Consider the following 66,276-nt stretch of genomic DNA (forward strand, 5'->3'; position numbering starts at 1 on the left):
AGCCTCAGTTTCCACCTCATTTTGTGGGCAGTGTCTCTCTCTCTCTCTCTCTCTCTCTCTCTCTCTCTCTCTCTCTCTCGCTCTCTCGCTCTCTCGCTCTCTCGCGCTCTCTCTCTCTCTCTCTCTCTCTCTCTCCATGTAAACCTGTCCAACCGGTGAAAGTGGACATGAAATGGAGGGATAGAGGCACAACCAAATGTTGTACAATCCTCTGAATCATGGTTTTGATTGCGATTGTTTTAGGCTACAATAACATAATCCTGAATTGTTCTACTATGTAGCCTAACATTGTTGTTATTAAATTATTATTTGTAGTTACCTCGTAATATTTCTTTATTTTGAATGCTTTCATGAAAATATGATAGTCCTATAACAAAAGGAGCATAGTAAACTAGTTGTAGTAGTTTAAATTGTATATTATTATTGTTATTATCAAGTGAGCCTGCTTAGGAATGATACAACTAATCAAATTTATCAGAACAGATTGCATTGATGATATAGTTCAGGTTATGTTCTGTCTCAGAAATGATTCATTCTTTTTAAAACATTATACAGGCCGTATTTGAGTGCCTTCACTGCAACTAATAAACAATAACAAAAAGTGCAAAATATACAGTACGATAACAGATTGCATTGAGAGGTTTAGAGAATGCATTCTTTGAAGTTTGACATACATTTCAACGCACACATTTTAACTGGTAGGTTATAATAAAATATTTGATGACTTGCTTGTATTTGTGATGCAAGTCAAGGGGACCTTGAAGAATGCCATGAAATTAAATAATTTTTCACAACACAAATCAATACCACCAGACTAGGACGCAGAGATCCAAATGGCATAGAATGGGCTGTCTTTGGAAGATACACAACCATTTGCTTATGCCCCTTTGCTTATGCCCCAACTAATCAACTAGCTGTGCAGAAATATTTGCAACACATCATGGTGGATCTTGAATTACTATTCACAGTGTCCTAGGTTCTCAAATTAAGGTCTTCGAGAATCTAGGCTATAGAGTCCAGAACATGTAGTTTAGGCTAATTCATTATTACAAGAATTTATAATACACATATAAACAACTCAAAAATGTATTTAGACTAAATGCATTTGAACGAAGCGCATGGAGCAACATGGAAGCAAGCCAATATCCCATATCATGCTTAATAATTCAGCAGTATATTGTGAGGGTTTCGTTAAATCTCCATATGTACACTTAAAACCGCTCTGTAAATGGTCAACATGTTTTATTGACACACGCACGCACACAGGCGAACACACACACAGTTTTAAAATCAAATAAAAAAATCGAAGGAGGCAAATTCTGTCTCTTTGGGGCATTTGTTGACTACAACCTGGGAGTATAAATGAGCAAGACTCACTGTGGTCAATACTACTTTACTGAACAGACATGGACCTATTCGGGTATTTTCTGAATGCTTCCTTCCTTCATTCCTTCCTCCCTAATCCGAGCCCATCCGTTTTCAATGATCTGACATCATGACTGAATATGTGAAATCAGTAGAAATGTTGCTTTTGCTTTCACGTGTCCAATAGCGTAAAACCAGTAATTTGAATCCCACATTTCTCGATATAATTTCCTCTTGTTTGACATTATTTCAGTAGATCTTGTATCATCACAATACAAGTAGGCCTACAATTTTATTTCTAGCTACATCGTCGATTCATTAGACACATCAAATGCTTAGCCTTTCTGTCCCAAATTCTTGGAATTACTCCAAGTGGGACTTCAGCCCCAAAATAAATTTAAAAAAAGTCTCTACTGCCCCCATTGTAAATTGAAATTTAAAATGTGCTCTTGAATTTCTGGTGCAGAGGACTGAAGTGCGATGACGCGAGGGTGTAACATGCTGACAAGAACGGGCACGCGTGTGCATCCGCCATCGTTCGCATGTTGATTTTGTTCATCCACACCAGATCCATTTTGAGTCACAGAAATCCTGTGTTCTCTATTCCAATAATTCATCCACAGATAAAAGGGGCAAACATAGTTAGTTTCTAGTAATCTCTCCTCCTTCAATCTTCTTCTTCTTATTCTGTGAACTTTATATGGCAGTTGGCAACCAACTTTAATGTGCATTACCACCACCAACTGGTCTGGAGTGTGGACCTCAGTTCATCTTTCAATCAGTTCAATTTAAATTCAATTCAAAGGGCTTTATTGGCATGGGAAGCATATGTTTACATTGCCAAAGCAAGTGAAATAGATAATAAACAAAAGTGAAATAAACAATCAAAAGTAAACATTACACTCACAAAAGTTTTGGAGGAATAAAGACATTTCCAATGTCATATTATAGCTATGTACAGTGTTATAATGATGTGCAAATCACCCACATGGGTATATGCTTCTAAAAACCAATGACGAGATGGGAGATGCAGGACTTGTAGCGCATCAAGCAAAAAAAATTGTCACGAATCCCGTTTCCTGAGTCGGGTTTTTGCCTGTGTTCTGTCCTGGAGTGTTTTTTCCGGCGTCCTGGAACGCACCCTGTCTGGTTGCCGGGCAATGTAGCCAGTTGGGAGTTTTGATTACCCGCACCTGTATCCCATCAYCTATCTGCACACCTGGTCCTGATCATCATCTCTCCTCTTCATAAGCCCGGACCTGACATCCATTCCCTGCCGGATCGTTAGCCATGAACAGTATGTTGTGCCATAGTATCAGCCTCAAGTTGGATAGAATTTGTTTTGTGGTTTTTTACGTATRGCTTGCCTTAAACTTACCTCCGTTTGTTTTGTCTTCAGTTKCTCACCCGGATCATTTACCCCATTCCCGCCTGGTCGTCGGAGGATTCCGCTACCCCATTGGATTCACCTATTTACTCCCATCAACTCACCACCGCTGCCCGCTACGCCACCTGGATATATCTACCCATTCACATTCACTTGTAAATAAATACTCACCTTCTTCCTACTCTCCTTGTCCTGGTCTGCTTCTGGGTTCGATTTTGAAAGATCGTGACAAAAATAGAACCAAGTTCTATTTTAGTGCCTGGCTATGCAGACTCTTGTTGACACGCGCCAGCAGTTTGGATGAAATTAGTGAATAACATATATGTGTATGCCATCGCGCACATGTTAATGTTTGAGACACTGCAAATAAAGGTGGCTTAATTCATTTCAGTGAGAAACACAATTGTCACGTTGTATAATGATAGGAGACAGGCGCAGGAATACGAAATAGGGGCTTTTATTTCTCTACCCAAAATAGCGTACATCATGAACATGATCCTCACAATCAAATGTCGACCGCATTATCTACCAAGGGAATTCTCTTCGATTATAATCACAGCCGTATATATTCCCCCCCAAGCAGACACATCGATGGCCCTGAACAAACTTTATTTGACTCTATGTAAACTGGAAACCACATATCCTGAGGCTGCATTCATTGTAGCTGGGGATTTTAACAAGGCTAATCTGAAAACAAGACTCCCTAAATTCTATCAGCATATCGATTGCGCAACCAGGGCTGGTAAAACCCTGGATCATTGTTATTCTAACTTCCGCAACGCATATAAGGCCCTCCCCCGCCCTCCTTTCGGAAAAGCTGACCACGACTCCATTTTGTTGCTTCCAGCCTACAGACAGAAACTAAAACAGGAAGCTCAGGTCTGTTCAACGCTGGGCCGACCAATCTGATTCCACGCTTCAAGACTGCTTCGATCACGTGGATTGGGATATGTTCCGCATTGCGTCCAACAACAACATTGACGAATACGCTGATTCGGTGAGCGAGTTCATTAGAAAGTGCATCGGCGATGTCGTACCCACAGCAACTATTAAAACATTCCCAAACCAGAAACCGTGGATTGATGGCAGCATTCGCGCGAAACTGAAAGCGCGAACCACTGCTTTTAACCAGGGCAAGGTGACCGGAAACATGACCGAATACAAACAGTGTAGCTATTCCCTCCGCAAGGCAATCAAACAAGCTAAGCGTCAGTATAGAGACAAGTAGAGTCGCAATTCAACAGCTCAGAACAAAGAGGTATGTGGCAGGGTCTACAGTCAATCACGGATTACAAAAAGAAAAACCAGCCCCGTCGCGCGACCAGGATGTCTTGCTCCCAGACAGACCAAATAACTTTTTGCTCGCTTGAGGACAATACAGTGCCACTGACACGGCCACGCACCAAAACCTGCGGCTCTCCTTCACTGCAGCCGAGGTGAGTAAAACATTTAAACGTGTATACCTCGCACAGGCTGCAGCCCAGACGGCATCCCAGCCGCGTCCTCAGAGCATGCGCAGACCAGCTGGCTGTGTGTTTACGGACATATTCAATCAATCCTATCCCAGTGCTTGTCCACATGCTTCAAGAGGGCCACCATTGTTCCTGTTCCCAAGAAAGCTAAGGTAACTGAGCTAAACGTACCGCCCTGTAGCACTCACTTCCGTCATCATCTGAAGTGCTTGAGAGACTAGTCAAGGACCATATCACCTCCACCCTACCTGACACCCTAGACCCACTCCAATTTGCTTACCGACCAATAGGTCCACAGACGACGCAATCGCAACCACACTGCACACTGCCCTAACCCATCTGAACAAGAGGAATACCTACGTAGAATGCTGTTCATCGACTACAGCTCAGCATTAACACCATAGTACCCTCCAAACTCGTCATCAAGCTCGAGACCCTGGTCTCGACCCCGCCCTGTGCAACTGGGTCCTGCACTTCCTGACGGGCCGCCCCCAGGTGGTGAGGGTAGGTAACAACATCTCCACCCCGCTGATACTCAACATTGGGGCCCCACAAGGGTGCGTTCTGAGCCCTCTCCTGTACTCCCTGTTCACCCACGACTGCGTGGCCATGCACGCCTCCAACTCAATCATCAAGTTTGCGGACGACACTACAGTGGTAGGCTCGATTACCAACAACGACGAGACGGCCTACAGGGAGGAGGTGAGGGCCTCGGAGTGTGGTGTCAGGAAAATAACCTCACACTCAACGTCAACAAAACAAAGGAGATGATTGTGGACTTCAGGAAACAGCAGAGGGAGCACCCCCCTATCCACATCGACGGGACAGTAAGTTTTAAGTTCCTCGGTGTACACATCACGGACAAACTGAATTGGTCCACCCACACAGACAGCGTTGTGAAGAAGGCGCAGCAGCGCCTCTTCAACCTCAGGAGGCTGAAGAAATTCGGCTTGTCACCAAAAGCACTCACAAACTTTTACAGATGCACAATCGAGAGCATCCTGTCGGGCTGTATCACCGCCTGGTACGGCAACTGCTCCGCCCACAACCGTAAGGCTCTCCAGAGGGTAGTGAGATCTGCACAACGCATCACCAGGGGCAAACTACCTGCCCTCCAGGACACCTACACCACCTGATGTCACAGGAAGGACATAAAGATCATCAAGGACAACAACCACCCGAGCCACTGCCTGTTCACCCCGCTATCATCCAGAAGGCGAGGTCAGTACAGGTGCATCAAAGCAGGGACCGAGAGACTGAAAAACAGCTTCTATCTCAAGGCCATCAGACTGTTAAACAGCCACCACTAACATTTAGTGGCCGCTGCCAACATACTGACTCAACTCCAGCCACTTTAATAATGGGAATTGATGGAAATTATGTAAAAATTCATCACTAGCCACTTTAAACAATGCCACTTAATATAATGTTTACATACCCTACATTACTCATCTCATATGTATATGTATATACTGTACTCTATATCATCTACTGCATCTTGCCATCTTTATGTAATACATGTATCACTAGCTACTTTAAACTATGCCACTTTATGTTTATATAGCCTACATTACTCATCTCATATGTATAGACTGTACTCTATACCATCTACTGCATCTTGCCTATGCCGTTCTGTACCATCACTCATTCATATATCTTTATGTACATATTCTTTATCCCTTTACACTTGTGTGTATAAGGTTGTAGTTGTGGAATTGTTAGGTTAGATTACTTGTTGGTTATTACTGCATTGTCAGAACTAGAAGCACAAGCATTTCGCTACACTCGCATTAACATCTGCTAACCATGTGTATGTGACAAATAAAATTTGATTTGATTTGAAGTAGTATTTTACTGGGTGACTTTCACATTTTCTTGAGTCATTTTCAATGAAGATATCTTTACTTTTACTCAAGTAAAATTGTTAATGTTTCCGCCACTGCCTGCTATGGTGCTATAGGTGCCAAGGATTCGAACATGTTGCAGCAGTATGTAGAAAGGAGATCCCTCGATGTGAGAAATGTGCAGGAGGACATAGTCTGAGAGAGTGTACAGTTGGGATGGAGAAAGCACTTTCTTGCATTTATAGCCAAGGTGATCAACTGCACTGCGCTGATGGAGCAGAAAATAACACAAGATAGATGTGGTAGTTGCAGCAGCAGATAAATATATGGGTATGAAAGATTTTAGTGCAGAAGATCTACAGGACGTTTTGAGAGAAGGGATTCCATCCTCCCAGGCCAACGTTTTTTGGGGGGGATATTGTATAGGTGCAGGATAAGATAGTGCAGCAATTTAAGATTTTCTCGTTCCCATTTTACCTTTTTTGTTTGTGACCACAATTTGCAACCATCATTCCGACCTGAGAAAGGAAGCCATACGCAACACAGCGTCTAGTCTGCCGGAAAGTCAAACAAAGAAGAGGAAGAAGAAGAAAACGTGCTCAATGACTGTGATGTGCTCTACTTCTCCCACAGCACGTAGTGCGCATGCTCACTCACAGTAATCTGCCCAGGATTTCGTGATATTATTGTGCTGTGTTGGATAGCAGTAGTTTCACCGTTTTTCGATTGACTATTCACTTATTGTTTCTTTTGAGAATATCAGTTAACATGGCAGATCCAAGAATACGACAGATCAAAATCAAGACTGGTGTAGTAAAGCGGTAAGTGCAGTTTTTACTTAATAAAATATTTAAAAGATAGCTTGCTAACTGCCTAACATGCTACACCCACAAGGCCGCGGATATCTACTTCGGCTCGAGACAGAAGTCAGGCTGTGCTTCGAGAGTACTTCGCCGGCATATATTTAACTATACAACGGTGCTTTAGGGAGGTGCGTGAATTGTCAGTCAAAATAAGGCAGTAACGACACAATAACCTGTAATTCATAACATATTTGAATGATCTAAATTGTATGTTGTTGAGTGACATTTTCGCATTTCATACAACGTGTTTATAACAAGTGCGCTTGTGCTAAGGTTAGCAAGTCATCCCTGTTGTGTTGCCTGTAACTGTTAACAGCTAGCATACAAGCTAACATACAACATGCTTTGCATTCACTTAGCAGGTGCGCAATAAGCAGAGGCTATCTGGCCTTATTATACTACTAGCTTGCTAGCTAGCTGGCAGGATGGATAGTACTGCTACCATTGTTTTCTCTTGTCACTCATCAGAGCCATATAGATCAGGCGTTGTAGCTACGTTTTCATGTGAATGTTGGCTACAGGCCTATTAATGATCAGTGACGGTATAGTTGTAAACAGGCCTAAATGCAGGCATTTGATGCACTGAAGCTAATTTTCTGCAAACTCATTCTCATCTGAGCCAGCCTCTTTTTGTTGAAAAGGCAATCATGGTTTTAGCTTAGTTGCACAAATCAAGTTGTGGTCACATGCACATTAAGCAGATGTTATTGCGGTTGTAGCGAAATACTTGTGTTCTTACCTCCAACAATGCAGTATTATCTAACAATTCACAAAAATACACAAGTCTAAAAGTAAAAGAATGGAATTAAGAAATATATCAATATTACGATGAGCAATGTCGGAATGGCATTGACTAAAATACAGTATATCCATATGAAATTAGTAAAACAGTATGTAAACATGATTAAAGTGACCAGTGATTACATGTCTATGTACTTAGCGCAGCAGTCTCTAAGTTGCAGGGTTGAGTAACCGGGTGGTAGCCGGCTAGTGATGGCTATTTAACAGTCTGATTGCCTTGGGATAGAAGCTGTTTTTTAGTCTCTCTGTCCCAGCTTTGATGCACCTGTACTGGGGTTGGTATAATTTGTGGAACGTTCCAACAGGAATCTGTTCCAAAAACTTTGTTAAGTACAAGGTTGTCAACAAACAACGCATACAAAGTAGCATGATCAATTCACGTAGGCATCAACTCACCACGTAGCTAATTCTTAATGTTTGTCCAAAAACTACCAGAGTGAGGAAATACTTTTTTCGGAATAAACGTGGTGAGTGAAAAACCTAATGAAATAGCCCACTCCCTACCCGGTATCTTATTCTGCCGCTATACAACTTTATATGAGTTGTTTGTTGGCAACCTTGTTATTTACGAAGTTTTTGGAACAGATTCCTGTTGGAACGTTCCACAAATTATACCAACCCCCTGTACTGACCTCGCCTTTTGGATGACAGTGGGCTGAACAGGCCGTGGCTCAGGTGGTTGATGTCCTTGATGATCTTTTTGGCCTTCCTGTGACATCGGGTGCTTTAGGTATCCTGGAGGGCAGGCAGTGTGCCCCCAGTGATGCGTTGGGCAGACTGCACCACCCTCTGGAGAGCCCTGCGGTTGCGGGCGGTGGAGTTGCCCTACCAGGCAGTGATACAGCCCAACAGGATTCTCTCAATTGTACATCTGTAAAAGTTTGTGAAGGTCTTTGGGGCCAAGCCAAATTTCTTCAGCCTCCTGTTGAAGAGGCACTGTTGCACCTTCACAACACAGTCTGTGTGGGTGGACCATTTCAGATTGTCAGTGATGTGTACTCTGAGGAACTTGAAGCTTTTCACCTTCTCCACTGCGTGTCGTCGATGTGGATAGGGGCGTGCTCCCTTTGCTGTCTCCTGAAGTCCACGATCAATTCCTTTGTTTTGTTGACGTTGAGGGAGAGGTTATTTTCCTGGCATCACTCCGCCAGGGCCCTCACCTCCTCCCTGAAGGCTGTCTCGTCATTGTTGGTAATCAGGCCTACTACTGTTGTCGTTTGCAAACTTGAGGATTGAGTTGGAGGCGTGCGTGGCCACGCAGTCACGGGTGAACAGGGAGTACCCTTGTTGTTTCCTGCCTTCACCACATGGGGGCGCCCCGTCAGGAAGTCCAGGACTCAGCTGTACAGGGCAGGGTTCATACCCAGGGTCCCAAGCTTAATGATGAGCTTGAAGGGTACTATGGTGTTGAAGGCTGAGCTACAGTCAATGAACAGTATTCTTACATAGGTATTCCTCTTTTCCAGATGGGATAGGGCAGTGAGCAGTGCGATTGCATCGTCTGTGGATCTATTGAGGTGGTATGCAAATTGGTGTGGGTGTAAGGTGGAGGTGATATGATCCTTAACTAGCGTCTCAAAGCACTTCATGATGACAGAAGTGAGTGCTACGGGGCGATAGTCATTTAGTTCAGTTACCTTAGCTTTCTTGGGTACAGGAACAATGGAGGACATATTGAAGCAAGTGGGGACAGCAGACTAGGATAGGGAGAGATTGAATATTTCCGTAGACACTCCAGCCAGCTGGTCTGAGTATGCTCTGAGGACGCGGCTAGGGATGCCACCTGGGCCTGCAGCCTTGCGAGGGTTAACACGCTTAAATGGCTTACTCGCATCGGCCACAGAGAGCGAGAGCCCACAGACCTTGGGAGCGTGCCGCGTCGGTGGCACTGTGTTATCCCCAAGCGGGCAAAGAAGGTGTTTAGCTTGTCCGGGAACAAGACGTCAATGTCCGCGACGTGGCTGGTTTTCCTTTTGTAATCCATGATTTTCTGTAGACCCTGCCACATATGTCTCGTGTCTGAGCCGTTGTATTGTGACTCTACTTTCTCTGCACTGATGTTTTGCCTATTGATTGCCTTACAGAGGGAATAACTACACTGTTTGTAATCAACCATATTCCCAGTCACCTTGTGGGTAAATGCGGTGGTTTGCACTTTCAGTTTTGCGTGAATGCTACCATCTATCCATGGTTTTTGGTTTGGGTAGGCTTTAATAGTCACAGTGGGAACAACATCCCCTATACCACACATGTCTCTCGTCTGAGCCGTTGAATTGCGACTCCACTTTCTCTGTACTGATGTTTTGCCTATTTCTGACTCCCGAGTGGCACAGTGGTCTAAGACACTGCATCTCAGTGCAAGAGGCATCACTGCAGTACCTGGTTCGAATCCAGGCTGCATCACAACCGGCTATGATTGGGAATCCCATAGGGCGGCACACAATTGGCCCAGCATCGTCCGGGGTAGGCCGTCATTGTAAATACGAATTTGTTATTGACGGACTTGCGTAGTTAAATAAAAATATATATACACTTTCTGATGAACTCGGTCACAGTGTCCGTGTATATGTCAATGTTATTCTCAGAGGCAACCTGGAACATATCCCAGTCCATGTGATCAAAACAAGCTTGAAGCATGGATTACAATTGGTCAGACCAGCGTTGAATAGACCTTAGCACGGGTACTTCCTGTTTGAGTTTCTGCCTATAGGAAGGGAGGAGCAGGATGGAGTCATGATCTGATATGTCTAAGGGAGGGCGGGGGAGAGCCTTGTAGCCGTTCCGGAAGGGGGAGTAACAATGGTCGAGAGTTTTTAATGCACGAGTACTATAGAACTTTGGTAGCGTTTTCCTCAAAATTGCTTTGTTAATATCCCCAGCTACAATAAATGCGCCCTCAGGATATGTGGTTTCCAGTTTCCACAAAGTCCAGTGTAGTTCCTTGAGGGCCGTTGTGGTATTGGCTCGAGGGGGAATATACACCGCTGTGACTATAACCAAAGATGATTCTCTTGGGAGGTAATACGGTCGGCATTTGATTGTGAGGTATTTTAGGTCGGGTGAACAAAAGGACTTGAGTTGCTGTACGTTATCACAACCACACCATAAGTAGTTGATCTTAAAGATAGACCACTGCCTTTCTTCTTCCTGGAGAGTTTTTTATTCCTGTCTGCGCAGTGTACTGAGAACGCAGATGGCTGTATGAACGGGGACAGTATTTCCGGAGAGAGCCACGATTTCGTGAAACAGAGTATTAGGTTCTGGGTGCAATAATTATTATATCCTGGGTGCAAATGACTGATGTTTTTCCTGACAGGGCATTCAGTCCCCACAGTCCAACATCTGACCATAATCTGTTGTTTTTTCAGTTGAACAAACAAAAGCAGTCAGGATAAGATCTAATTCTCTAATCACTGTTATTATACTTTTAATTCCAGCATACTTTTCTTTCTGTTGCAGACATTTGATATTTTCATTCAGGCTGATCTCCTGAAAGTTACTCAGTGGCTTCTATTAATTGAAAGAGTTCTGTCATAATGCACTGGGTGTCATAATAGATCTATTTGCTAATCCATAAATAGTAAAGTAGGTCTAAGTATGAAGAGGATTTATCTCGGTCTTGCTCTCCCCCCTGGTTCCCTCTGTCCCTGGCCCTTTGTGTAAATGTGCTATCGATCTTATTTTGATTAGGGTCACATTACTAACGGGGCTCCCTGATGAGTGTGGGTAATGGCGGTACCGGCTTAGAACTCTCCCTCAGAAGGTGATGTCACAGAGAGGGTGTCTGATGCAGTGGAGAAACTGTAGGCCCGCTGGTGTAATGAGAGGTGGTGCAGGTTCAAACACAACTCCATTCTAGAATGGCTTCCTTTACATTATAAAACATCTCCATTCTCAGTCCTTTCCCATTCAGAATAGGTTAATTTCATCATTAGCTGTCCTAGAAATGTAATATTTTACTGGGGTATAAAGTAAGGAGAGATCCATTACCCATTCAGTGGCCTCCAGCATGACCTTGATAAGGGAACCTGCAGCCTCTGTTCACAGTCAGATGGAACAGACTGCCTTTGCTTTCTCTGTACTCTACCCTACTATGTCTTCCTGTCTCTCTCCCACCCGCTCTCTCTCCCACCCGCTCTCTCTCTCTCCCGCTCTCTATCACGCTCTCTTTCTCTCTCATTCCCCATGTTATTAAAACCCTAGTAGCAGCTCCCTGTCTGCTCTCTCCCAGTAAGGCCTGTTCCAGTGGCTTTGTGGCGTTGTACATTCCAGTCAGTACCTCTTCTCTGCCCTAGCGAGGCGGATGCCCTTAATAAAATGACAACAGTAATTTGGCTTTGTCATTCGGGCATTGGGCTAGGCCGGGGCTCAAAAATACAGTGCTGTTGGAGGAGGCAGCGGCCGAATGCGTGTCGGATCTCTAATTCCCTTTTCTTCCTTATTTTCCAGAGAGATGCCTTTTCCATTAAGTCCAGGGTGGCAGGTCTATTTAAAACCAGCCACGACCCCACCCCTCATTCACACACACAGCGCTCCTAGACCCAGCCTGAGAGAAATAAAACATTAACATCAGGCCTAGATGAGAGAAGGTGGGGGTGGACATTTTTATTAGACTGTCCTTCAGTTTTATTCAAATTATTTCAATCCCCCTTTCCTCTCCTTCCCCTCTCCCTCATTGCTGCCTTCTTTTCCTCTAAATAACCTCAGAGGTGACATCCTTCATTCGGTGTAAAGCCTGAGAGAGAGGAGGAGAGGAAAAGAGGGGTGGAGGGCTCCTCTGCTGTTCGTTGTTGCATATGCTGCCCGTTTAAACAGCATCTTGATGGAAACGTATTAAAATGAGCGATAATTGACGTAAAATATGACAGAGTGCCGTTGGCTTCCTCAGCTAAGCAAGGCGCCACGGCAACACCGAGGAGAGGCTGTTTCTGGCTAATGGACCTGATTAATGAAGGATCGCACACGAACCAACGCACGCAGCTGATTTTATGAAAAATGAATTCCACGTTGTCATCCCGACAAGCAAAGCTGCAGCCGGAAAAATACTATTAGTCGGGAATCATTATCAATAGCAATATTTTCAAACTCCATTATGCCAATGAAGGTCTGAATTGATTTAATAGATTTAGTTCCATTTGGTCCGTAATTGATAAATAATCAACATTTATCAATGTACTCAAGCCCATTTTCACTAACAATCAAGGAAGAGTGGTCCATTTATCACCTGACTTGGTCCAAATTTGAAACTAAATTGATGATCAATTAATCGTAGAATGGGCCAGTAGAGTGTGTGTCCTGCTAGAGGTGGCAGTTAAGCAGAGACCGTCAGATAAGCGTGGTGATCAGGCAAAGAAGGAAGGCATGGGGCTGTACCGTAGTAGACCCACAGTTCTATTATACCCACACTGGACACATCTGGAAACAATGGAACATATTGGTTAGGTTACTATTACTTCACCTGGTGGTTAGTTGAATGAGAACTCCTCCTTGACATCTTGAGGGCTTCAATGATACAGCTTTTGGTGTTTGTGTTTTTCTGTGTGTTTTTAACTTATCTAGTAGGCATGAACTTTGATTTGGTTTTATTGTGTGTTGTGTTTAACTAAACGGTGCTGTGTCTTGTCATCTGTTATTTACTCCCCAGGCTGGTGAAGGAGAAGGTCATGTATGTCAAGGAGACCAGTCAGCAGGAGGAGAAGATTGAACGACTGAAAGCAGAGGCCTGCGACGAAGAGGCCGACTCCGAGGCCAAGTATGTCATCAAGAAACAGGTGGGTGAAAACACAGGAGAATAAAGGATGTTTACATTCAGTTGTAAACATACTTTACATACATAGGCCAACCCATACTTTACATACATAGGCCAACCCATACTTTACATACATAGGCCAATCCATACTTTACATACATAGACCAACCGATACTTTACATACATAGGCCAACCCATACTTTACATACATAGGCCAACCCATACTTTACATACATAGACCAACCCATACTTTACATTCATAGGCCAACCCATACTTTACATTAAGTTGCTTTTATAGCTGTATAGTAAAGATGTTATAACTATAGTAATGTTGCATTATTAAGTTGTTACATAGTAAGTTAGTATTGTTTTGTGGTTGCATATTGAATGGATTTTTGAGATACCTTACTACACAGGTATAAGAGCAACTTAATGGAAAGTGTTAGGACGTGGTTTAAAAGGGATGCATTATAGCTTAAATCACATTGAATGTTCTTCTTAGTCAACATTTTATTTGTCACCTTCATTGCTAAATGTGGAAGCTTTCTAATGTGCTTTATAACCTATTATCAAATAGAATTCTAGTACAGTAGCGAACAGACATTGCCAGTAGCCCTACATTCACTTTAATGAGGTCAGCTTAGTATCATTATGAAGAATTAGTCTTGGAGGTGGGGGGGATCGTTAGCGATTTAGTCATTTGCTGATTTAATGACATTATGTAACTTTGGAGGAGTTTGATAATTACTGACACATGCTGGTAATTTACAGCCGCTAGGAGATCGCTGTTGCATATCCTCCTCGTCTCCCTCGCTCTCTTTCGCTCTTAGTCCTTCTCTCCCTCCATCATTTTCCCTGCTTAGATTAGAATGAGAGGGTGATAGACAATAAAGACCCACGGTGGCAGGTGTCCTCTGTGTGCCCTACCTCACAACCTTTGTTTTAATCTCAGTTATTCGAGGGATTACACCTTGTGGAGAGGATCATCTGTCATGCTTTCATGCACAATAGGCGGATGGATGGATGGAGATCAGGATGGAGATCAGGATGGATGGATGGAGATCAGGATGGATGGATGGATGGATGGAGATCTGGATGGATGGAGATATGGATGGATGGAGATCAGGATGGATGGATGGAGATCTGGATGGATGGATGGAGATATGGATGGGTGTTGTTTGTATGTTTTTGTTGTGTATTGTTGGTATGTTGGTGATATGTATGGTTGGTTTGTTTTTGGATGGATGGATGGAGATATGGATGGATGAGATCTGGATGGATGGATGGAGATATGGCTGGATGGAGATCTGGATGGATGGATGGATGGAGGTCAGGGTGGGTGGATGGATGGAGGGCAGGGTGGGTGGATGGATGGATGGAGGGAGATCTGGATGGAGGGCAGGGTGGATGGATGGATGGATGAAGGGTAGGGTGGATGGAGGGCAGGGTGGATTAGTTATGTGTCTTTATCCTGCTGCTGATGGGATCATTCCACTGCACTGTACTGGGAGGGCACCATGACCACTACCACCTCACCATGTCTGTGTGTGCATCACTGCCTGTGTCTCTCCACCTCACCTCCGGAATTTCTTAGCGGTGTGTCTGACTAACAGTGTTAGCTGAGTCTTCTGTTCTCTTTAGGTCCACCCTGTCAGTCAGGGGAATTTGCCTTTCCAGAGTATCTCAGACCCAGACATCTCAGGCTCTAACTTAGCTTCCCCACAGGCGTAGTAATACCTCTCCATGCATGATCACCGTGATGCTACCTGCCCTAGGCGTAGTAATACCTCTCCATGCCTGATCTTCATGCCACTACCTCTCTGCTCTGGTCTTCTCCACTCACCCAGGTGTGCTGGAGGCAGAGTGAGGTGAGGACCCCTGCTGCTGCCCAACTCCCTGCCCGATCAATAACTATATAACATTTTTCACGCAGGCAGAGAGCTTGTTGTGGGATGTTAACCTTAGCACAGCATATGTGGGATACTAAACCAAGACGAAACCTATTTCAAGGAACTGCACAGTGGAGCTATTGAAGCTGCAACACTTTGTTTTTCAACCTTTAATACATTACAATCTAAGGCAGTGTTTTTCAACTATTTTGAAAAACTTGTTTTGCTTGGGGGACCCCTTGAAGAAAATATAACACAACTTATATGTTTATAAATGGTGAAGATGGTGGTGTTGATGAATAATCTGTGTTTTCTCTGTGTGTTTCAGTTGGAGGTGCTACAGGAGTCCAAGATGATGATTCCAGACTGTCACAGGCGTTTGACCATAGCACACGCAGACCTGTCCCAGATACTAGTAAGCACGGCTCTGTTAGGAAGGAAAAACGTTGAGAGGAACCAGACCCATCCTCCTTTGTCTTTCTTGCTGCAGGTTTATCCATGATAGTGTTTTTGGCTTCCATGTCGGTGTGTGTGACTGTCTAAAGTGACACACTGATCGTGCAGGTGTGTCTGTCTAAAGTGACACACTGATCATGCAGGGGTGTGGATGGGTGTGTGTGTGTGACTGTCTATAGTGACACATTGATCATGCAGGTGTGTGACTGTCTAGTGACCGATATAAGAAGCCAGAGAGAGGAACACACACGCCGCCACCACACACATGCATGTCTCAGGGTCCTCACAATTAGCAGAGAGCAGGAGTCAGGCAGCCGTGGCCTCACTGAGAGACACGTGCGGAAGGGAGAGGAGGAGAGAGGAAATCACAGATGACTCCTCCGGGGGGGGGGGGTCCCTCTCCACCTCCTACCAAAGCCCACTCTCACCCCTTCCAACACACACACACACACACACACACACATTACAGTTCATTAGCAGTTCTGTCACTGCGGTGGCCACCATAGGAACCCAGCAGCACTCGATTAGCACAGATGTGACCCTCACATATATATATTTTTTTTTACGGAACCGTTCCACTGTGAAATCAATATGTGGATTGTAAATGTTAATTTTATTAAAAATGGGCTAGGGTTAGGAAAGGGCTTTAGTATGATCATTTGGTGAATAGCCATGTGAATTGACTGTGGACTTTTTAATGGCTAGGTTAATTATGGGTTGATTGTAGATGGTAAGTTAGATTTCGTGTAATGCTATTTGATGGGTTGGTAATTTTAAAAGTGTTTGTGATAGTGTTAGTATTGATATCCTGTATGTGCTTGTGTTTGCAGGAAACAGAAGAGGACTTGGCTGAAGCAGAGGAGTACAAAGAGGCCAGGACCGTATTGGATTCAGTGAAGCTTGAAGGATGATGTTCTCACTCTGTAATGCACTACTTAAATGTCTATTTCATTCATCTGGGCTTGTTTGGAAACACAGACAAACAAAATCGTTCAGCATCTTTTTCTCTTTCTCACTCTTTTTTTATTTTTTATTTCTACATTTGAAAACAACATGCAGTCTGATCTCGACATCCTTCTCCAGAGTGTACAATCTCACACAAGCAGAAAATAAAAACGTATTTCTTTTCTTACCATGGGGGTTTGCTTGGTTTGTTTCTTCAACTATACAGCTGCAAATTAAGCCTGGTTGTATTGTTTAACTCATATTAAAGCTATACAATAGTACTGTAGTGTCTTGCATCAATTGATTTAGAAAGTGTTCCTCAATGTCTTGAATGGAGATATATTCTTCTTGATGATGACTGATTCAATATTTAGCCTAGTTTAATGTTTATTTGTTCTTAAGAATCAAGATAACAGTCAAAATAAGTGATGGACCGAAGAAAATCCGGATGAGAGACAGGAGCTAGCTACACCATATCAAATTACATCCAACTATATATCATCATATAACATCGTCCTAGTGTCTGTGTCATGGGATTGGATAGAGAGAAATTGGCATGATGTCTGTTCCTAGGGGTAAGAATCAGGACACCGACCTCCGCTGGTGAATGAAGTCCATGCAGCCTAGTGATATCATCAGCACTGTCATTGCTAACCAGACAGTCTACAGTGGATCTGACAGGCTGTCCGCGAATTGACCAGTAGACCTAGTTGGGCATCAAGTCACACTGTGGCTTGTCCACAAATTCACATTGCTTATTTTGGTCTGCAAATGTAGACATTTAAAAACTATAATTCAAGATTTTATTTGGGTTAACATATTTTTTATGTTCCACTGTGGAATTGGCTAAATAGTTTCTGTTTACCTGACCAAAATATGCCTACCGATATGCCAACCAAATAAAGGAAACACATTAATTTCGTACATGGCCTATTTAAGTTTAATTTCATTCCATTAGTTTGATTTGCTTTTTAAATTTAAGTCTTTATAAAACCCAAAACTGCTTGAAGATGTTTGGTGTAGGCCAATATATTTATTAAAGCCGACAAACATGTATTAGGTTGCTAAGCCTGTGTTAAAATCACTGCAAATTAATAATATAATTTGATTCTAAATGTTAAATCTCATGGCCTATTTTTTTTCTCTAAATTCACCCTCTTTCGAGGATAAGGCACCCAAGACACCTAAATGCCAGTCTAATAATACAAGACAAAAAACCTGACTGGGCAGACAAATTAAGGTTACATTTGTCTTATTTTACAGATTTCGATAATTATCGGGATCACCCCGAAGTCTTATTAACGCCCTAATGAGGCGCGCGTCTCTCCGTGACATCCAGCCGCTCCATCTCGTTAAGGAAATCGCTCTTCAATGCTGATTATTTTATTTGGAACCATAATTATATTTATTTCGGATAAATCACGGTCTAATCGAGTCCGCGCAGAGGGCAGCGGCGCTAATTGAAGCATGAGATGCGGTGGTGGTCCGCGGGCGCTACCTGGATTTGTGACCAAACGTCGAGGCAAAGCGACGCACCTGGTGGATGTAGCCCTGGCAAGCACAGCGCCTCTCTCTTTTCTCGCTCCTCTTTCCTCCCCAGAACTCAAAGACAACAATTTATTACTTCTAATCCCCCGACTGTCACCAAATCACCTGCACGAAACAAGAATCTAATTTGTTAAACTGGCATTTCTGCAAATGGAAGATCGATTTAGAATTCTCTAATTGAGGGAATACAGACGCCCGATGAATTAGATTTACCCTGGATGAAGAGGAGGAGAGGAGAAGAATAGAAAGAAGGAAAAAGATTGAACAAAAACCATCATCGGTGTTAGCTCTCTGCACCGTGCGTGGCCCGAGACAAGAATGCACGCGGGAGAGTGGTGACGGGCATTGGCGGTGGTGACGGGCAAAAGGTAACACGCTGTGTCTCTTGCATGAAACTCCCGGTGCGCCAGCGAATGCCCAAGGCCCCCGGTGGAAAGAGAGAGGTGCACTGGAAATCTCCAGTTCCAATAGGCCTACTGCGTATAGAATTACATTTGTTTTTCTTGTGGTTTTATTAAAAGTCACTCCTCATCTCCAGAGCGCGTGAAAATGTCTACTTTCCACTCAGATGCGCTGCATTAACTTGCAGGGGGCGAATTGGTTTGTTTGTCTATTTGTATTTCTATGCTGGATAAGATTGATGTGGGCTTGTTATGGGAATCTCAGCCAGGGAGAGAAGCCACTGCTTTGCTCCTTGTTGTTTACCCTAATTACAGCTTATTCAATTCAGCGAAATGAGGACCTTTATCTGACAAACACACACACACACACACACACACATACACAGACACACTGTGTTAAATTATGGGTTACAATTTCGTTAGAGAAATAAATAGTAAAGGTGTTTACATAGCCTAACACCGAGAATCCTTCAAATAAAAAAATTAATAAAGTAATAACAACATCAATAAATACAATCAAAATAATCATGTTTCACTATGGCACCAAATTGAATTGCCTTATAGGCAGTTGGCAATTTTTTTTTATCGGCCTATTGGCTTTCGAGTCCCTTATTTCAATATTTTGCAGCAGAGGTTGCTGTTTATTTGCAATATTTGTTCGTGATGAACTCGTGATTTTATTATATAAAATGTACTCAAAGGCTAATAATAAACAATAGCGTAGGCCTATTTGCCTATTTGAGAAATATTTTATAATTTCTGATGCTTTTGACTGATTGTATTAGGCCTATCATTATTATTATTATTGTTATTATTATAGAAAGGGGATATGCCTATGGTTACACAGTGTAGGCCTACTTGCAACATTCCACCGGAGTAAACATATACTGAAAATACCTTTTGTCGCACCAGGAAACGGTTACATTTCTTCCCACAAATGACTTTCATTAAAAAAAAAAAAAATCCACCATGTTTCACCAATAAAGCTTAAAATCCATGTGCTTAGTTCTGGGGCAGGTATTGTCGTACAGATATTCAATATATAGGTATGTACGAAGTAAACTAGGTGAATAAATTGCATTAGAGGGAGCCAATGTGTTTTCAGCCTAGTTGTTGTTTTTCTCCTCTGTCTTTGGGAAACAATCTGAAACCTATTTATAAGAGGAAAATCACTTCATCCGCCAAACAAAGTCCATCGTTTGCCCTTTACAGCACTGTAGAAAGATCAGACAAGGTGCATCAAAGAGCGTGGAATTCAATATAGGGTCACTTTCTGCACAAAGCATTTTAATAAAGCCTATGTGTATTTTTGTACATGATATATCCTTGAAAGTGCAGTTTTATTCCCATGCCTTGGAGCACCATGCCAATGCGCTTGCCTCTAGGCGTTTTCCCGGGTTAAATGTGAGCTGGCGAGCGGAGAGGAGTCATTCACTTTTGTTTGTACAGCCATAAAAGCCGTGAGCTATTGAAAACTCGTAAAATGAAGCGCGCAATCAATCACACCGCGCTATGCTGCTGTTCTGACTGAGCAGCGAAGACCAAACAAAGTAATGATTTTAAATGATCGTTATTGTTTCAGCGCACAACCGAAGACAGCTTAAACCGACACATATAAACTGGTAACATATTCAATAATTTTATAACGCTAATATGTTTACATCTCGTTGATGTTGAATATAGCAAATAAAAGATGTATGTTCTTCAAATAAAAAGTGGGAAAGAACAACACAAACCCGGACATCTTGAATTACGCACACATTCTCTGCTCCGGCGCTTTAATCCACGTTCTGTGACATTTGGGATATGAAAACGCAGAGGAACAGACAATTGTTTCCAAATCGAATCCACACTCTTCTCTCTTTTTTCATTTTCAGGACGCCGCAGTATAATAACCTACCCTGCGGTTGCGTGGCGCGTGAGCGATTGCCAGTGACCCCGTTGTGTCCGAGATTCTCTCGCGCTCCCCGGTCGGTCGTCCCACCAGATTGCCACTAGATAAAAGATGAGCCGAGCTAATTCAACTCGAGATGGGCTGGGAAAGGACCCCAAAGTGCCCCAAGTTTACGCTAGGACGCATCCTTTGTGTTACTTCCAAAAAGGCACCATTCACTCCACAACAAATGAACTAGCTTTCACAAAACCTTCCAACAGCTGTAGGGAGCCTGTTGGATTCTTTTGTGTCCCTTATATATTTTGGGAACATGATGTGTGACAAGAACCCAATGTGCTAATTGGTATAATGGCGGTATATTTATAGACTACATTGGATACCTGTTTATAGCCTACCTGCTTGGTCTGACTGAAATGAGTACGCTTAATTTGGGCAGATTGGATGAAAAATCAATACCATGAAAAGCAATTGGCCAACAGCAAAGTGTTTAAAGCATGATTGTGTCTGTTCTAGTGCAATCCACGCCTTCTGGGAGATCCGCTGTCTCCATGAAAGGGAAACATCCTCAGATCATGTTCAGCCACAACTCAGTTTCAACTTTCCGCTGAATTATGCACTTAATTTGCTCACATATCATGTACAATAAGTCCCACCCTGCATGACAGTCGAGCCTAAACAGTAGTAAATCAACTCTAATTTATACTGATTTTACTCTAATATTTGTAATAAAAATCGTATAGATTTGGCACGAATTACATAAAAGCCTAATGGTGTTGAAAATGACTCTGGTTAGAAATATATCGCTAATCTAAACGTTGTTGTTGGCTGAATGGGGAGTAAGAGGCATTAGCAGAGGTTCACTTCATCTCCAAAAGGCAGGACTGACTGGGACACGTTGGATAAAAGAGGTCGAACATGTCTGGGGAAACTAAGACTATCCACAGCCATTCACAGTTTCAAAATGACAAAGGGCCTTGCTATTAAAACACAAGTCATTGAGCCACTTCAACAGACACTTGATATAAACGTAACCTTGACTTGGCTATAAGATGTGGTATAAATGCACACTAAGAGCTTTCATACTCGGGCTATGTAGGTTTAACCTAATTTGAGGCAGTTAGTTGTGTAGGAAATATGTTCTGTCATTCACACGCCAGAAACGAGTCTAATATGTTTATGTAGCCACAGAGGCTGTTAACTTGGGTAAATTAGTCGTTGTTCAAACCTGGGGCTCATCCATTATAGAGAAAGGCAGCAACAGCACGCACAATTAAACAAATACTGCGCTGATCCAGTTTATCAAATGGGTCGAAGCTTTCACAGATATTAAATCAAGTGATTTTATTTGATATAATTTGGAGTTGAAATCAAAGCCAATTACAGAAATGAGGAGAAATGAACTTGTGAATTTGGCTGGATGGGAGAATTTGAGTGGCTGGCTGCTCTGGGGTCTCGAGGTTGTTGACATATCTCTAGCTTCAAATCTGATTGGCTCTCCTTTAAAGAAGCTCATGGGTTCATTGGGTTGTTAGGCGCCTCCCCGTTTCTCTAAAGGACATTATAATGCAAGGAACCTCCTTTTTTAACCACAAACAGAATTTGCTTTTATTTAGGCTATATATATTTTTTAAACAGGTTAAAGTCATAGAGATTTTTTTGAAATAGCATTTCGCACTGGAGAGGTGCGCAATGCTTTCACACGCCGACCTCCTGGATGCTCGCCTCGGTGAGTTATCGTCGCCAAACTCCGGTCTTCAACTCTACTGTAAGCTGGAGGCACTTCTAATCTAAATCAAGCAGAGAAAATTGACAATTTGTTTCTTATTTTATCTTAATGTCAGTTAAGTGAGATAATTCATTGGAAAAGTAATTATTATTATTATATTACTGCGTAATTTGATTTAACCGTTTTCTAAATTATTGATGTGATCAAATGGAATTAAGGAGTAGCCTAGATTAAACGCTGTAGCCTATGATAGTTACGTGCTTGTTTAAAAGACAGTTAGTGTCTGGTTTTATCCATAATGTAATGTCCACTTCGATGGTTTCACCATGTTTTTAGAGAGCATTTGTAAAGTGACAAAATGTTCAACCAATTATCTGCATGCATGACAAACTATTATCCCCTTGCCAGACTTCGTTAGATTCATAAAAGTGTCACTTTCGATAATCTAACTAAACAATGTATTTTAAAAATATATCATACTAATTTACATTTTTCCTATGCATTAGCCTATACAAAATAGTTGTGACATTGCCTTTAAATTCTGACCGGGTGTTGTCTATCCAGGGATGAAGGATGCCGCGGCAGAGCTGCTGGGTCACAGGGAGGCTCTGAAGTGCAGGCTAGGTGGTGGAGTTGGACCTGACCCCGGCCACTCCGGCGAGCTAGCCCCGGGGCCAGACACCGTGGAGGGGACCACCATGCTCCCTGGAGACGATATCAACAATGGTGGATCCAACCCTTCCGGCGTGCAGGCCAACAGTAAAGAGCAACAGGACAAGCAGCAGCAGAATAACTCCAGCCAATCCGGAGGAAGTCAGAGTCAGAAACAGAAGCGACACCGGACCCGATTCACCCCAGCCCAACTTAACGAACTGGAGCGCAGCTTCGCCAAAACGCATTACCCAGATATCTTCATGAGGGAGGAACTGGCCCTACGGATCGGCCTAACGGAATCTCGCGTTCAGGTAACGGAATCTCGCGTGCAGGTTTGTTTGTGATATGGATTGGGAAATGTATGTGTCATAGCAAATTATTTTGAAACAAATAGCCTATAATAACACTGTAAGAGTAGTGTACTAATACTGCGGGAAATGATGCGATGAAATGTGTATGTAATGTGTCCTCTTAACCCTCAAAAATAATGTAAATATTAACCGTCAGTGGGTGTTATTATTTCACTTCACGTGCACAATAACAATATTTCCTCAAGTAACTAGGCACCACGGCTAATTGGAAAGTACATCTTCATTACAGTCTAAATTACCACTCGGTGAAAATATCTAACTCACAGCTGTTCTCACAGAAGTGCCAATATAATATAGGCTAAGAAGCTTGAATCTAAAGAAGATGAAGTGTAGACTATTGAAGGGATTAAAATAGGCCTACCATACATCTTGATACTGCGTAAAAAGTTGGCCACTAGAAATGTATGATAACCTAAACTATTTGCCACTAATAGGCTATTCCCTTGGAGCTAAAACTACATTTAATCCATTAGCGATATACTATAGGAGTATAGCATATAGGCCACGCCTTGTGTTCCTCGAGGCAACCATCTTTTATTTCCTTGTGCCAAAAATAATAATAGCTTACACCTGAACCTCGATTGTATTTTTGGAGGGTCTTGTTTTTGTTGTTAAAAGTATCAGGAAATACAAAATGTATGCTAGACTAACCTAAATCTCTGACAAAAACTGCACTGGGTGCGCGAGCTGTTCATGGTTCTGAAAATAACGCGCAAGAGCCCTGGTAATAACGTTCTACAGCGATTTGGTTGAAACCAGATGCAAGAAACGTGTCCCAAAATTATGTTATTCAAGACAGAGCTGACAAAACCGGGATGTTATGAGATACAATTGTCCAGAATGAACGAACAGAACTAATAAAAATTAAATTTGAGATTAAAACAGCTTTTACCATAGGTGCACCTCCGTCACGCTGTCTCGTCGTTGTCATTGTTATCGACATTCTACAGATGCCGCAGAATATTGACATCTGATTGATGTTTAGGCCTAATGCCAAGTCTTTCTGAGCAGGGGCTAGTGACTGATTCGTCAAATTTACACTATAGTGGCCTGGAAATAAAATGACATTGCTAACGTAGACAAATAATTAGTAGAAAACAACTTTGCCGTTATTATAATGTCGTCATGTTTACTTTGCTAGCTCATGGCAACATTGCATCTCTCTCAAGTTCGTCAGAAATAGCTAGCAATGCTAACGTTAGCTAGCTAAAATGTGGTTGCTCTCCCATCAATATTAACTAGCTAGCGTTATACTGCATCTAAAGTCAATCTGGAGACATCACACTGATGACAAAAGCTTTTCCTACTAATCCTTTTGAAATGTCATCGTGTTTCCCATCCACAGTTATGCATTTAAGATTACATTTTCATCACCACCCATTGAGACGGCATTGAACAGAATTCTCAGCTGGGCATCATTCTTAAAACGAACGATCAAAACAAGATTGCTATAATTACTTACTATAATTTAAAATTCCATGAGTGTAAGTTTTCATAATATCTGAAAATTACAGATTGTACGTGGACATATTAAGGGCATCTTAATGTAGGACCTAGGTAGCCGATATAATTCATGAAAATAAGAATTTCCTAAATATGAGTGTATGTTTTTCTACTCACTGTATCAAAATCAACATTCAGTTTTGCATGCATACATTTGACTGAATTATTATGCACTGTAAACTACACAAATTATCATGTGCAATGTGCATATGCAATAAGCCACACATACAACTCTCAATGGGCCAGATGAAATGATACAAGAGGTAGGCTATTTTATTAGGTAATGACTTTGGTCCTTAAAATCTAATAACGTTTCGTTTTGTTGTCCTATTGGAGTGGGCCTATATTCATGCGTTCTCATGCAAAATAAAAATGGAATGATGATTTTATCTTTATTATACCCTCACTATTAAACTATATTTTACAACATAATTACTTCTATGTCGATATTAGGTGACAGCATGACCAATGGTAGGCCCTAATGGTTTATTTTGTTTCCCTTTACATTCCATATAGCTCAGTTGTCAAAATAGCTCACGAGATTAATTCAATAATAGCTCGACATAGCAGTTGGTTTGGGTCCTCTGATGCATCGTCGTTCATTACCATGTAGCCCTTCTCACGATGATAGTGCAATAAAACCAAATCCATTATTATCAACCAATTTCTGAATTATTTATTGCGATAAGGGCTTATTAAGCAGCAATGAAAAATGCAGAGGAGTCGTTCACATGTGAAACTGTAACTGCGGTAATCATTATTATTGCACGGATCAATTTGGTTTCAATATCTTATTTACATAAAATAAGAATTAGCGAAATGACGAGCCATTTATAAAGAGTATAGCCAATGATAATAATAATAGGAAGCCAGTGGGTAAAAATAGCCTATATCTGGGATGTTTCGAATGAGAAGGCGCATGCAGCTTGCACTGTTCTCTTCTGAAATGGGCCTGTCAGAGTTCCACGTCTTAATGGCGGAAGCGCTGAACGTGTACTCTGTCTTTTAAACAGAATGAGAAATTGCATTTTCTTTCCTTTGAAGTGTAATGCATTTGAGGCCTGATTTCACGGCTGGCTGCTCTGGGGGATAGACTGAGATTGGGCCTCTTAATACTACGGCACAGTTTCTCAACCAAATCTTCACATTAATCATCGGCGCTAACCGGTTTAGGCCTACTATGAGATCTATATAGACAGTCTCTCAAGGACCCGCAGAATAAACACTGCTTGTGCCATTTACAACTGAGGCCTGGGTCACATTAATAACGCCTTTATTTCCGAAATACTATTATTATTGCTGTTTTGTGTAGGCCAAAAGTAAGTGTTTATATCCATGCTATGCAACAAATTATATAAGCTAAGTTTGATAGTACGAAAAAGCACGAAAAAGGTATGCACTCTACTGTAAGTCGCTCTGTATAATTTTTTATAATATTCTAAATAGTAAACGGGTTTCGGCTAGCATATTTAAAATGCATATCAAAATCATGGGCTATAGGGCTCATAACAGTTACAACACATATTGTCAGCTGACTGGACCACCTCCCGCATAGGGCTATTGTGTTTTCTGACGTAGCCATTTTTATTTTATGATATCCATGGACTAATGCAGGCATGCCACAGACCATTTACTGACATGGATTTTTGGCGTTATGTCATGTAAGATATCAAATCCTTCGTTTATGGCATATAATTTCATCCGTTGTATATCATATCTAGTGTTATTCATGGAATCCGCTGATATAAAGAAGATTTGTAATGGAAATATCTGTGTTATGGGCTTCCTTCTCTTCTAAGAACCTAAACCTCTTTCCCGTGCGTTAAAGTGACCGTATAGAGAAGTGTACAGTAGCCTACTCATTGTGTCTCACATTGATGACACTGTAACCAGATTCTAACCCATCTCTCTCCCTCTCTCTCTACTCCAGGTTTGGTTCCAGAACCGACGCGCCAAGTGGAAGAAGCGCAAGAAGACCACCAACGTTTTCCGCGCTCCGGGAACGCTGCTGCCCACCCACCACGGCCTGCACAGTCAGTTCAACTCTGCTGCTGCCGCCGCCGCGGCCATGGGGGACAGCCTGTGCTCCTTCCACGCCAACGACACCCGCTGGGCCACGGCAGGGATGCCAGGCGTCTCTCAGCTGCAGCTCCCGCCAGCCCTGGGTCGCCAGCACCAGCATGCCATGGCGCAGTCCCTGTCCCAGTGCAGTCTGTCCGGCCCGCCGCCCAACTCCATGGGGCTATCCAACATGTCGTCGAACGGATCCGGGCTCCAGTCTCACCTCTACCAGAACCCGTTCCCCGGGATGGTCCCGGCCTCCCTGTCCGGTCCCACCAACGTGACGAGCTCTCCCCAGCTGTGTAGCTCCCCGGAAAATGACGTCTGGAGAGGGACGAGCATCGCCTCCCTGCGGCGAAAAGCGCTGGAGCACACAGTATCCATGAGTTTTACTTAGTAGTAGGCCAACCACCACCAAGCCAAGCGCCACGTTTTAAGCGTTTTTCTTTTTTACTTTGTCATCTATAATTTTTTGTTTTGTTGTTGAACACATCCAGTCCAATACAGTTGGACAACGATGAGAATGTCTCCAAGCAAAAAAAGCAAGGCAGCAGCAAAACAACAGCCACAGTTTTGTTGGCACACTAATACTAAAACCAAACGATTTGAAGGTGGATAAATGGGTAAATGTTTAGCTTATTAATTTATGATGTGCATGTATTGATTTATAACTTTTATAACTTGATTTATTTTACATGTAGGCTATGTATATTTATTTATTTGTTTATCATTTTATTTATTAAAAAATATATATTTACCACCTCGTTTTCATTTCCTTTGTCTATAACAAAATACTGCTGATATTTGCTAGTGGAGTTTCTAACAGTTTCCACCGGCCGATGGTCGAGGGTGTAAAAACTCAACAAAAAAAGAATAAAACTCGTTTTTAATGTCACCTGCTGCACAGCATGTAACCATGATTGGCCACGGGCATGCGCCGTGCACGTGCAGATATCACACACCTGGGAGTTTTTTTGTTTGAAAAGCATAAAAAGATTCATACAACGGAAGAGGAAGACAAGCGATAATCTCAAAGGAATCACACAACATGGAAACGAACTTGACTGCATGTGCTGGCCAAGGTAAATTTACGGAAACAGGCCTACTATAATTAAGACAAGAAAAATCGACTTGAATATAATCTGTTATATAGGATGTTTTGTGTAGAGGAAGCATTCTTGACTTGTTCCCATTTGGTCAGTTTGTGATATGTTCTAAATTATTGTCTGTGCTTATTATCATATCAGAATTTCTTAAATGTTTGATCTGATACTGAACAAACCATTTCGTTTCATGGCCATGTTTTTATCAATTGACTGTAAATGAACAAATTAAAATCATTTTCAATATGTCACATCACGAATCAACCTCCTTTTCTTGAACGTGACGCATGCACCCATCCTATCAGAATCAAATACTGACCTAATGTCTATTTGTATTTCCCTAAAATGCTTCATACCAGGACTCGGAGGCAGTCGCCGTTCTCCGGTGATATACGGTATACGGTATACGGTAGGCCTACAATAAATAGGAAAACCGATGATCAAAACATCAAACTATCTAACAACGAGCTGTAAATAGTCTACAGTATATCCGTCCAATATGTACTGCTACTGATATTTCACCGACGTAGGCTACTGATGGAATTCCACCCCCAGACTAGAGAAAAGCAATGTGGGTGTGTTATGGATATGAAAGCTCAAGGCAATGAATAATATATCTTTATATTTATAGATTTCTATAATTTCTATAACAGAAATACGTGTTAAGTCGTGCACATCTTTCAAAACAACAAACGTTTTTGCCGAATCGAATGACACATCCTATCCAGCCAAATATGTCAAGTAAATGCGACCCGTGCCATGAGTTCTGCCTTCTCTTCCCCCCGAGCTCCATTGACGGGTTTGACCTTAGATGTGATGGATACTATCGCGCTGTAACGTTGATTGTACAGGCCTATATTTTGTTTCGTCATGTCAATGTATATCACGGATTCATTCATCAAACCCATATTTGGAGCAATCTCGGCTGTATTAACGCACGTCCCTGAGGATAATCTCCCCAACAAAACGGCGACAAGCTCTAAATCGTGGTGCCGCAGCAGCATAATTTACACCGCCTCCGACAGAACATCAAACAGGCATGTGGAGCGAGCTATTAAACTCTACACATATCCCCCTCTCTCTCTCTCTCTCTGTGTGTGTGTTGGAACCACTGATCTATGTGACCTTCTCTGTTTATGACAGTAGGCCTATAGTGTGTCTATGGTTGGAGCATGGGACTACCTGAAGAGAGGATATAGGACAATGTCTCCACATGAGAGGCTTGGTAAATGCACTAATGTGTTTACAAATGAGTTAATTGAAATAATAATAATAATCATCATCATATTAGTAATGTTGTCTGGGGTTGGGCAACAGAAGATAGTTTGGTTAACGAAACCCACCGACACCCTGTTTTTCTTTGGCTGCCACTGCTACTTCTTTAGGTTACATTCTCAATAGTATTACATTCAAGATCTACCCATTGTTGCTTGTTCTTTACCTGGATCGGAACATCCAGCACATGATGTAGAGTATCACTGTTGATCTGGATGCTCTCCTCCATACAAACTAGCATAAATAAATAATAAAGCTACAAAAAGTGCAACAACTGGCACTCAATAGCCGAGTGAACACCAGTGTGTGTGTGCGCGCATGTGTCGACGTCTGGATGTGTTAATATTCACAGAGCATCACAAGACAATCAGGAGGGTTGGGGAGGCGTGCACAGGGATAAAGATTTTCCCAGTCCTGGCGACAGATGCGAAATAATATTACATAAATGTAATAATTTGTTTCACTATCACCCAGGTTAATTACTTTGTGGAAATGGGTAACCCATTTCTCATTGGGTAATTTGTCACACACTGACGCGAGAGCCAATCAGTGACCCCGCTGTTGGTGGGATCATTTCTCCCAGAATTCTGTGCAGCGAGTGTGTCGCGGAAAATGTGGGAGCGAGCCAATGTTTACCTCCTATTTATTTCACACAAATAAATGAAATCAGTCAATAAACCACCCAAGGGTGAATATGGCTCTCTTTGTCCAGGATTATGAATGAGAGCTCATTAATTTTCTCTCAGGCTCTGTGTGCGTGCGAGTGCGAGTGTGTGTGCGTATGTGTTTGTGTGTGCAGGGGTATGTGAGTGCTTGCGTGTGTATTTAAAAGGGTGAGAGAATGTGTTCGAAAGCTTCCTGAGAGAGTGTGTGTTTATGCATTGATGTACAATAGCTGTTTATGCATATATTGCCAGACTGCATTGTTCCACCCTCATTTACCTACCCATTCATTGGAAAATGTCACTGCAGAAGATTACAGATATCATTACAACTGCTATAGCCAATATTCTAACTAGCACATCAGTATGTCCTATGTTTTTAATGCAACATTGTCTACCACTACCATTCAGCAAAAATAGATGAGAATAACTGAGAACACAACAGCAACTCTGGTCACAAAAAATAACGTAGCTATTTAATACTAGTGATGTTGTACTATGCACAGTGTGTAAAGATGTTTAAATCATTATCACAACCATTGGTAAAATTGGTTGGATCACTCTTAAAAACATAATCTTTGCATTCTACTCTGTTCTACTAATGGTGTGATACAACTCTGGATATGTCTGACGATGATGGGAAGGCATGGTTATAATGGAGGAGAGACATCATTTGGTCTGACAGACAGGAGAATATCTTGGCTGGTGATTGTTGTTCCAGATGATGCATGGTGAAGAATTCCATCTCCAGGTTTTATTCATTCCAGTCTAAGTAGTGAAGAGTCTGGCTCTGGCTGTGTTTGGTCCAGTCTGACCAGACTGACTGACACCTAGCAGCTCCCACCATCCGTCATCGTTTGAGAATGTCTTAATTATATTACATGCAAATGAAGAGATTCAATTTTGTGCCCATTATCTATCCATAAGAGCAAATGAACGGAGCATCACTGGGGTCAGAGAGAGAGGGAGAGAAAGAGAGAGACAGAGAGTGAGAATTAAATATGTTCTTTTTTTGTTGTTGCAGTTTTTAAAGAATATTATTTCATTTTTTTTTTGCTGTATTGAATGGATAGTTAAGTGTCGGATAGACATGGATGTTAAAGGGGGGTCGAGTCAAAGGGCAGTGGGCCGGATTTGAACCCTTTGCCGACTCTGGCATACATGTGTATGTACATGTACATCGGTTGTAACCACTGGACCCCACAGAACACTTAAAGATATTTTAATGATAAGATAGTTGTAATATTTGACATTTTGATATCACCATCCCACATCCATTTTTGCAAAACATTAGAGAGAACAGAGCACTCAAAGTGTGTGTGTGTGTGTGTGTGTGTGTGTGTGTGTGTGATAGGTCAATGTTGGATAATTAACCTATGCTGATGGATAAACAGCAATTACAGTTTTACTCATGTGACAAATTGGAGTGACAGAGGCCTGAATCTGGTCATGCATGCTCCTTAGTCTGCTCTTAAAGTTTCTGACCACACTATTCCAGTCACTGTCTATTATATTACAGTATGAATGTGTTGTAACAGTGTTATTGCAGTATATTGTACATTAATATTACTGTTACAACAATAAATCTGTATACAACACTTTCTTCTTATCAGTCGTGAGATACAGGCCTTTAACCCTGCCTTTACACCTCTTGTATTGTAGTGTGAGTGTAGTATGTATCAGTATAGTGTGAATGTTGTGTGTATCAGTTTGAATGTTGTGTGTATCAGTTAGATTTTTTAAATGTTTATTTACCTTTATTTAACTAGGCAAGTCAATTAAGAACAAATTCTTATTTTCAATGACGGCCTAGGAGCAGTGGGCTAACTGCCTCGATCAGGGGCAGAACGACAGATTTTTACCAGGTCAGCTCGGGGATTCAATCTTGCAACCTTTCGGTTACTAGTCCAACGCTCTTGTCACGTCCTGACCTTAGAGAGCCTTTTTATGTCTCTATTTGGTTTGGTCAGGGTGTGATTTGGGGTGGGCATTCTATGTTGTGTTTTCTATGTTTCTTTATTTCTATGTTTTGGCCAGGTATGGTTCTCAATCAGGGACAGCTGTCTATCGTTGTCTCTGATTGGGAACCATACTTAGGTAGCCTTTTCCCTCCTTTCAGTGTGGGTAGTTGTCTTTGTTTGTGGCACTATAGCCCTTAAGCTTCACGGTCGTTTTGTATTGTTTATTGGTTTTGTTGGCGTCATTCCAAGATAAAAGTAATGTACGCTCACCACCCTGCGCTTTGGTCCAGTTCTTCCAGCATCGGCCGTGACAGCTCTGAATGTTGTGTGTATCAGTTTGAATATTGTGTGTATCAGTGTGAATGTAAAACATGGCCCTGCAGTGGATAGCATCTGTCTTATGGGCTCCTGACAAATTCTAATATTTTGTGTGTATTTTTTACGCTGATCGTAACTTCTTTTGTACATAATGTCTCTCCATTAATTCCTATGACCGCAAACAACTTCTGGACATCAGAACAGTGATTACTAACCTCGATTTGGACGGAAATGTCTACTTCAACGAGTCGGCAGCTCTGGACGTTACTCCGAACAAGGCCCTAAATCCTCGAAATAGGAAGCGGTGGCGAAAGACAGGCAGGGGAGGGGAGGCACCCTGACGAGACTATGTCGGTGAACAAATACAGTAGAACACCATTTCCCTCTGTTCTATTGCCGAATGTGTAATCAATGAAGAACAAACTGGATGAGCTCCGTTCGAGACTATCCTATCAACGGGACATGAAAAACTGTAATATCCTATTTTTCTCAGTCGTGGCTGCACGAGGACATGGATATACATCTCACTGTTTTTTCTATGTATCGTCTAGACCGGATGCCAGACTTAGGCAAGACAAAGGGAGGAGGGATGTGTGTCTTTGTTAACAACAGTTGGTGAGCGATCTCTAATACTAAGGAAGTCTCAAGTTTTTGCTCGCCTGAGTTAGAATACCTCATGATAAGCTGCAGATCGGCTGTCTCTGTTCTCTTTTCATGTCTCATCCCTCTATGTATTTATTAATTATCATCACTATTTTTGTTAAGAGAGATTTCATCTGTACTTTTCATAGCTGTTTACATACCACCACAAAGCAATGGTGCCACTAAGTCCGCACTCAACAAGTTGTATAGGGCTATAAGTTAACAAGAAAATGCACATTCAGAGGTGCTGTTTCTTGGCCGGTGATTTTAATGCAGTGAAACTGAAATCCGTTTAGCTGATTTTGTCACCTCTGCAACAAAACTCTACATCACCTTACTCCACACACAGAAACACATACAAGGCCCTCCCCCACCCTCCCATTGGCAAATCAGATGATAACTCCATCCTCCTGCTTCCTGCTTACAAGCAAATGCTCACACAGTAAGTACCAGTAACGCACTCAATACGGAAGTGGTCCAAGGAAGTGGATGTTTCACCAGCACAGATTGGAATATGTTCCTGGATTCATCCAATAACATTGAGAAGTTTACCACATCAGTCACCAGCTTCATCAATAGCTTTGACGGCGTCGTCCCCACAGTGACCGTACGTACATAGCCCAACCAGAAGCCATGGATTACAGGCAACATCTGCACTGAATTTGAGGCTAGAGCTGCCACTTTCAAGAAGCGGGATACTAATCCGGACGCTTAAATGAAATCCCGCTACGACCTAATCCGGGTAAGCCATCAAACAGGCAAAGAGCATCAATACAGGACTAAGATCGAATTCTACTACGCCGGCTCTGATTCTCAACAGATGTGGCAGGGCTTGCAAACTATCACAGATTACAACGAGAAACTCAGCTGCGAGCTGCACAGCGATGTGAGTCTACCAGATTAGCTAAATGCCTTCTATGCTCGCTTCGAGGCAAGCAACACTGAACCATGCATGAGTGCAACGGCTGTTCCTGACAACTGTATGATCTCACTCTCTGTAGCCGATGTAAATAATACCTTTAAACAGGTTAAAATTTACGAGGCCGCGGGGCCAGATGGAATAACAGGATGCATACTCAGAGCATGCGCTGAGGAAGGCCCAACATTTTTTTTTTTAACTCCAGCCTCCCAAGCGATAGACTGTTCTCTCGGCTACAGCACGGCAAGTGGTACCATTGCGGTACTAATTCTGGAACGAAAAGAACCCTGAACAGCTTCTACTGCCAAGCCATAAGACTACAAAACAATGCTGCTAAAAAGCTAATAAAATGGCTACCTGGACAACCTGCATTGACCCTTTCGTGAACTAACTCTCATGCACTGACTCTATGCACACATGTAGTGTGTATCATTATAGTTTGAATGTAGTGTATATCAGTGTGAATGTAGTGTATATTAGTGTGAATGTAGTGTGTATCAGTTGTGAATGTAGTGTGTATCAGTGTGAATGTAGTGTGTATCAGTGTGAATGTAGTGTGTATCAGTATAGTGTGAATGTTGTCAGTGGAGATGTAGTGTGTATGGGCATGGAGGATGCAGTGGTATGAGTGGGTAAAGCAGGACACAGTGAGGAGGTAATGCGGAGGGACAGTGAGGTGTGTTGGTCAGGAATGAGCCTCTCTCCACTACAAGGCTTTTACAGTCACAGCACAGCTAGCACCGGGTAAAGGTGGGAGTGGCTCTTATCGAATGCTGTAGCCAGCTCTCGGTTAAATCACACCTTAAATCCTTTTCCATCATCATAACCATTTGTTTTCCTATCAGGGAGGATGGGATGGGAGGGGAGCAGAACAGGAGGGAAGGAGGAAGAGGAGGTACACTTTGCCTATGATCTCGGTGCTCTCTCTCTCTCTCTCTCTCTCTCTCTCTCTCTCTCTCTCTCTCTCTCGTTAGTGGTAGTGGTAGTGTTTGGTGGTCCTCATTCGTTTCATTATTTCCTCATGCTGCTGATTCCTTCCATTGTTCATGTTGACATATTATGTGTGGACACTGTGTCCTTCTCCCTCAATTCTCCTCTTCCTATTCCTTTATTTTCCTCTCAGCTTTCCTGACCCCTCCTCTTTCCCCCTACAGTATGTCTCCCAACTTCCTTCTCTCTCCTCTTTCTCCTTCATATTTTCCTCTTCCTTGCTCTCCTCTTCTCTCACCCCTACCCAAACCTCTGTACATCTAACCCACTCAGCTCTGATAGTCGACAAATAGTTGCACATTCAAGCCTTATTCACCTCTCCTCCCTCCTCCACTCCCTTCAAAGCCACTCCCTCACACTGCCACCAATCCTTCCCTTCCCTCTCTCTCTCTCTCTCTCTCTCTCTCTCTCTCTCTCTCTCTCTCTCTCTCTCGTCTCTCTCTCTCGCTCTTCGTCTCTGCTCTCTGCGTCTCGCTCTCTCTCTGCTCTCTCTCTCTTCTTGTCTCCTCCTCCCTTCTCCAGCTGCCTTGAGCTTTTCTATATACACATGGAAAGCACCTCGCAGCCCTGAGCGCAGCGGATCGACACTAAATCAGAAATCAGTGCCAGCCCCGATCTGAGGCACCATGAGAGTCACAGACCATCCGCCGCGGCATCTCAATCTGGAGAAACAGAGCAGGACACAGACAACAACTAGAGCAAACAGACACCCGACAGAAGAAGGTAGAGAGGGAGGTAGTTGGGTAGAGAGGGTGATAGAGAGTGTAGAGAGGGGGTAGACGGGTGAGAAGGGGAGTAGAATGGTAGATGGGGAGTAGAAGGAGGAAGGGAGGTAAGAGTGAGAAGGGTAGTGGGGGAGTAAGAATGGAGAGGGGGGAGGTGGAAGGGTAGAGGGGTGGTGAAGGGTAGAGGGGAGGTAGAAGGGTAGAGGGGGAGGGTAGAGACGGGGAGGTGGAAGGGGTAGAGGAGGAGGTAGAAAAGACAGAGGGGGACGTGTAGAAGGGAGAGGGGGGAGTAGAATGGTAGAGGAAGACAGGTAGAGGGGGGAGGGTAGAGAGGGGAGAGGGGGATGTGAGCGAAGTAGGAGGTAAGGGAGAGGGTGGGAGAAGATGGAAGGTAGAAAGTGTAGATGTGGAGGTATAGAAGGTAAGGGGGAGGTAGTGGGGGAAGGTAGAAGGGTGGGGTAGAAGGTAGAGGGGGAGTAGAGGGGAAGGTAGACGGGTAGAGGGGGAGGTAGAGGCAAGGTAGAAGGGTAGAAGTGGAGGTAGAATGGTAGAGGAAGACAGGTAGAGGGGGAGGTAGAAAGGGGGAGAGGGGATGTAGAAGCGAAGAGAGGGAGGTAGAGAGGGGGAGAGGGGGGAAGGAAGATGGGGAAGTAGAAGTGTAAGATGTGGAGGAGAAGGGTAAGAGGGGCCGAGGTAGTGGGGAAGGTAAGAAGGGTGGAAGGTAGAAGGTAGAGGAAGAGGTAGACAGGGAGGGGGAGGTAGAAGGGTAGAGGGGTGAGGTAGAAGGGTAGAGGGGGAGGTAGAGGGGAAGGTGAAGGATGTAGAGGTGGAGGTTAGAATGGTAAGAGGAAGAGTAACGACAGGGAGAGGGGGGTAGAAGGGTAAGAGGGGGAGTAGAGGGGAAGGTAGAAGGGTAGAGAGGGAGGTAGAGGGGGAAGGTAGAAGGTAGAGGTGGAGGAGATGGTTAGAGGAAGAGGTAGAAGGGAGAGGGGGAGGTGAAGACAGGGTAGAGGGAGGTAGACAGGTAAAGAAGTGGAGGGTAGAAGGGTAGAGGAAGACAGGGAGAGGGGGGAGGTAGAAGGGTAGAGGGGGAGGGTGAGGGGAAGGTAAAGGGTAGAGGGGACGGTAAAGGGTAGAAGTGGAGGTAGAAGGTAGAGGTAAGACAGGGATGAGGGGCAGGTAGAGGGAGAGAGGAGGGGATGTAGAACGATAGAGAGGGGGTAGAAAGGGAGAGGGGGAGGTAGATGCGGGAAGAGTAGAAGGTAGAGGTGGAGGTAGAAGGGCTAAGAGGGGAGGCTAGAGGTGGAGGTACGAAGGGTAGAGGAAGAGGTAGACAGGAGAGGGAGGAGGTGTAGAGGGGGGGGTAGATGGGGAGAGGTAGATGGGGAAAGTAGAAGCGTAGAGGTGGAGGTAGAAGGGGTAGTAGGGGAGGTAGAAATGGGGAGAAGATAGAAGACGTAGGAAGGGAAGTAGAGGTGGAGAGGGGAGGTGAGAAGGGAGGTAGAAGTCATAGAGGTGGAAGTGTAGAAAGGGTAGAGAAGAAGTAGGACAGGAGAGGGGAGGGTAGAGGGAGGAAGGGGAGATGTAAGAAGCGGGGGGAGGGGAGTGCAGGCAAGACGGAAAGAGAGGGGGAGGTAGAGGGGGAGATGGGGAGGCAGACGGAGAGAGGGGGGTAGGAACGCGGATGGGAGAGTAGAAGGGAGAGGTAGACAGGGTGAGAGGGGAGGGTAGATAGGGAGAGGGGGAGGTAGATAGGGAGAGCAGGAGTATAGACACAGCTAGAGCACAGCAGAGCCAGCAGTCACAGAGGGAGAGATGAGGAAAGAGGGAGAGAGGGAAGGTAGAGAGCGTATAAAGAGGGAGATAGAGGGTAGAGGAGGAGAGGGCCAGGGGGAGATTTGGGCCAGTGGTTGTCATGCTATGGTAATCTACAAATACTACTGAGTCACATTAACACTATCACAGAGAAAATAATAAGAGTCTAACAGTGCAGTCTTTGACAGTGTTGTTTTTAGTTCAATGTCCAGAGAGGCACAATATTTTGAATGAGATGAATAAACACATTCTGTGTTTTCTATTTCAAGACAGATTTACCTGTCTAAACACTGCATGGGTAAATAGCAAGGCAAACATGTTGGTTCAGCCATAATTCCCCAAACGCTTTCAGTATCTGTTTCCACTGAAGGATGTGCTTCTCTCCAGAGCTTCGAGTTGTTGTACACTGCCATCTAGTTGTCACAGATGATTGTGTAATTACAAGGTAACAAACAGACTAGCTATATGGTGCATATACATGTTATAAAATGTTATTTCATTTTTAAAATTCCTCCCATATCGATTATTTTATAGCGTGGAAAGGGTCGAGAAAATAAGTGATGTATATCTCTGCACAAATTATTGTAAGAATTATGGCCAGTACAAGACCACATTTGCTTAGAGATACCGTAGAGAATGGTTGTCAACCAGGTAACTATAGCATTAACATCACACAAAACAGTTAGCCAGCTACTACCTCGTCAGACCCCTGAGGTAATAAGGATAAGGAACAGGCAGAACAATAATATCAGTTTGTCGACAGGTCTTTGCGAAGTTGCGTTTCCGTTTTTCACGTTTTCATTAATGTGTCCATTCTGCGCTTCCGTAGTTAGCTACTGTCACATGAATGTTTTGTTGCGAAAGCTCAGCTTGACAGTTTCATGTCAAATTTCACGGGTCTTGGTTTGCCAGCTGGATCTCAAGTGGCAGATTTCCCTACTAAATAACAACGAGATATCCCCGACAGCTATTTTAAAGGCGTCAAGACGACCGTGATCTGGGAACGTCTCACGCCAAATGATTGTTAAGGCAAGATATAATCACATTCTCTGCTTGCTAACCTGAATTAGCTTGTCAGAATTGTTTACATGCAGAGGTCAGCTGTTTGTCATCAACAACAGCAATTGCATATTGTGCCATGGTGCAACTTCTGACATCTGTCTTCTCCTTGTCATCAGAATCTCCTGCATAGCCATTAGCCAGTCATGCTGCGATGGATACTCGGTGGTCGGGAAGCACAGGGGTCTGTCGAGGTAATAGCTGGCTAACTGTTATGTGTGACGTTAATGCTATAGTTACCTGGTTGACAACCATTCTCTACGGTATCTCTAAGCAAATGTGGTCTTGTACTGGCCATAATTCTTACAATAATTTGTGCAGAGATATACATCATTTATTTTCTCGATCCTTTCCACGCTTTTCTCACCTTCTCTTATGTGATTGAATTCACTGAGTGGCTTTTCAACCTGCTGTCTCTCCTCGTCTCATTTTTATCCCTTATGTGTGCAGAAAAACCCTGTGCTATTCATTGGGGAGGAACAGCCCAAAAACTGGTTCACTGAACTGCAGGTGCTAAAAGGACATTTTGACATTGTTCGATTTCTGGTGCAGATTGATGACTTCAGGTAAGCACCTCTCCTCTCTCTCTCTCTCTCTCTCTCTGCCTCTCTGCCTCTGCTCTCTACCATCTGCTGGACTCTATCTCTCAGTGTGATTGACAGCAGATCCTCTCCAAAGCAAACGTACAGAGCGTGACAAGAGCTTAATCATCACCACTGCTGGACTGTGTGTGTGTGTGTGTGTGTGTGTGTGTGTGTGTGTGTGTATGATCTTCTCCTCAACAAATCTTTACTGGGTTGTGTGTATTTTATACTGTATGTGTGCGGTTACTCTATAGTTTACCCCTTTTCTTAATCCCCGCCTCCTACACACCTGCTACCCCACCTGCTCTTCCACCCCCCACTGACCACTGAATACATAGTTAACAGCCTTCACAGGTAATGCATTGCTTGGTGGAAGCATGCTGCGTGCTACTATGGTACAGTGGGTTTGCATAAGTGGTCTCATAAGTGCTTTCTAGCTGATCTGAGCGGTATGTGTGTGTGTGTGTGTGTGTGTGTGTGTGTGTGTGTGTGTGTGTGTGTGTGTGTGGAGTTGGGTGGGTCCGGCAGAGCTTCACGCCTCGTCTACCTCAGTAATGACCCCCTCCTCTGGGCCTCGTCCTCTCCAGACAGGCCAGCAGCCGAGGGCAGGGGCCGGAACATTCTCACCAGATTGCTTTTCAAGTCCCAAAATGTATCCTTTTCCAGCCCTCGTTTGCTGGAAAGACAGTTCCTTTTCTCTTCTTTCTTCTATCTCATCCTTTACTCTTTCTGATCCTCTCATCCTGTAGGTTGGTTGTAGATGGGTATGGGTCAGAGGTCAGGGGAAGGAGCTAAGCCTGAGGACAGGTGTTTTTAAGATCCCAGGGGAGTTAGTGGATATTGTGGACAGTAGCTTACTCTCTGTTTCACTGAAACACATCCTTCTGGTTCAGTCATTTGGAGTTGATACATGTTTTTTCTCATCATAACTGAAGAGTATTAGGTAATTATCACCATCATGCTTTGTTTTTAGCTGTGCTTTTAGGTGAATAGCAGGACTGTAAACAGGACCAGTGTTTTGTCATGTCATAAGTAGACATTGTTGTTTCCCAGGTTTGCGTCTGCAGGAGACGATGGTCTGGTGTTGGTGTGGAACGTTGAGGTGAGCCATTTGTCTGGGAGGGGAGATCGAGGGGGGATGTAGGAACATATAAACATCCAACGGCTTTGAGCAATAGCTGGGTAGACTATTTGAAACGATAAAGCAAGAATAAAGGGTAGTAGTGTTTTAGTAACACCAATAGGTGGCAGTGTTGTGAATATATTTTGAATAATATGAATTGTTGTGTGTTTGTGTGTGTGTTCTCAGACAGGAGAGAGGCTGCTGGAACTAAGGGGTCACTCCCAGCAGATAACGGCCATGACAGCCTACACACACACCAGTGGAGAGAACACACACACCTCCCTCATCACAGCTTCCTCGGACCGCACCCTCAGTGTATCTTTACACACACACACACACACACACACACACACACACACACACACACGTAAAACCCTGTTGTTGTGTTTCCTGAGTGTTGTGGTTCAGCTGTGGGACCCAGAGACAGGCAACAGGGTTCAGACCGTCTCAGACCTCCAGTCCTCTGTCAAGGTATGTTCATCTGCTTTTCATCTGTTGGCAACACCTCATTTTACCCAACTGTTTCCACTTTAAAGAATGCAACTCGTTACCATATGTTACCTAGTGCTGTGTGCTTTTTCAAGTTAAGTTTTTATTGTCATGTGCACAAGTACAGTGAAATGCCTTTCTTGCTTGCTCTTTCGCAACAATGCAGTAGTACATATTAGTAGTACTATAAAACAGTCAAGTAGAACTAAAACACACAAGAAATAGAAGTAAGAAGAACAAGAGAAGTAAGCAAGCTATATACAGGGTCAGTTCCAGGGTCAGTGCCAATAGCATATTTACAATGTGCAGGGATCCTGGATCGATAGCTGGGTAGACTATTTGAAACAAGGCATCAGGATATATGATAAACAGAGTAGCAGCAGTGTATATGATGATTGCATATGAGTGTGTGTGTGTATGAGCAAATGAAGTGTGTGAGTGTGAGTGTGTTGGAGCGTGTAGAATGTACATAGAGAAAGTGCAAAAAAAATTGAAAGGTCAATGTAGATAGTCCGTGTAGCCATTTTGTTAGCTGTTTAGCACTCTTATGGCTTGGGGATAGAAGCTATATTTGTTACTGAGTCCCAATGAAAGTCATTTGAATTTTTTTATTTTACCTTTATTTAACTAGGCAAGTCAGTTAAGAACAAATTCTTATTTTCAATGACGGCTTAGGAACAGTGGGTTAACTGCCTTGTTCAGGGGCAGAACGACAGATGTTTACCTTGTCAGCTCGGGGATTTGATCTTGCAACCTTTCGGTTACAAGTCCAACGCTCTAACCACTAGGCTACCTGCTGCCCCACGTAATGTCTTATGTAATTACCTTTAACATGTAGTGTCTAAAATATCTTGTAATTTCAGTCATTTCAAAAGAAAGTGATGAACGTTTTGTTGCTCAAATATTTTTTTATTGAACACATACAAGAAACAAAATAAGATATACAGAACAAGTAACAGAAAGCAGAGGGCAGATGCCACCCCCCATAATTTGGTAGAGGGAACTTCCTTCCTTTTCCAAAACAACAAGATATTTTTTTGTTGCCGAAATGAGACTAAGAGATTAGTTGTTTTTGGGGCTTGGTTAATCTGTTTAGGGTTTCTGACACTCCCAGGATGATCAGAAGCGGGTCTGGGTCAATTAAAGTCTCCAGAACCTCAGAGAGGATCCTAAAAATTCCACAACAATAACCATGCAAGTTAGAGCATAGGGCACAGCAGTGGAATAGTGTACCCTCCGCAGCATGACATTTATCACACAGGGGAGGTATCAGGAAATATTCTATGCAGTTTAGTTTTGGAATAGGGTAACCTATGCAAGATCTTGAATTGTGTAAGACAATGTCTGGAGGTAATGGAGCAGGTGTGGATATACTCCCAGCTATCTTCCCAGTCTGCTCCAGAAATGTCAGGACCTAGCTCTTCCTCCCATTTTGCCTTAATGGCATCTGTAGAAGGTGTGCTAACAGATTGAAAAGTGTCATATAGACGAGATATCAGTTTGTCTGAGGTGGGACACATTTTCATGGATCCGTCCAACATGGAAGGTTTAGCATTTCCAAATGTAGGAAGATGTTTTCTAACAAAGTCTCTAATCTGTAGGGATCTGAAAAAGTTACTTCTGGGAAGATTATAGGTTTCCCTCAGCAAATCAAAGGAGGCAAAGGTCCCTTCTATATAAAAATCCTCTATGGTATCGATCCGTAGTTCTCCCCATCGCTCAAAGGTGTTATCAAGGTTAGAGGGGACAAAGGACGCATTCTTCGCAGTAGGGAGCAGAAATATTGGTACAAGGTCAAAATGGAACTTAGTTTGCTTCAGATACGGACTGTGCTATGTATAATAGGATTGTTACCATAATGTGACATCTCCAAATTGACGGGACAAAATCACAGCGTCAATAGAAAAAGGGCGGCTATCCTCACGCTCCATACTAAGCCAGCTGCGTCATCCAGACAAAACATAAGAGCACAGAGGTTAGCTGACCAATAGTAAAATATAACATTTGGGGGAGACAGTCCTTCCATCTTGGACTTCCAGAGGTGTTTTTACCACTCCTGTGTGTTTTATAATCCCAGATGAATGGATTGATAATTGAGTCCAGTTGTTTATGAAAGGATTTAGGTATGAATACCGGGATGTTCTGGAATAGGTAAAGCAGTTGCGGGAGGAAGACCATTTTAATGGCATTAATTCTTCCGAGCAGGGAAATTAAATTGGAAGAGTTCTCCAAAATTGTACGTTTGCAGTTGTCAAAAAAATTATATATTTTTTTGTACCCTTAAGTGTGTACATTGCTGTATTTATATGTGGGATATTATTTTTCAACAAGAGAAGTTCATGAAGTGTGCGTCTTTAAATGTTCATTTGGGAGGGGGTTCAAGTATTAATTGAAATATTTGCAATTTCTTTTTTATTTTATTTCACCTTTATTTAACCAGGTAGGCTAGTTGAGAACAAGTTCTCATTTACAACTGCGACCTGGCCAAGATAAAGCAAAGCAGTGCAACAAAAACAACAACACAGAGTTAGACATTGGATAACAAACGTACAGTCAATAACACAAATAGAAAAACAAAGTCTAAATACAGTGTGTGCAAATGGCGTGAGGAGGTAGGCAATAAATAGGCCATAGTAACGACGTAATTACAATTTAGAAAATTAACATGGAGTGATAGATGTGGCAGATGATAATGTGCAAGTAGAAATACTGGTGTGGCAAAAGAGCAAAAAGTAATAAAAACAATATGGGGATGAGGTATGTAGATTGGATGGGCTATTTAGTAAAAGGTGACTGGGGGTGGGGTTATATGCAACAATGGTAGAATGGGTAATTAGTCTCCATAGGTGGATAATGACACCCTTCTCCAAGTGATTCTATTGTTTAGGTGGAGATATAGCAGGGGGCAAAAAAGTATTTAGTCAGCCACCAATTGTGCAACGTTCTCCCACATAAAAAGATGAGAGAGGCCTGTAAAAAAAAATCCAGAAAATCAACATTGTAGGATTTTTTAATGAATTTATTTGCAAATTATGGTGGAAAATAAGTATTTGGTCACCTACAAACAAGCAAGATTTCTTGGCTTCTCACAGACCTGTAACTTCTTCTTTAGAGGCTCCTCTGTCCTCCACTCGTTACCTGTATTAATGGCACCTGTTTGAACTTGTTATCAGTATAAAAGACACCTGTCCACAACCTCAAACAGTCACACTCTAAACTCCACTATGGCCAAGACCAAAGAGAGCTGTCAAAGGACACCAGAAACAAAATTGTAGACCTGCACCAGGCTGGAAGACTGAATCTGCAATAGGTAAGCAGCTTGGTTTGAAGAAATCAACTGTGGGAGCAATTATTAGGAAATGGAGAACATACAAGACCACTGATAATCTCCCTCGATCTGGGGCTCCCCGCAAGATCTCACCCCATGGGGTCAAAATGGATCACAAGAACGGTGAGCAAAAATCCCAGAACCACAGGGGGGGGACCTAGTGAATGACCTGCAGAGAGCTGGGACCAAAGTAACAAAGCCTACCATCAGTAACACACTACGCCGCCAGGGACTCAGATCCTGCAGTGCCAGACGTGTCCCCCTGCTTAAGCCAGTACATGTCCAGGCCCGTCTGAAGTTTGCTAGAGAGCATTTGGATGATCCAGAAGAAGATTGGGAGAATGTCATATGGTCAGATGAAACCAAAATAGAACTTTTTGGAAAAGCTCAACTCGTTGTGTTGGAGGACAAAGAATGCTGAGTTGCATCCAAAGAACACCATACCTACTGTGAAGCATGGGGGTGGAAACATCATGCTTTGGGGCTGTTTTTCTGCAAAGGGACCAGGACGACTGATCCGTGTAAAGGAAAGAATGAATGGGGCCATGTATCGTGAGATTTGAGTGAAAACCTCCTTCCATCAGCAAGGGCATTGAAGATGAAACGTGGCTGGGTCTTTCAGCATGACAATGATCCCAAACACACCGCCCGGGGCAACGAAGGAGTGGCTTCATAAGAAGCATTTCAAGGTCCTGGAGTGGCCTAGCCAGTCTCCAGATCTCAACCCCATAGAAAATCTTTGGAGGGAGTTGAAAGTCCGTGTCGCCCCAGCAACAACCCCAAAACATCACTGCTCTAGAGGAGATCTGCATGGAGGAATGGGCCAAAATACCAGCAACAGTGTGTGAAACCTTGTGAAGACTTACAGAAAACGTTTGACCTCTGTCATTGCAACAAAGGGTATATACAAAGTATTGAGATAAACTTTTTGTATTGACCAAATACTTATTTTCCACCATAATTTGCAAATAAATTCATAAAAATCCTACAATGTGATTTTCTGGATTTTTTCCCCCTCATTTTGTCTGTCATAGTTGAAGTGTAACTATGATGAAAATTACAGGCCTCTCTCATCTTTTTAAGTGGGAGAACTTGCACAATTGGTGACTGACTAAATACTTTTTTGCCCCACTGTAAGCGTGTGTGGGTGTGGGTGGGTGGTATGTGTGTACTCTTATCGTTTCTATCTCTGCTAGTGTCTGCTGGTGTTGGAGCGGTTGTGTGTTGTGGGGTGTCGGGAGGAAATGAGTTGTGTGTGTGGAACAGAGACTTCCAGCTTCAGTGTCAGAGCCAGCACCACGACGACACAGGTAATAACACAGAGATCATATTAGGATACATTCATTCATAATGCACTATTCACACATTACCCTCATGGTACACACAGAGAAACCAGGATTACGGTTCAGTTGCCACAAAAGGGAAAACATTTTTAAAGGAAGGGAGTACTGTCTGATCTTGTCCATTTAGCCCCACCTTTTCACTCCATTTGATAAAAGGCTTACTGTCGCTTACTGTCGATTACTGTCGATTACTGTCGATTCAATGTTAGTCTTGTGTTGTGTTCAAGGAATCAGTGCCACGGTGGAGTTGCCTAAGAACTGTATAGCAGCAGCTATGGACAAAGAGATAGGTGAGTAGTACTAGTAACATGGTTGTAGTCCTGTATTCTTTATGAACCTTTGCGTTGTATCTGTTTTGAACTAAGGTAAACACCTCTCCCTCCCTCTGTGTAGTGATTTTCAGGCTGACCATGTCCACAGGGTCCCAGTTGTCTGTGGCAGAGGTCAGACGTCTATCTGACCACCAGGACAGCATCCACGCTCTCATCAACATCAATGGTCAGCCTTTATCTCTTCATCATCTCACATTTACATTTGACATGTTAGTCATTCAGCAGATGCTCTTATCCAGAGCCCCTTATATATAATGTTTACATACCCTACATTACTCATCTCATATGTATATACTGTACTCTATATCATCTACTGCATCTTGCCATCTTTATGTAATACATGTATCACTAGCCACTTTAAACAATGCCACTTTATATAATGTTTACATACCCTACATTACTCATCTCATATGTATATACTGTACTCGATACCATCTACTGCATTTGCCTATGCGTTCTGTACCATCACTCATTCATATATCCTTATGTACATATTCTTTATCCCTTTACACTTGTGTGTATAAGGTAGTTGTTGTGGAATTGTTAGGTTAGATTACTCGTTGGTTATTACTGCATTGTCGGAACTAGAAGCACAAGCATTTCGCTACACTCGCATTAACATCTGCTAACCATGTGTATGTGACAAATAAAATTTGATTTGATTAGTGCAATCATCTTAAGATAGCAAGGTGAGACAACCAAGTATCACTGTCGTAGTAAGTACATTTTCCTCAATAAAGAGGTTATATGCATATGACCTAGCAGGTCTGATAGAGAGAGCACTTTGCTGATGTCAAATACACTGAGTGTATTTGACATCAGTAAGGACACCTTCCTAATATTGAGTTGCACCCCTCTCCCTCCCTCTTGCCTTCAGAAAAACCTCAATTCATCAGGGTATGGACTCTACAAAGTGTCAAAAGTGTTCCACAGGGATGCTGGCCCATTTTGACTCCAATGCTTCCCACAGTTGTGTCAAGTTGGCTGGATGTCCTTTGGGTGGAGGACCATTCTTGATACACACATGAAACTGTTGAGCATGACAAATACAGCAGCGCTGCAGTTCTTGATACACTCAAAGCGGTGTTCTTGGCACCTACCACCATACCCTGTTCAAAGGCACTTAAATATTTTGTCTTGGTCATTCACCCTCTGAATGACACACATACACAATCCATGTCTCAAGGCTTAGAAATCCTTCTTTAACCTGTCTCCTCCCCTTCATCTACACTGATTGAAGAGACATCAATAAGGGATCATAGCTTTTTCCTGGATTCACCTGGTCAGTCTTCAGTATGTCTTGGAAAGAGCAGGTGTCCTTAATGCTTTGTACAGTGTATATTTCAGGTTGACATGGTTTAACTTAAACTGAAGCTAAACCTTGACCGGGCAGTCTGGGATTTGAATTTCTGAGGTTCTAATTCACAAATTCTAACTCTATGGTATCTTCCTCCTTCCCCTCTTCCTCCTACTCCTCCTCTACCTCTTCTTTTTCAGATGGCCTATTTGCCAGTGGGTCCCATGTTGGCGAGCTGATCCTGTGGGACGCTGTTGATTGGACGATTATGGCCTATGAGCACATCCTGTGGGAGGAGTCTCAGACCGACACCCAGGCTGAGATCCGATTGGCCGCTCCGAAACCCAGTGAGATGTCCATCCAACAGCTGACATCCGATGGAGAGGTGAGTACCCAAAGTGTTTTGACATGGTGAGCTTATTTTAGCTTGAAAGTCAGTGTTGTTAATCAAGTCAAGTCAACTGGTATTTAAAGTGCATTATCACAAGGTCTCAATACACTACAAATGAATGATCTAATCTTTTATCATCTCTTTCTCCCTAGCTGATGGTGGCTGCAGTGGGCAGTGGTCTGTATGTGTACAGCGTCATCACTAAGAGTGTTGTGGCCTACAGGAAGACAGCCCACGACTCCAACATACTACACACCATGCTGCTGCCTGATGGGTAATCAAATCACACCTGCTCTTATTAAGAGACCCACTGTTTGCTGTTCCCAAGCTCTTTATCTCAGCCACAACAATGTTATCAAACATAATGGTCTTTATCAGGTTTCACACGTCACCTGTGTCGTTCTCTCTTCTGTAAGGTACATGTGTGTCACACTGCAGTGTTTTTATAGATTTCTTATAGTGTGTGTGTGTTGCAGGGGGCTGATGTCGTGCTCCGAGGATGGCAGTGTGAGGATTTGGGAGATGCAGGACCTCCTGTTACCTGCAGAACCAGCCTCTGCAGGTGAGTCGTACACACACACACACACACACACACACACACACACACACACACACACACACACACACACACACACACACACACACACACACACACACACACACACACACACACACACACACACAGAGAGAGACGCAGAGCAGTCAGTGTAGTGGTGGGATCAGAGGAGGGCTTGGCTAGACAGACTATGGCAGTGATGTCACTAGCCTAGGCTAGCGTCTATACTAATCCTACACAGCTGCCTTTGGCTTTGAAGTGGATTGGAGCGCTCCTCTGAGTCTGTGTAGCTGTGGTCCTTTCTCTCTTTCCCTTTCTCTGTCTCTTTATTTTTTCTCTCTCTCTTTCTTGTTCTGTTCATCCATCACTTCACCACAGCTCAGAGCTCAGAGTCTGTCAGTGTGATGCCTCCTTCTTGAAGCACTGTCATCAGTCAGCGAACACACACACTCAGCCAAATCACATTTCCTGAGTTGGTTTTTCTTTTTGCACTTCCACTATAATTTATAAGGAAGGGAAAATATACATTTTGGTCTTTTGGGATTTTTATTGCCTTTTTATTGTCCATATTAAGATAAATGTTTTCATGTGAAAAAATGTGACAAGCCCCTAGGGGCAGGCGGTCTACAGTCACGTCTTATTGGATGGTTGTGGAATGTTTCTCATCCCAGAGCTGTGCCCACTGCTTGACGTCTCGTGGTGATGACGTCGTGGCTGATAGAGTCCATGTGCCAAACCTGTCTGGTTGCCGAGTCCATCTGAAAAGTCACAGCATCAGCTTTCTATTAAAATCTCTCTCTGTCTCTCTCTTCTCTCTGTCTCCATCCTCCAGGGTTCTTTGGGATGTGGACTTTCGGCAGGTCCAATAAGCAGGCGGGGCCTCCGGTGAAGAAGGTTCTTGAACTCCCCAGTCTCAGAACATTGGAACTGACGGGCGACCTGATTGGACACTCAGGGGCCGTGCAGGTATGATGTCACGTAATAATCAACGGACAACATTTAGACAAATATCCTATTTATACATGTTACCATTTCTGTGTATTTGTGTGTTTTTGCTTGTGTGTCCTCTCCAGATGTTTGTGAGTTTTGGGGAGAAGGGTCTGGTAACATGTTCTACAGACCACCTGCTGATTGCATGGAAGAACAGAGAGAGAGAGTCTCACCTCCGCAGTCTCGCCCTCTTCAGAAAACTGGAGGACAACGGGGGGCTCTGACCCCCCCCACCTGTCAGTCATTAACACAATTATTTCTGATTTTACAGACACTTTCTACTGGAAGTCAAGGTTTTAAAGTATTTGTTTCTAGGTGTTGTTATTTCACTGTCTCTGAGGTTCATGGATGTGTCTATATATATATGTACAATGTGATGGATATTTCTTTAACATGTTTGTTGGTTCAGTGATTTTACAACGTGTGAAATTCTGTGTGTTTCAAGTCTTCAATTTTAATCTGATGTTCTTATATATGCCTGTCTTCAAGTTGGTCACACATTTATTTGCCAAATGTCTGTATGGTTATTTGAACTATTTTTACCCCACAGTTGCTTGTTTTTTAAAGCCTAAAAATAATGTCACAAATTAAAGATACAACTGGTCACAAACACCATATTGCAGGATATGTATATTTTTAAAATGTTTATTGTTTCTCACTAATACATTTAAAAAGTATTGACAAAGATAACCAAAATCAGACGTCCTCTGACAGAGACCAGAAAAGACTGAAATCATATCCACTCAACTCTGGAGGATCCAACCAGAACAGCTTTATAAACAACTAAAGCCTCAAACCATAAAATCCTTCCAAAATACATAAAACATTACCATTATATACTTTACAGTTGCCTTTTCACGGCCAATAATGACAAAACAATGAATAATTACTTAAAAAAATAGAGCTTGTATACATTAACGCTTGTGGAGTTTCTATTGGTTGTTCTGAAGGAAAGGGATTGGCACGTTCTCTGTATCCATTGATGCCAGTCTCTGACCAATGACAGAGCCTGGTTAACATGACATCACAGGAGATGTCAGCCATGCTCTCACCTCAGCAGAAACGGTTTGTTTTGGGGGGAAAAGAGAGGAAAGGAGGTGAAGCATGAGGGTGACATCAGATTTGACCACATCTCACTGGACAACTGAAACAAAAGTCAATAAAAACATTGTTCTATTAAAAATAGATGAAGCTCAATGGAGAACAGTCCATGGGACACTACATAGTGGGTTGTTGAAGTCAGCAGTAGCTAGGTAGTATCCAGTGTCGTATATCAGTGAAACTATCAAAGCCTTGACAGAGTGAGCAATGGGAAGAGGTTTTAAGGCATTTGTCTTACCATGTTCTGAAACTAGCATACAGTCATTGTCAAACAGACTGTTCTCTCCATAATACCTGTAGTATTCACCTGTCGAGGGTCAGTCTCAAATGACACCATGTTCCCCACAAAGCACACTTCATTTGTCACTATATGGGGAATAGGGTGCCATTTAGGACATTAATATACTGTGATACTCTGACCAACAAGAGAACGAGGAGTTGAGGAATGTGAGACATGAGCCAGCTTAAAATTCTAAAGTAAAATAGGCCTACTCTGGCTTAGTCTAGTGGCTTTGTTCAGCTGCTCACTAACCCAAACAAACCGTTACATGAAACCAAACAAACCATTTGAAGCTAAATTAACCACATGAAGCCAAACAAACCATTCGAAGCCAAACAAACCATTTAAAGCTAAACAAACCATTTGAAGCCAAACAAACCATTTGAAGCTGAAGGAACACTGTTTTAGAGGAGAGGAGCAAAGTAAGGCACCTTGAAGAAGATCACTGTTCCTTCGGTTAACTACGTACCCCAGTTTAGTTTCTCTTGGTTGAATTTACACACATGCACGCATGCGCAAGCACTTTGAACTCAGAACTTACCACCCATTCATAACACATCTGACCATAGCTGCAGGAAGATGTTTGGGGGGGGGTGTCATATAATATTTTTTGGGGGCACGCGCTACAGACGGCTATATATCGGTCTGATAATAGAGGACTAGTAAATGCCCAGTGCACTACTTCTGTAATAAAAAAAAAATCAAATATCAGATTTTTCAGGGGAGACACCAGCACCCTCAGAACCCCTACTTCCAGCAGGCTATGCCTTTGACTGCCTGTCTTGTATGTCTACTGTGTAGCTGCACAAGGAAATTATTGGGGGGAAAAAATAAAATAAATAAAATAAAGGACATTATTGGAACTGCATTTCCCACTGCCAACCAATGGAGGGAGACAGCTACACAGTAATGTGTTTTAGATGACGGGAAGGGGATGATAATGTCATTTTCAATCTTGTTTTAATAGCAGAGTCGGAGTTGAAAACCAAACAGAACCAAGCAGCAGTACAGGGTACTGGGAGCTGGCCTGATGGTCTCTTTTCCTAGAGAGGATCCAAAGACAGGGTCAATCTAGAATGACCCCATATTCCCCATAGAATGCACTACCATTCTGTACTGCACTTTATAGGTAATAGGTGCATTTAAGACGCAACTGTGTAAGCCCCAAAAGCTAAGTGTGCCAGTGTCTCTCACCACATACATCTCTGCCCCAAAAGTAGTGCACTACATAGGGAATAGTTTGAGCCAGGGCCATCCAAGTCTTTCATGCTGTGTCTCTCCCATGGTGGTTTCATCAGGCTGCTGTGAGGTGGCTCTCTGCTCAGACCACACTGCCATGCTACATCATAACGGACCAGCAACACGCTATGGGGACACAGGAGGGACAAAAAGCAGTTGGAAAATAAAATGTACTCCTACGTACAACTGCACTGCACACCAGAGAATAACTGGAATGTTAGAAATCAATGGGTTGGTTGTGCTTGGAATATTAACTTGCTTAGCCACTGCTCTCATGTTGCGATACTATAATTCGTTTCCTTCATATTTGGAGATTACAATTATCTACAGTATGTGTCCACATCAATGTGCCTAGTTAAATAAAGGTTAAATAAAATAAATAAATAAAACATGTGCCTTTGATATTTAAATGGATGCACTGGAACTTTATGACCTTTTTTAAGTAATGAATTATGATTAGCTTCAATGCAAGCTGTCATAAATATTACACTTAGCCTCCTGTAGGTCAGATAATTCACACAACTTATTTGGTTTATAAGTGAAGATCAACAGTACTTAATATAGTGCTATTTTCTCCCACTTGTCGCTAATAGTGTTGTAATTCTGTTCTAATAGTGTTTCCACTAAGCCCCAGTGTTGACAGGATAGTTATCTTTTAAGAGCCATGTGGAGCAGAGTTCCAGAGGGGGCTGAGTGAGCGCTGGTTCTAGCCCCAGAGGGGAGCCTGATGGTGAGCTAGCTGCATGTGAGGCATGGCTCTCTGCACAGAGCTCTGGTTCTCCCCCATAGAGAGAGATATTACAGCAGTCAGTTCAGCTGGGCTCTACAAACCTCCTAGGTATGGAGCGAACACAGACCTCTTACTGCACTGGGGCTGCTGCCAAACACGCACGCACGCACGCACGCACGCACGCACGCACGCACGCACGCACGCACGCACGCACGCACGCATGCGCGACGCCACACACACACACACAACACACACACCACACACCACACACACACACCACACACACACACACACACACACACACAACACACACACACACACACACACACACACACACACCCCCCACACACACCCACACACACACACACACACACACACACACACTGTATGATTCTGCCTGACAGGGCTTATCAGAGCTCAATATTACTTAATACTTTCAGCTGGCGAGAGAACAAGTTAAGCGGAGTTACAATTTACAGTTGTCTGTTTGGTTGGAAGAGTGAGTACAGTGTACATGTGCTGGAGTGGACTGATTTCTCTCTACATGCTTTAGTTCTGTAATCATTCCGTGATCTCTCCTCTTTTAGCTGTAGAAGTTACAGTATAATGAAGCTTTGGTACCCATCTCAGCAGTACTACATACTACAGTAGAGAGACAGAAAGGTACAGTATGAGAAGAAACAGCAGACTCTTTTCTGAGAGAAGAGAGCAGAAAAACAGACAGGAAAAATAAAAGATTTTGAGAGTGACTTTGAGCTGCTAAAGTGCAGTTGGTTGGTTTGTAGCATGTTGGTCCTCACCCCTCAGGCTGGGACTGATTGGTTGGTGTCACCCCTCAGGATGGGACTGATTGGTTGGTGTCACCCCTCAGGCTTGGACTGATTGGTTGGTCCTCACCTCTCAGGCTGGGACTGATTAGTTGGTCCTCACCTCTCAGGCTGGGACTGATTGGTTGGTCCTCACCCCTCAGGCTGGGACTGATTGGTTGGTCCTCACCCCTCAGGCTGGGACTGATTGGTTGGTCCTCATCCCTCAGGCTGGGACCGATTGGTTGGTCCTCATCCCTCAGGCTGGGACCGATTGGTTGGTCCTCACCCCTCAGGCTGGGACTGATTGGTTGGTCCTTACCCAAAGGCCGGGACAGATGGTAAGGAGGACTGTAGAGTCCAATTAGGGGCCCAACATCTAAAATGTTACCCTATTCCCCATGTAGTGCACTATGTTTGACCAGAGCCCCCCATGCTAAATTTGGCAAGGGGCATCATAATGATTCTCTGTATGAAATCTGTTTTTGTAGTTTGAGGCAACATCAGATAACCAAAGATGGGAAATGTGTTTGGGTTGGGGCTCTGGTCAGAAGTAGTCCACTACATAGGGGATAGGGTGTCATTATGTCAGTCAGTATGACAGTCCCCTAGTTTCTTCTCAGGGCTCCAAGCTACAGACTGAGGTTTGCAGGCTCTAAGGTCTGCAGACTGTAGTACAGTCCAATGTGTGTGGAGCTGGGTAGAATCACAGTGGGAGGGGCTTAATTCCAGTGCTGGGCTACATTCGCTGTCTCCCCCTGCCCTGAGAGAGGGAGGGATGGATGGAGGGATGAAGGGAGAGAGGGAGGGATGGAGGTGTCACGGAGGAGAAGGCGGACGCAGGCTCTTGCACTTCATGTCGTCCAGACCCTTCCAGTACTTGTAGTTCTCTGACAGATGCTCCATGAGGCCAGGTAGACTGGCGAAGGCTGGGGGACAGAGGAGAGTGTGAGGTTAACACACATCTGCATGCACACAAACACATGAGCCAGCGGTAGTTTCCACACAAGGAAATGACAGCTAGGGCAATTAGGTCTCAAGCAGTTTGTGTTTGTGTGGGTGTTGTTTACTTCCTAGTTTCCAACTCATTGGTTGCCCCTCTGTCTGAGCCTGACCTGACAACCACCCGACAACAACCCAGCCTTGACCCTGGCGAATTAAAACCTGCTGTGTGAGTGTGTTTGTGCGTTATGCTTGTGTGTGTGTGCATCTTTGTGCTTCTGTGTGCACTTTTGCATCTGAATGTGTGTGCTTTTGTGTGTGTGTACAGTAGGTTCTGCTTCAGTGCATCTCGACTTAACCCCTCCGGCCCCCCGGATACCCACCCCTGCCCCTCCACCCTTTCCCAGTGGCCTCTGGGAATTTTCCGTGACATCACCAGCTTTGTTCACTGTAAACACATGTATTCTCTTCTCTGGGGGGGTAACCCCCAGCAACACCCCAGAGATCAGGGTTAATTTCATGGGAACGGGGAGATGGGAGTTATTATATCCTATCCTCCCTCCCTCCTCTTCACCCCTTCGTTTGGCTCCCCTCCCCTTCTCCCTCCCTCTCTATTTCCTTTGGGCTACTGTGCTCTACTGTGACGGGAAAAGGGAGGCTCTACCTCCTTTACAGGGATGGAGGAAGTAGAAGAGAGGAGGAAAGGCCTGGGATCCGTGTTCCCTCCACCTCCCAGTGGATCCCCTGTGCCCTTCTAACCTCGGCACCGTGTGTGTGTTCTTACCATCCCAGGCGTCAAACATGTCTGTGATGAAGTAATCTATGAAGGAGATCTGAGACTTGGGGATACTGCAGGTGTTCCTGTCAAATACAGGCATGACCACCGGTAGAGCCTCTCTCTTCTCCTCATCAGTCTGAAACACACATAGATTCACACAGGTTAAACCACAACACACACACACACACACACACCACACACACACACCACACACACACAACACACACACACACACACACACACACACACACACACACACACACACACACACACACACACACCACACACACACACACACCACACCACACACACACACACACACACACACAGGCTAACACACACAGGTTAACACACACCACACACACACACATAGATTCTAGATTCACACACAGGCCCCCCCACACACACACACACTATAGTATTTACAGTATGTAATACTCACAACACACCATGCATTTCCTGGATGCCAAAAGATAGTGCCACAAGGTCAGACAAGAGGAAGAAAGACAAAAGAGAGAGAGAGAGAGAGAGAGAGAGAGAGAGAGAGAGAGAGAGAGAGAGAGAGAGAGAGAGCAGATTTATAGGTGTACACGGATACACTACATGACCAAAAGGTTGTGGACACCTGTTCGTCAAACTATTCATTACAAAATCATGGGAATTAATATGGAGTTGGTCCCCTCTTTGCTTCTATAACAGCCTCCACTCTTCTGGGAAGGCTTTCCACTAGATGTTGGAACATTGCTGCGGGGACTTTCATTCAGCTACAAGAACATCAGTGAGATCGGGCACTGATGTTGGGCAATTAGGCCTGGCTTGCAGTCTGCGTTCCAATTCATCCCAAAGGTGTTCAATGGGGTTGAGGTCAGGGCTCTGTGCAGGGCAATCAAGTTCTTCTACACTTATCTCGACAAATCATTTCTGTATGGACCTTGCTATGTGCACAGGGGCATTGTCATGCTGAAACAGGAAAGGGCCTTCCCCAAACTGTTGCCACAAAGTTGGAAGCACAGAATCGTTTAGAATGTCATTGTATGCTGTAGCGTTAAGATTTCCCTTCACTGGAACTAAGGGGCCTAGCCCAAACCATGAAAAACAACCCCAGACCATTATTCCTCCTCCAACAAACTTTACAGTTGGCCATATGCATTCAGGCAGGCAGCGTTCTCCTGGCATCCGCCAAACCCAGATTCATCCGTCAGACTGCCAGATGGTGAATCTTGATTCATCACTCCAGAGAACGTGTTTCTACTGCTCCAGAGTCCAATGATGGCGAGCTTTACACCACTCCAGCCAGCGTATGGCATTGCGCATAGTGATCTTAGGCTTGTGTGCAGCTGCTTGGCCATGGAAACCCATTTCATGAAGCTCCCAACGAACAGTTATTTTGCTTACAATGTTTCCAGAGAGAGTTTGGAACTCGGTAGTGAGTGTTGCAACCGAGGGCAGACAATTTTTATGAGCTATACACTTCAGTTCTCGGCGGTCCCGTTCTGTGAGCTTGTGTGGCCTACCACTTTGCGGCTGAGCCGTTGTTGCTCCAAGACGTTTCCAATTCACAATAACAGCACTTACAGTTGACCGGGGCAGCTCTAGCAGGGCAGAAATTTGACGAACTGACTTGTTGGAAAGGTAGCATCCTATGACGGTGCCATGTTGAAAGTCACTGAGCTCTTCAGTAAGGCCATTCTTCTGCAAATGTTTGTCTACGGAGATTGCATGGCTGTGTGCTCGATTTTATACACCTTTCAGCCGAATCCACTAATGTGAAGGGGTGTCTACATACTTTTGCACATATAATGTAGCTGAGTAGGCAGTTGTTAAGGTCAGGATTGCCAGCTGCAAACTCCTATAGCACCAGAACAGTCTGAGCTGCAATGACACACTCCCCTTTCCTCATTCTAACCCCTCGCTGTCCCCTTCCCCCTCTCCATTCCTTTACCTTCTGCCCTGTTACCCTTTAATCCCACATTTAACATATAGCCATCCACTCCTCCAGCAGCCCTCTCTTCCTCCTTCCATCCCTGTCAGCCCGCTCACCTGGGAAAAGTACTCCTCAGAGATGCGTCCGGCCCATTCTATGCAGAGCTCCAGAGGTCTACAGGGGTTGGCCACATCAGCACACTTTATCATCATCCTCTTGATCAGCAGCCGGTTCTCTGGGCTGTTCCTGATACTGGCTGGGCCCTCGCTGTCACTGCCTTCACTCTGTTACAGAGAAACACACACACACAAGGTCAAAGACACACACACACACACGTTTCGATGCACACACAATCAGTCAGAAACACACACACACACACACACACACACACACACACACACACACACACACACACACACACACACCACACACACACACACACACACACACACACACACACACACAACACACACACACACACACACACACACACACACACACACACACACACACACACAGCGGCCAGACAGGCTGCTGCCCACGAGGCCAATGATTGCAAATCTCAGATAGGGGCTTCAAACTGGAGTCACATGCTCTGAATAGAGTATTTTCCACTAGAACTCTCCATTGTTGAATGTCAAAATATTTAGCCTTTTATTCCTATTTTCTCATTAATGCTCATTGAATATACTGTATTTAAGAACTAAAACTGTTTCTATCTCTTCTGTTCCCACTCAATTGGCTAATGTTAACAACCATCTTTATTATGTAATAATAAACTACACATGCACATGGACGCTAGCACACACACACAAACACACACACACATATACATATACACAGACAAGGTGCTGTGTCTTACATTTGAACTGGACTCCTCGATGGCAGCCATTGGTTTGTTGATGCTGTTGGCAAACTTGTTGACGTGTTCAAAATGACGGGTCATCTCTGTAGCCAGCACCATGTCTATGATTGCCTGCCTCAACGTCCTGAACTGAGTCCTAATATAAACACACAGAGAGGAACTTACAGGACCAGGATAGTCAACTGTCCTCACTGTTTTCCAAGAAGTTCTAGGTCCATAAAAACCTAGAAGTTAATCACGTCACATGATATGTTCCAGGGTAATAACCCAACATGATCCATATCTGTCGCCAGTAGTTATGTGGTCTCTCTGATGGCTTAGAGGAAGGCATGTTAATTCATTATTTTAACAAGCACACCAGATCGGTCTGTGCACAAACAGACCTGGGACCAGGCTAGCAAGCACTCAAAGCTCCAGGTGGAAACCATTATTTTCTCTCCTAGACTCTCTCCTGACTGTACCTGTCGATGTTTTTGAAGATGTTGCTCTTGATATCCCTGACGGTGAGTTGGAATGCGAGGGCGGCATGGTGACTCTCCAACACTGCAGTGTCGTTATACAGGATGGCCAGCTCACTTCCTGCATTACACAGGAAGCTGTTGGTCCTCCCTGGGTGGTCCACATCATGGACCGTCGCCGCGATCAGTGCAGCCACCTCGTCCAGCTGGTCCAGACTGCCCTGAGAACACGACACAACCAGGAAGTAGTGTTAGTAAACTAAAACTCCCATGAGCCCCGGGGGACATATAGCAATCAGGAAGTGACATCAGTGTCAAACTTCCACAGAAGCACAGATAATAGAAAAAATGTAGTAGGGAGCTCAGTTTTTCCTACCACTTTTACAATCTACGGTTTCTCTTAATAGAAAATCATATGCACCTATGAATCAGTGATGGGACTGAGACAGCAAAATACTTTTGGGAGTTAGACTTTTAGACCAGTTTTTTGTTGTTGAAATTGTGCATAAAATATAAATACTGCCTAGTCTCTCTCTGTCACGACTTCCGCTGAAGTCGGCTCCTCTCCTTGTTCGGGCGGCGTTCGGCGGTCAACGTCACCGGCTTTCTAGCCATCGCCAGTCCATTTTCTCATTGTTCCATTTGTTTTGTCTTGTTCCCTGCACATTTGGTTTGCATTCCCTAATCACACTGCATGTATTTATTCCTCTGTTCCCCCCCCATGTCTTTGTGTGAAATTGTTTTGTTACGTGTTTAGTGTGATGCGCCAGACTGGTTTTTCCACCGGGTATCGTATTTTGACCCGTTGTATGTATTTGTCATAGTGTTTTCGCGCTTATTGACTTTTACCTGTGGCTGGAGGATTTTGGACGCAGTTGCGTCTGTCTTTTGTGCTGTTGCCAAATAAAAGTGCGCCTGATCACAACTCACTGCTCTCCTGCACCTGATTTCGTACCAGTAGCGCACAACTTGGACACTCTCAGCATAACCTCATACTCAACAAATGAATAATACCAAATAATGCACGCCATGCAAGCACAAGTAATAATAATAATCACTAGCAAATGTTCACTTTATGACAAGGAGAGGAGATATTTATTGGAGGGGAGAAGCTGGGAGAAAAGAGAGGGAAAGTATGAGGATCTCAATGCCCTCAAGGCAAAACACTTATTGACTGAGTCAAATATGAGAACAAGACCGAAGCTATAAAAACATCCCCATTCCAACTCTCACTGGTCACTGACATACATTCACCTCCTGCCAAGCAAAGAAAACTGATACTCTACTCTACTCTACTCGCACACACACACACACACACACACACACACACACACACACGAAGTGGAAGGGTACTGCTTGAGGAAGTAGAAGGTACTGCTAATAGTGGAAGCGTATTGCTGAGAAAGTAGAAGGGTACTACTGAGAAGTGGAAGGGGTACTGCTGAGAAGATGGAAGGTACTTGCTGAGAAGTAGAAGGGTACTGCTGAGAATGTGGAAGGGTACTTGCTGAGAAGTGGAAGGTACTGCTGAGAATAGAAGGTACTACGAGAGTGGAAAGGGTACCTCTGAGGAAGTTGGAAGGTACTGCTGAAAGTGGAAGGGTATGCTGAGAAGTGGAAAGGGTACTGCTGAGAAGAAGTAGAAAGGGTACTGCTTGAGAAGTGGAAGGGTACGCTGAGAGAGGTGGAAGAGGTACTGCTGAAAGTGGAGGGTACTGCTGAGAAGTAGGAAGGGTACTGTAGGAAGTAGAGTACGCTGAGATACTTGAGAAGGGTAGGTCTGCTTGAGGAAGTGGAAGGTACTGCTGAGAAGTAGAAGGGTACTCTACTGAGAGTGGAACAGGTGTACTGCTGAGAAGTAGAAGGGTACTGCTTGAGAAGGGAAGGGTACTGCTGAGAAGTAGAAGGGTACTGCTGAGAAGTAGAAGGGTTACTGCTGAGAAGTGGAAGGGTACTGCTGAGAGTTGGAAGGGGTACTGCTAGAAAGTGGAAGGGTACTACTGAGAAGTGGAAGGGTACTGCTGGAAGTGGAAGGGTACTGCTGAGAAAGTAGAATGGTACTGCTGAAGAAGTGGAAAGGGTACTGCTGAAAGAGTAGAAGGGGTACTGCTGAGAAGTGGAAGGTGTCTGTTCGCTGAGAAAATGGAAGGGTACTGCTGAGAAGTTAGAAGGGTACTGCTGAGACAGTGGAAGGGTAACTGCTGAGAAGTGGAAGGAGTACTGCTAGAATAGTAGAAGGGTACTGCTGAGAAGTGCTGAATACATTGTCCTCAGTGCACGCCCCTCCAAACTTAATTGTATTGTGTACTATGCTTTGTAAGACAACAGTGTAGCTAACAGTGAAATGCTTCACTCCTTCCTGATAGTCTGTAGACGCAGCATGTGTTTTTTTTTTTAGTAGACTGAGAGGCTGAGCCTGAAGGAGTTTAGCGAGAACAGGATTCTGAAACTCCACTTGTCAAGGCTACCTACCTTCTGACCATGATAGAATTAGGAAATTTAAAGTTATTTAAATGATCTCTAGTGTATCTCACACTCTAACCACAAGGACCAGTGTTTGCAGTCCGCAAGAAAGAGCAAATAGTAGTGTTGCTGCAGACTTCTCACATGCTTGTTCCTAACTGAAGTGTATAGCTTTCACATGCTGCTCTAAGCTGAAGTGTATAGACTTTCACATGACTGTTTCCTAACTGAAGTGTACAGAACTTCCATGCTGCTTCTAAGCTAAAGGTGTATAGACTTTCACATGCCGTTCCTAACTAAGTGTATTAGACTTCACATGCTGTTCCTACTAAAGTGTATAGACTTTAACATGCTGTCCTAACTGAAGTGTAAGACTTCCAACATGCTGTTCCTAATTGGAAGTGTATAGACTTTCCACATGCTGTTTCCTAACTAAAGGTATAGACTTTCACATGCTGTTCCTAAACTGAAGTGTAGAGACTTCACCAATGCTGTTCCTAACTAAAGTGTATAGACTTTCACATGGCTGTTTCCTAACTGAAGTTGTATAGACTTTCACCATGCTGTTCCTAACTAAGTGTATAGACTTTCACATCCTGTTCCTAAACTAAAGTGTATAGACTTTCACCATGCTTTCTCTAACTGAAAGTTGTATAGACTTTCACATTGCTGTTCCTAATAAAGTTGTATAGACTTTCACATGCTGTTCCTAAGTAAAGTGTATAGACTTTCACATGCTGTTCCTACTGAAGTGTAATAGACTTTCACATCTGTTTACAGATGTTCCATCGTAACTAAGTGTATAGACTTTCACATGCTGTTCCTAACTGAAGTGTATAGACTTTCATTACTGCTGTTCCTAACATGAAGTGTATAGACTTTCACATATGCTGGTTCCTAACTAAAGTGTATAGACTTTCCACCATGCTGTTCCTAACGAAAGGTATAGACTTCACATGCTGTTCCTAACTGAAGTGGTATAGACTTCCACATTGTTTCCAACTAATCGTGTATAGACTTTCCATGCTGTTTCCTAAACTGAGTGTATCACTCACATGCTGTTCCTAACTAATGTATAGACCTCCACATGCTGTCCTAACTAAAGTGTATAGACTTCCACATCTGTTCCTAACTAAAGTGTATAGACCTTCCCACATGCTGTTCCGTAACTAAAGGTGTATAGCACCGTCCTACATTTACCTGCCATTGCGTTCTATCTAAAGTGTATAGACCTCCACATGTGTTCGCTAAACTAAAGTGTATATAGACTTTCCAATGCTGTTCCAACTGAAGTGTATAAGACCTTCCACATGCTGTTCCTAAGCTAAGGTTAGACCTCACATGCTGTTCCTATCTAAAAGGTGTATTAGACCTCCACATGCTGTTCCTAACTAAAGTGTATAGGGACTTCCACATGCGTTCCTAACTAAAGTGTATAGACTTTCACATGCTGTTCTCACTAAATGTATAGACTTTCACATTGCTCTTTCTTAACTAAACTGTATAGACTTTCACATGCTGTCCTAACTGAAGTGTAAGTACTTCCACATGCTGTTCCTAACTGAAGTGTATAGACTTCCACATGCTTTCCTAACTGAAGTGTAATAGACTTTCACATGCTGTTCTAACTAAAGTGTATAGACCTCCAAATGCTGTTCCTAACCTAAGTGTATAACTTCACATGCCTGTGGCTCTACTAAAGTGTATAGATTCCACATGCTGTTCTAACTAAAGTGTATAGACCTCCACATGCTGTTCCTAACTAAAGTGTATAGACCCTTCCACCATTGCCTGTTCCTATCTAAAGTGTTAATAGACCTCCACATGCCTGTTCCTAACTAAAGTGTATAGACTTCCACATCGCTGTTTCCTAACTGAAGTGTATAGACCTGCCACATGCTGTTCCTAACTAAAGTGTATAGACCTCCACATGCTGTTCCTATCTAAGTGTATAGACCTCCACATGCTGTTCCTAACTAAAAGTGTATAGACTTCCACATGCTGTTTTCCTAACTAAAGTGGTATAGACTTTCACATTGGCTGTTCCTAACTAAAGTTGTATAGAACTTTACACATGCTGTTCTTAACTAAAGTGCTTATAAGGACTTTCACATGCTGTTCCTAACTGAAGTGTATAGATTCCACATGCTTTTCTAACTAAAGTGTATAGACTTTCACTCATGCTGTTCCAACTAAAGGTGTATTAGACTTCCACATGTTTCCTAACTAAAGTGTATAGACTTTCACATGCTGTTCTAACTGAAAGTGTATAGACTCCACATGCTGTCCTAAACTAAGTGTATGAACTTCCACATGCTTTTTACCTAACATTATGAACATGCGCTTATAAGTATAGACTTCCCATGCTGTTCCTAAACTAAAGTGTATAGACTTCCACATTGTTCCCTAACTAAGTGTATAGACTTCCACATGCTGGTTTTCCTAACTAAAGTGTGACTTCATGCTTCCTGACTACGTATGCTTCCACATGCTGTTCTAACTGAAGTGTATAGACTTCCACATTGCTGTTCCTAACTTGAAGTGTATAGACTTTCACATGGCTGCTTCTAACTGAAGTGTATAGACTTTCACATGCTTGTTCCTAACTGAAGTGTATAGACTTACCATGCTGTTCCTAACTAAAGTGTAATAGACTTTCACATGCTGTTCCAACTGAAGTGATAGACTTTCACATTGCTGTTCCTAACTAAGTGTAAGAGCTTCCACATTGCTGGTCCTAACTAAATGTATAGACTATCCACATGCATGTTCCCTAACTAAAGTTGTATAGACTCCACTATGCTTGTTCCTAACTAAAAGTGGTATAGAACTTCCACATTGCTCTGTGTATCGACTCCCACATGCGTTGTCCTAATAGTGTATAGACTTCACTTGCTGTTCTAATCTAAAGTGTGATAGACTTTCACATGCTGATTTCTAACAAGTGTATAGTTCATCTGTTCTAACAATTATTAGTCCCTTGTCCTAACTAAAGTGTAAGACTTCCACATGCTGTTCCTATCTAAAAGTGATAGACCTCCACATGCTGTTTCCTAACTAAAGTCGTATGACTTCCACATTGCTGTTCCTAACTTAAAGTGTTATAGACTGCCACATGCTGTTCCTACTTTAAAAGTGTATAGACCTTCCACATGCTGTTCCGTAACTAAAGTTGTATAAGACATTTCACATGCTGTTCTATCTAAAGTGTATAGACCTCCACATGCTGTTCCTAACTAAAGGTATAGACTTCCACATGCTGTTCCTAACATGAAGTGTATAGACTTCCACATTGCTGTTCCTAACTAAAGTGTATAGACTTTCACATGCTGTTCCTATCTAAAGTGTATAGACTCCACATGCTGTTCGCTAACTAAAGTGTATAGACCCACATGCTGTTTCCAACTAAGTGTATAGACTTCCACATGCCTGTTCCTAACTGAAGTGTATAGACCTTCCACATGCTGTTTCCTAAGTTAATACGATCACATGCTGCTACTAATTTAGCCACGATGCTGTTCCTAACTAAAGTGTATAGACTTTCCACATGCTGTTCCTAACTGAAGTGTAATAGACGTTCAAATGCTGTTCTACTAAAGTGTATAGACTTTCACATGCTGTTTCTAATAAAGTGTATAGACTTCACATGCTTTCCAACTAAACGTGTTAGATCTCTCAATCGCACTAATCCTAATTTGCTGTCCAACTAGAGTGTATAGGACTTTAATCTCATACTAGCATAGACGTCCACTCTGCACATGTTTTCTGTTATCCTTATATCTATGAATTATCACTTTTCTTAACTGCTATTTATTAACTGCATGTTGGTTGAGGGCTTTGTAAGTAAGCATTCACGGTAAGGTCCTATACCTGTTATTCGGCGCATGTGACAAATACAATTTGAGTTAATTGAAGTGTATGGACTTCACATGTTGTCTCCTAACTGAAGTATATGTGTGTCCAAGCGAATATAAACACACATAAAAAGCCACTTCAAATGGAAACAGCTGTGGTCCGGGTTTGTGGTGATGTGGTTGACAAACAAGAGCACAGTTATGGGCCTTAAGATCACGTTCTTACAGAACAAACACTATAGTGGGCAGATCTTAGTGAATCACTAGAAGTTACTAGCAGGTGAGGGCATATGCAGCCAACAGCCCAACAAGCTCCAGCTAGCCGTTTTTTCAATCTGTGCGTGTTTGTGTGTCTCCAGATATGAGTCAGCTGGTCATCCCAGTAACGCTAATGACATCCCTCCGGCATCGCTGAGATGCTGGATGACGAGGACCAATGGGACTTTAACATCCTAGAGCTGGAGGCTGCCACCTGTAAGAGGTATGGAGGAGAGAGGAGGAGAGGAGAGGGGGTGGCGAGAGAGAAGGAAGAGAGAGAGGACAGGAGCTGGAGGCTGCCACCTGTAAGAGGTAGGGAGAGAGGGAGGAGAAGGGAAGGGGGTGGCGAGAGAAGGAAAGAGAGAGAGGACAGGAGCTGGAGGCTGCCACCTGTATGAGGTATGGAGGGAGGGGGAGGAGAGGGAGAGGGGGTGGAGAGAGAGAGAAGGAAAAGAGAGAGAGGACAGGAGCTGGAGGCTGCCACCTGTAAGAGGTATGGAGGGAGAGGGAGAGGGGGGTGGCGAGAGAGAAGGAAAGAGAGAGAGGACAGGAGCTGGAGGCTGCCACCTGTATGAGGTATGGAGGGAGAGGGAGGAGAGGAGAGGGGGTGGAGAGAGCGAGAGGACAGGAGCTGGACAGTTGAGGGAAGTGGGTGATGAGTAAGGAGAAGGATAAGGTTGTTCGGGGGTTAAGGAAATGGAAGAATAGAGGTTACTATACACTCAGTGTACAAAACATTATGAACACCTGCTCTTTCCATGACATACACTGACCAGGTGAAAGCTATGATCCTTATGGATGTCACCTGTTAAATCCACTCTAATCAGTGTAAATGAAGGGAGGAGACAGGTTAAGAAGGATTTCTTAGTCTTGAGACAATTGAGACATGGATTGGGATGTGTGCCATTCAGAGGGTGAATGGCCACGACAAAATATTTAAGTGCCTTTGGAACAGGGTATGGTGGTAGGTGCCATTTGGTGTCAAGAACTGCAGAGCTGCCTGGGTTTTTCATGCAACTCAATATTAGGAAGGTGTTCCTAATGTTTTGGAGTATTCAGTGACACCAATACAGAAGGGAAAGAACACCCTCCTTCTATCACTCATCTACCTCCCTGTCCTCTTCTTGTCATTCCCCACAGACCTCTGACCTACCTGGGCTTGAAGATCTTTGCACGCTTCAGTGTGTGTGAGTTCTGACTGCAGTGAGGCTACGCTACGCTGCTGGCTGCAGGTCATAGAGGGCTATAACTACCACGCCTCCAACTCCTACCACAACTCCACCACGCCGCTGATGTCCTACACGCTACTGCCTACTTCCTACGCAAGGAGAAGGTCAAGGTATACCAAACAACATACCAGCATACACACACACACACACACACACACACACACACACACACACACACACACACACACACCACACACACACACACACACACACTAAGCACACTCCTACCACACACCAACCGAAGAAAACCTCTGGTTGGACAATTGTTGGATATGCGTACACCACTTATGAACACAAATGAATTACTAAATTACAATATTTCGCCTGCCATATCAATGTGCTGATTGATTGATAAGTTGATCTACTACGTAATTCACTGTGAAGGGTTTTCAATAGTGTGTGTGTGTGTGTGTGTGTGGTGTGTGTGTGTGTGTGTGTTTGTGTGTGAGTGTTCGTTTTGGTTGTTTTTTTTTTGGTTGTTTTTTTTGGGTGTGTTGTGTGTGTGGGCTATTGTGTGT

The 66,276-nt window shown here is 43.4% G+C and overlaps 4 protein-coding genes across 7 annotated transcripts; 3 read left to right on the forward strand and 1 right to left on the reverse strand.

Annotated features, from left to right (window-relative positions):
* Positions 1–6,704: 6,704 nt before the first annotated feature.
* LOC112075121 (tubulin-specific chaperone A) lies at positions 6,705–17,052 on the forward strand. The gene is made up of 4 exons (XM_024142155.2): positions 6,705–6,889; positions 13,377–13,503; positions 15,699–15,785; positions 16,657–17,052. Exons 1-4 carry the CDS (start codon positions 6,837–6,839, stop codon positions 16,735–16,737), a joined length of 348 nt encoding a protein of 115 aa, XP_023997923.1. The 5' UTR covers positions 6,705–6,836; the 3' UTR covers positions 16,738–17,052.
* A 5,144-nt stretch (positions 17,053–22,196) lies between these two features.
* LOC112075122 (homeobox protein orthopedia B-like) lies at positions 22,197–28,283 on the forward strand. Of its 4 annotated transcripts, none has more exons than XM_024142156.2 (3): positions 22,197–22,379; positions 22,905–23,326; positions 26,799–28,283. In XM_024142156.2, the coding sequence occupies exons 1-3, from the start codon at positions 22,304–22,306 to the stop codon at positions 27,324–27,326; spliced, it is 1,026 nt and encodes a 341-aa protein (XP_023997924.1). In that variant the 5' UTR covers positions 22,197–22,303; the 3' UTR covers positions 27,327–28,283. The 4 variants fall into 4 exon arrangements, with proteins under 4 accessions (XP_023997924.1, XP_023997925.1, XP_023997926.1 ...); XM_024142157.2 differs by having other exon boundaries at positions 22,905–23,305; XM_024142158.2 differs by having other exon boundaries at positions 22,197–22,340.
* A 9,908-nt stretch (positions 28,284–38,191) lies between these two features.
* On the forward strand, positions 38,192–49,446 carry wdr41 (WD repeat domain 41). The gene is given in 15 exon segments (XM_024142160.2): positions 38,192–38,368; positions 38,518–38,592; positions 38,849–38,964; positions 40,036–40,084; positions 40,292–40,420; positions 40,514–40,576; positions 45,119–45,148; positions 45,151–45,232; positions 45,493–45,555; positions 45,659–45,763; positions 47,095–47,279; positions 47,438–47,559; positions 47,762–47,847; positions 48,674–48,807; positions 48,915–49,446. Coding segments are annotated over 14 exon segments (1,353 nt in total). The 5' UTR covers positions 38,192–38,368; positions 38,518–38,544; the 3' UTR covers positions 49,056–49,446.
* A 3,084-nt stretch (positions 49,447–52,530) lies between these two features.
* LOC112075120 (high affinity cAMP-specific and IBMX-insensitive 3',5'-cyclic phosphodiesterase 8B-like) lies at positions 52,531–58,569 on the reverse strand. The gene is made up of 6 exons (XM_024142154.1): positions 58,555–58,569; positions 57,958–58,175; positions 57,494–57,632; positions 56,748–56,915; positions 54,714–54,843; positions 52,531–53,916 (listed from the first exon to the last, which is right to left on the reverse strand). The coding sequence occupies exons 1-6, from the start codon at positions 58,567–58,569 to the stop codon at positions 53,807–53,809; spliced, it is 780 nt and encodes a 259-aa protein (XP_023997922.1). The 3' UTR covers positions 52,531–53,806.
* Between the last annotated feature and the right edge of the window lie 7,707 nt (positions 58,570–66,276).

The sequence above is a fragment of the Salvelinus sp. IW2-2015 genome, unplaced genomic scaffold (genome assembly GCF_002910315.2).
Source record: "Salvelinus sp. IW2-2015 unplaced genomic scaffold, ASM291031v2 Un_scaffold2992, whole genome shotgun sequence".
NCBI classification, from domain to species: Eukaryota; Metazoa; Chordata; class Actinopteri; order Salmoniformes; family Salmonidae; genus Salvelinus; species Salvelinus sp. IW2-2015.

What these genes read in the sequence shown, in the direction of transcription:
- LOC112075122 (XM_024142156.2), top strand. Translation starts at nt 22,304, where the DNA reads ATGCTTTCACACGCCGACCTCCTGGATGCTCGCCTCGGTGAGTTATCG. An exon ending in CTCCGGTCTTCAACTCTACT is followed by an intron (nt 22,380 to 22,904) that starts GTAAGCTGGAGG and finishes TTGTCTATCCAG; the next exon opens with GGATGAAGGATGCCGCGGCA. An exon ending in TAACGGAATCTCGCGTGCAG is followed by an intron (nt 23,327 to 26,798) that starts GTTTGTTTGTGA and finishes TCTCTACTCCAG; the next exon opens with GTTTGGTTCCAGAACCGACG.
- LOC112075120 (XM_024142154.1), bottom strand. An exon ending in ATCTTCAAAAACATCGACAG is followed by an intron (nt 57,633 to 57,957) that starts GTACAGTCAGGA and finishes TGTTTATATTAG; the next exon opens with GACTCAGTTCAGGACGTTGA. An exon ending in TCGAGGAGTCCAGTTCAAAT is followed by an intron (nt 56,916 to 57,493) that starts GTAAGACACAGC and finishes TCTCTGTAACAG; the next exon opens with AGTGAAGGCAGTGACAGCGA.
- LOC112075121 (XM_024142155.2), top strand. Translation starts at nt 6,837, where the DNA reads ATGGCAGATCCAAGAATACGACAGATCAAAATCAAGACTGGTGTAGTA. An exon ending in AAGACTGGTGTAGTAAAGCG is followed by an intron (nt 6,890 to 13,376) that starts GTAAGTGCAGTT and finishes TTTACTCCCCAG; the next exon opens with GCTGGTGAAGGAGAAGGTCA. An exon ending in AGTATGTCATCAAGAAACAG is followed by an intron (nt 13,504 to 15,698) that starts GTGGGTGAAAAC and finishes TGTGTGTTTCAG; the next exon opens with TTGGAGGTGCTACAGGAGTC.